The following is a 72,089-nucleotide window of genomic DNA, read 5'->3' as shown; positions in this document are numbered from 1 at the left end:
TTTTTTTTTGCGACCAACTGCACCATCATCGACGGCGCAAAAACCAACATCACCGTTACGACCCGGCTCTAGATATATAGCCATTGGCGACTACCACCTCGCGCTGCTATTTTCAGCGCGAAACTGCAACGGCAGAACTCTGGTTTTGTGACCTTAAGTCTTGGTACGCCACTGACTGTAAAACAAAAAAGGAGTGTCCTTTTAAAATTTGGTTAAAGCAAAAACAGAAATGTGCTGGAGAGCAGATTGAAACCTGTGTACTAATTGCTTAGTTGTGATAGATCCCTTTATTTTAAATGTTCAAACGTCTATCTGGTCTACTTTATGTAGCCGAGAGAGATAAATTGGTTACCGGGGACGTGAGTGACCGCATGCAATCCTTATGCCGATTTAATCGGTAGCGTCTCCTACTGGCTTAGAGAACTATATTAGAGCAAAACTTTTCCGTACGTTCACAAAAAATCACTTGCCGTTCCGGTAAGAGGTAACATTTCACTAAAATGTGAACGCAACGTCGAAATTATTTGAATCGAACCATCTCGGCGCGGAAAGTGCTAAAAGAGAGGAATAATTACTCCGCTTGCAATAATCCCGCTCGCCGCGCCGTAAGCGAATTTGAAAGAACACGGCATCTCTTCGCTTAGAGAGAATACGCTCTGCGTATCGAGAGCGAACTGGCCGAGAGCAAGATACCTCTCGCTCGCATTGAACACGCTCTTGCGTTTACTGCGTTAGGCGGCTTTTTCCTTTGTTTACGTTTGCTCTAAGTTCAAGCACCTTTCAGCGACTTGAACACTCACATGATCGAGAGTGATCACATCTTTTGCCCAGGTCTGCTGGAGGAACATCGGGCCGACCAACCTTTGACAATTTGTATACAATAACACGTATGTTTTACAGCTGCTCAAATGATAGTCGGCCCAACCACGATGGATATTTAAATCAACCATATCAGCCGGCATTGAGTCGGCGTGACGCACACTAGCCGACTCCGATAGCGCGACCCCTACCCGACCATAAAACGCACTACGTGTGCTACTGGGGCTGTTAGATATGAATGAACACAGGTAGATATATTAATGAAAACTGGTAATTATGAATGGTAGATATGAAAGAATCCTGGAAAACTTCAGGAAAACAACCAAATATCACTGGTGTAAGGTGATCAAAATATGAACATCCATAATGAAAATGAAAGCCCTTCACATTTTCTGAAGTTATCTTGATTGAGGTTTGTAAACTAGTTCCTTACTTTCTCAAATCGTGCTGAAATTGTCCTAGTTATGTTATCAACTGCGGGTGGTATTATTTTGTCACAGATAAATGTGGCAAATAATGAGGCATGAGTGACATTAAGATTGCACTGCAAAATTGGACACCTGGAAAGTTTCGGCAACACGTGAGCTTCGATATTTTCACTAATTCTTGGTGATTCTCGTAAAAAAGGAACTGCTGCCTCAATGAAGCTCAACACTACAGAAAGAACCATTACAAAATCCTTAATTGAGTAAATAAGGCTTCCTATGTCAGATGTTTTAATTAAGTCTAAAAGTGGTGAATTTGAGCAGGGTCCGGAAATGCACTCGAGACACTAGCTACAAAATTCAGCTTGCTCCATTTTCTGTACCACAAAACTTGCCAATTTTAAAGTGGTTCGTTGCGTGTCAGGCTCTTTACTCAACGCATTAAACATGCTTGGCTTTGATTGTCAGGAGATACAATTCTAATTACCGGTGTGAAATTATCTGCATCAGTGCGTAGTGTTTTAGTTGATGGATCTGGACCATTTTTATTTCTATAGGGAAGTTTTCTCTTGGGTGGCTGTTTTGGTATCATATAAGTTGGAAACTGTGGGAATACCGTAGGTATTGCCGGTTTTTTTTCAAGTTTTTGTAATTTAAGACCTTTACGGTAATCTGTTTCACTAAAGTGTAAACTACATACATGTACAACGCTCTGATCTATCATTTATTTGAAAATTATCCCGAGAGATATTTTCTAGCCACATGCCTCTCAACGCCCCATCATAAGGAAACTCGTGGAAAAAACTCCAGGGGTTTTGCCTTTTACCGAAGGGCAATATGGAACACAACATGAAGGCATTTTAGGGTAATTTCTACAAAAATTATTGATATGTAACAACTTTAAATAATAATTGAAAAACGAAATAAATATCTTTTAACATTAATCAAATACCATTCAGCATTACGTAATTATCAAGTGTTCGAATTTCCCGCCGCGAAAATTGTTTAAAAAAAAAGACAAATCTAAAATCCAACAAGTGTAAGGTTTTTAAGGAATTCGTCATACAATTGATGGACGGAAATATTCCTAACCCTTGCTCATAGATTTTAATTCACCAAGGCAGGGGGAAGATGGCGACAAAATGCGAGTCGTGGCCTTATTGTGGAGTGAATTAAATCTGAGAGAGGGGGGGTTACATACAGGGGAAATAAAAAAAATAAAAAAGAGGGGGAGATTCGAATTCAGAATGGAAACCCTTTGTCGTTAATCAATCACAAAATCTTTATTTAACACTCAAATTTATAAATAACACTAAAATACAAAAACAAATGAACAAAATTGCGGGGGGAACTGAGGGGATAATCTTACTTTGCTTCTAGTGATGGTTAGGCCATCTCTACTATGGTTCTTTTAGCTTTTTTTCCAATATACGAGGGGAATTTAAACACTAAAAATACACTCTTTGACCTTAAATTTGATAATGAAACTATCTCTTACTATTTTCTATGGGATCAGTTCCGGTATCCCTACTCTCAGGCATCTTGGTTTCAAAGGATGGAGGGGGCAGAAACAAATATACACTTACACTAAATAATAATAAACACTACAATTAAATACTACAATTAAAGATTCTACAATTAAACAATGACAATAATTAACTCAAAATAATAACAACGGCGAGGGCACAACGCGAACGGAAAAAGTAATCTGAACTGTATAAATACAAGAAGCAGAATGAACTCTCAACCTCGAGGGGACCTGTCTTAAATCCTTTTCTCGGACAATAGCGAGGGATTAAGCTTTCTTTTCTAGACTTTTTTCTCTACTTTTCACTGGCTACTTCGTATTTCGACCCTGGGTACTCTACAAGGGGGGGGGGGGGTTTATGATGGAAATTCTACTCATCACTTGGTTTCGGTGTCCTCCGCTACGTTGTCGTCTCTCCGTTTACGGGTTTTCTCTTTCCTCGGTTTACGTAAGATGCCCGACACACGCACTTCACAGAACGGGACGTCTTTGGGGGCTGCTTGTTTACGCGTTTCTTTATTCACACTTCTCTTTAATTCTCTTTATTTACTCGTCTACGGTTTGGCGGCCGGATTGCGGGTTTCTTCCTATATTCTTTTACTTCACAAGCTGACGGGGGCGTAGGTACTTCGGGTTTCGGTCTGAAATGTCCGGCTAGGCTAGGGAATCGGTCTCGGTCATCTGGCTGTCTTCTCTCGGAATGGCTAGATATTGCGTGATCAACAGGTGATTCGAGGGTGTTGAGGGCATTACGCTTCTCAGACTTATTACTGCTTGGCTAATTATGTTCTTCCGATCGGAATGTCCTGGCTGTGGGTCATCTAGGCAATCAGTGAGGGTTGTTCCGATCATGTGGTTTGCATTGAGGGTTAATTGATATTTAAGCGCGACTTCATCGCACATTATTTTATATTTATTTCGACATGGCTCTTCTCTTGCCCGAGAAGCAGAGTTCTGTCCAGTTCTCTCGAGGTCTGCCAAAAGCAGAGTTCTTCACTTCTATCTTTTTGGGGCTCTGTCTCTTGGTTTTGTTCGGATTATTGGGGGGCGGGGTTGAAACAAAAAGCAACTGGTGACCTTCCATTTTACCTAGGTCATTGGTGTATTTAAGACTCGTGTCTAGTCATGCGGTGGTGACGTTGTCCGATTTACGAAAGGTCGCTCGGGGTTGCGGGGGAGGGGGGGATGCCAGAGAGTCTCGATGTTCCCGATTTTCTGTCTCCAAGCGGAAATGTCCAGGCGCCCTCGCGACTCTATGGCGGCAACCTTGGAAAACGTCCGCTTTTCTTGGTATCTTGCTACCTGATAGTTAATAAGAAGCTTGTGAACTTGAAATGACTTCATGGGATCGCTGTGAGCTGAGCGGATTTTACTGGTCTAGTTCGGAAAGTTTTAGGGAAAACCTGGGCTGGGAAAGTTTGCTGAATGTATTGCACCATGGTCTTGTGACCGAGATAAAAACACTTTAATTAGCGAGGGATTAATTTTAGCGTTGCCGAAGGCAGGGATTTAGTTTATAATTTATATTGAGAGAATGGTTTAATTAATTATCTTAATTTTATATTTTATCGTGGGGTTTGATCGAGTTCTATAAGGCTTATAAACAATAATTAATTTGTATGTATGGTTCAAAAGTTATTTAAGTTTTTAGTTTATCATTAAATTAAATTTATATTTAACACGGGGATTAGTTTCATTAAATAGAGCTCGGAATTCTAAGATATTTGACGTATGGGGCTTTACGAATACTTAACAAAAACTGTAAATTTAGAGGGTCAAGAGTGCGGGGAAAACGTAATAACAAAAGTAAATAAAACACAGAAAAAGTAAAAAAAAAATAAGTATACGGGGGAAAATGAACCTGAAGGGTTACATATCCCTCCCCTTCGTTAGTGTCCGTCTCGGACAATGCAAAAGTTCAACTATACAGTAAGTAAGGTGTCGCTAGTATCTTAAAACCTTTTAGGGGTACGACATTAAAAATATGTATATATACACGACACCAATTGTCAGATGAAAGAAGCACGACACTTGAATTGTTAGATGAAAAAAAAACACTTGAGATATAAAAAAAAACACTCGATTGTTGGATGACCGCAAAAAAAACCAAACACTATAACTCAATAATATATATATAAAGAAAATACTGCACAGAAAAAAAATAATCTGATGGTCGTTACCATAGTTTGTGGGTACCCGGCGTAAAATGTTAAATCAAATTAACATTATTTGGGGGTAATTCCACTACTTGTTTAGGGATGGTAGTGGTGGAGTCAAAATATCCATGTAATTGCGGGGGCGAAGGCGGACGATTGGGGCATTCGCGGGTAAAATGTCCCGTCTGAGAACAATGGAAACAACGGTTTTCGTAAGGAGGTTGCGGGGGCGGGGGTGCTAGGGGGGTAGGAATGATTTCCTGTCTATAATTATTGGGCTGATAGGATCTTTGGGTCCGGCAAACGCTCGCGGTATGGCCAGACCTTTTACAAAGGTGGCAATAGCTAGACCAGGGGTGAGCGGGAGCTTGTACCGGAGGACTATTGTTCTTCTGGAAAACACCTATTACCGGCTTTAATTGGGTGACAACATGCAACAATTCGTCGACCGAGGAAAATTTCTTAAGATGGAGCAGGGCGGCAAACTCTGGTAACATGCCGGCTTTCATTTGGCGTAAGACGGTGGTTTCGCTAGGTCTACATAGCAGGCGGGCATAAAACACTTTTAATCGGCGAATATAGGCCTCGGGCTCCTCATTAAGTTCCTGTTTACATGTTTGAATTTGATCCCATATCCGGTCCTCATAATCAACCCCAAGATATGCTAATTTAAATTGGTTAACGAAGCTATCCCAATCTTGAATTGTTCCTGAATTATCGCGAAACCAATCACTAGCTTGGTCTTCGAGGGTCAATGGTATAAGGGGCAACATCTCGTTTAAATCAATTTCGGAGGCGCGGGCATATTCCTTTAATTGGAAAATGAAATTGAGGGGGTTCGCTTTGTCATCGCCTCTAAATCGGGCTTTTATGGGGGGAATCTTAGGTCCACGGCGAAAAGACATATTCTGTGACCGGAAATGACCAAGGTTATGAGGGGTCTCTTGACTTGTCCCCGGATTTTGGGGCGGTACCTTAACGGGATTTTGATAGAGGCGCGAAAGAGAGGGATCGTTCTCGTTTACTGTAACAGAATTTTGGGGTGGCCCTTGAATTCCACTAATGGGGATCGAGGTGTTTTGCGGCGCTAAATTTTTGGTTATCGCGCCTGATATAACTGCATCGACGGTCCCTATCCTTTCCGACAAGGCCCTCATTGCATCGGCTTGGCCTCTAGCGGCGTCTACCTGGTCTCTCATCAATTCACCCTGTACCTGGATAGCTCTTACTATTAAATCAGTCGCCGGATTATCGGCTGGGGGCGGGGGTGATCTATTGAGCATCGTGCGGGCTAGATTTTGTATTGCGGCCACTTGCTCACCAACTAGGTTACTTTGGACTTGGACCGCTTGGAGGAGCAAGGTAGTCGCTGGATTATCTGGTGGAGGGGAAGGTGGGGACCTATCAAGTAGGGCACGGGTCATCTCTTGCATCATCTGACCTTGCGCCTGAATCATCTGCATGATCAAATTGTTCTCCGGGTTAATCTGGGGCGTGGGAGGAGATCTATACATCAATTTTCTACTCAGGATTATTACCCCTCTTCCTGCATATATAAACGGTCTAATTATCCTAGCCTTATTTTGGTATACGAAGGTAAGGAAAAAAAAACAAAAGCGCTCCTAGCATTAAAAGGTCTCTCGCGGGATATCCCATGACAATATCGATAAATCTGAGGGACTCCATATCGCGTTCTTTAAAGAGATTTTATCGAGGGGGGTTTTATACGCTTCTGGCAACACACTACGGATGCTAATACTTATAAATACACTCTTGGGGGAAAAACAGTGAAAAAAAAGGAGATATCGTGATCAACCGACTGACAAATGTCCCTTTATTCTGAATCCTGTCGACTGCGCCATTATGTAAGGTTTTTAAGGAATTCGTCATACAATTGATGGACGGAAATATTCCTAACCCTTGCTCATAGATTTTAATTCACCAAGGCGGGGGGAAGATGGCGACAAAATGCGAGTCGTGGCCTTATTGTGGAGTTAATTAAATCTGAGAGAGGGGGGGTTACATACAGGGGAAATAAAAAAATAAAAAAGAGGGGGAGATTCGAATTCAGAATGGAAACCCTTTGTCGTTAATCAATCACAAAATCTTTATTTAACACTCAAATTTATAAATAACACTAAAATACAAAAACAAATGAACAAAATTGCGGGGGGAACTGAGGGGATAATCTTACTTTGCTTCTAGTGATGGTTAGGCCATCTCTACTATGGTTCTTTTAGCTTTTTTTCCAATATACGAGGGGAATTTAAACACTAAAAATACACTCTTTGACCTTAAATTTGATAATGAAACTATCTCTTACTATTTTCTATGGGATCAGTTCCGGTATCCCTACTCTCAGGCATCTTGGTTTCAAAGGATGGAGGGGGCAGAAACAAATATACACTTACACTAAATAATAATAAACACTACAATTAAATACTACAATTAAAGATTCTACAATTAAACAATGACAATAATTAACTCAAAATAATAACAACGGCGAGGGCACAACGCGAACGGAAAAAGTAATCTGAACTGTATAAATACAAGAAGCAGAATGAACTCTCAACCTCGAGGGGACCTGTCTTAAATCCTTTTCTCGGACAATAGCGAGGGATTAAGCTTTCTTTTCTAGACTTTTTTCTCTACTTTTCACTGGCTACTTCGTATTTCGACCCTGGGTACTCTACAAGGGGGGGGGGGGGTTTATGATGGAAATTCTACTCATCACTTGGTTTCGGTGTCCTCCGCTACGTTGTCGTCTCTCCGTTTACGGGTTTTCTCTTTCCTCGGTTTACGTAAGATGCCCGACACACGCACTTCACAGAACGGGACGTCTTTGGGGGCTGCTTGTTTACGCGTTTCTTTATTCACACTTCTCTTTAATTCTCTTTATTTACTCGTCTACGGTTTGGCGGCCGGATTGCGGGTTTCTTCCTATATTCTTTTACTTCACAAGCTGACGGGGGCGTAGGTACTTCGGGTTTCGGTCTGAAATGTCCGGCTAGGCTAGGGAATCGGTCTCGGTCATCTGGCTGTCTTCTCTCGGAATGGCTAGATATTGCGTGATCAACAGGTGATTCGAGGGTGTTGAGGGCATTACGCTTCTCAGACTTATTACTGCTTGGCTAATTATGTTCTTCCGATCGGAATGTCCTGGCTGTGGGTCATCTAGGCAATCAGTGAGGGTTGTTCCGATCATGTGGTTTGCATTGAGGGTTAATTGATATTTAAGCGCGACTTCATCGCACATTATTTTATATTTATTTCGACATGGCTCTTCTCTTGCCCGAGAAGCAGAGTTCTGTCCAGTTCTCTCGAGGTCTGCCAAAAGCAGAGTTCTTCACTTCTATCTTTTTGGGGCTCTGTCTCTTGGTTTTGTTCGGATTATTGGGGGGCGGGGTTGAAACAAAAAGCAACTGGTGACCTTCCATTTTACCTAGGTCATTGGTGTATTTAAGACTCGTGTCTAGTCATGCGGTGGTGACGTTGTCCGATTTACGAAAGGTCGCTCGGGGTTGCGGGGGAGGGGGGATGCCAGAGAGTCTCGATGTTCCCGATTTTCTGTCTCCAAGCGGAAATGTCCAGGCGCCCTCGCGACTCTATGGCGGCAACCTTGGAAAACGTCCGCTTTTCTTGGTATCTTGCTACCTGATAGTTAATACGAAGCTTGTGAACTTGAAATGACTTCATGGGATCGCTGTGAGCTGAGCGGATTTTACTGGTCTAGTTCGGAAAGTTTTAGGGAAAACCTGGGCTGGGAAAGTTTGCTGAATGTATTGCACCATGGTCTTGTGACCGAGATAAAAACACTTTAATTAGCGAGGGATTAATTTTAGCGTTGCCGAAGGCAGGGATTTAGTTTATAATTTATATTGAGAGAATGGTTTAATTAATTATCTTAATTTTATATTTTATCGTGGGGTTTGATCGAGTTCTATAAGGCTTATAAACAATAATTAATTTGTATGTATGGTTCAAAAGTTATTTAAGTTTTTAGTTTATCATTAAATTAAATTTATATTTAACACGGGGATTAGTTTCATTAAATAGAGCTCGGAATTCTAAGATATTTGACGTATGGGGCTTTACGAATACTTAACAAAAACTGTAAATTTAGAGGGTCAAGAGTGCGGGGAAAACGTAATAACAAAAGTAAATAAAACACAAAAAAAGTTAAAAAAAATAAGTATACGGGGGAAAATGAACCTGAAGGGTTACACAAGGCTTAATATAATTATTCAGACAAACTATTTAAAAATTACCTAACTAATGAAGTATTTGAGGGGTTATATATACAAATTGAACTTTCAAGTTATAACCTTAGTATAAAACAGAGGTGGGCAAAAATTGTGAGTGCTCGTTTTTGAAAATCCCCTCACAACGAGCGAGAATCCCAAATTCGAAGGTCAGCTGATCTGGCTCAGAAACTTTCCAAACTGAGCGAGCTCTAGGCGAGCGTGAAATATACCTCTCAGTCAGTTATGGTTCACGGCGCGGTGAGAAAGATCGGCCGATCTGCCTTCTAGTCTTCTCATTTTTAAGAAATACTCCCTCTAGCGGCGTGGCGGTTGGTTCAGATGAAAACTCTCACAACGCGTTGAGAGAGATCGGCCGATCGTCGAACGAGTCTTCTCATTTTTAAGCGATACCCCCCTAGCGGCGTGGCGGTTGGTTCAGATGAGAGAGAGGACGGCGCGCTGTGCAAGATGGCGCGGAGAGAGATAATATTTTTATCGTATTTGAACTCTAGCTCGACGCGGGTCGTGATCCCACTGAGGGACGCCGTAGTTTGTTTACGCCGGACCGCTTAAAAAGCAGCTAGCATACTTTTGGAAAATTATATAATTTCTCTTTTATTCGTATACGAGTGGCTTTTTTATATAGAAAATACCAAGAAATTAAATGAAGTATACCAACTCGAAATCAACGAATATATAATGTATACAAGTAACATTTAATACATAAATTATATTTCGGGAACGACGAATAAATTTAATTTTATCTTATATTCTGGCCTATTATCTGTAATGAAGCATATGTCGATTTTCCGAAAACAGTCCAATCTCGACACAATGCACTTTTTAAATATAGCTCGCAGATGACCGTACTTAAAAGCCTAGGTTTTCTTCTGCCTGTCACCATTTAAATTTACTTTCCTGCCAATCAAATACCATGGTGGTAGGCCAACGTGTTCCGCGGTTGGCTTACCACCAGGGTATTTTTTAATATATTTTAATTTTAGTTTGAAAATTGTTTAGAGGTAACAAACAAGGGCGTAAATTAAAAAAAAACATTTCCTTGTAAAACGTTGTGAATAATAAAAACATAAACATCTAAAGCAAATTATTGTTTTTAATTGCAAGTGAAAACAATATAAAATAAAATGTTATTTCATTTCTATTGTAATCGTATAATTTGGTATACATTCGCAAGAAAGCGCAACGCTGAAGTGGACTATATAGTTTACTGTCTATTAGTCTACACAGAACCGTCCGCAATACCCCCAACTTTGCTACCACAAAACATAAATGGTACTCGCAGGCAGCCAGCGGACCCCACATGCTGAGATTTTCCGTGATATTTGACGACTTCTTCATTGTCGATTCTTTGTAAAGAGCTACCCTTTCTATTAAAGACAAACCTGACCTGGGCAACCTGCTACATTAAATATATTAAAATAATTCAAATGTTTTCTGTTGGTTTACGTTTAGGTATTTTATTTGTTAGCACTAACTTTTGAATTTTAAACAAATTAGGATGTATAAAAGGCTTCAAAAGTCGCTTGATGACTTAGGCCTAAGGTGGTGCCTTGGGTATTAGCTTAGCTGATTATTATTATTATTATTATAATTTCTTCAGACTTTCTTGTCAGACATCCGGGGTGACTAGATTTTATAATCCGAAGTAATAAAAATAAATATTACAAAGGTAAAAAGTATCGTACGTACGGTGGCTTGCTTCATTGTCTGAGACTATTGCAATACCAATCAATATTTATATTGCATTATATAACTTGGTAAGTTGGTATAACGTTTCAATGAAATTTCCATAGTATTTCCAAGATATAATCACAAGTAGCGTAATACGAATAAGTATGACTTTGGTTAATGAAAGATTAATATAGAGCGGTTGTGAAAACGGAGGATTCGGAAGCGGAAACTCGTCACTCCCTATTCTTTTTTGAAAAAGTTAGAGACACGCTACTGTGAGGGTAAAAAGGGGTGAAGCCGCGATAAGTAGACAATAGTCGATTAAATAATTGAAAGCGCAACCCGCACTGTAAAAAATGGTTCACACGTAAATTTTACATTTTAGTTAACCCAACGGAATTACAGTCAACTCAGAATTTCGATTTCATGGTACTCACGGGCATTGGTGATAACTTTAACAGCCAGCACAGTGGCGTAGCTAGAAATTCGTAAAGGGGGGTCTAAGTATGTGAATGTTAAGAGGCGGGTCGAGAAGGGGTGGAAATTTAGTAAATTCAAAGGTAGGCCCAAGGGGGGGGGTCCGGAACTGGCACCCACCCCCTTGTCTACGCCACTGAGCCAGCAGGTACAATATTGGATTTAATCTCTCTGCATGACGAGGTCTAGTGATCGCACTGACCTTGACCATTGCTATCAATAGACAAAACCAGAGCAGGTCAAATAAAACCTAGAAGAAATGGCTTTATATTTAAATATCAAAAATAGTCTTAAAGTACGGCCATCTGCGAGCTATATTTAAAAAGTGCATTGTATCGAGATTTTGTATGATTGACTGTTTTCGGAAAATTGACATATGCTTCATTACAGAGAATAGGCCTGAATAGGTGATAAAATTAAATTTATTCGTCGTTCCCGAAATATAATTTATGTATTAAATGTCACTTGTATACATTCTATATTCGTTGATTTCGAGTTGGTACCATCAAATGTTAAAATAGCTCCGCGTATACTTCATTTAATTTCTTGGTATTTTTTTATATAAAAAAGCCACTCGTATACGAATAAAAGAGAAATCATATAATTTTCCAAAAGTATGCTCGCTGCTTTTTAAGCGGTCCGGCGTAAACAAACTACGGCGTCCCTCAGTGGGATCACGACCCGCGTCGAGCTAGCGTTCAAATACGATAAAAATATGATATCTCTAGGCGCCATCTTGCACAGCGCGCCGTCATCTCTCTCATCTGAACCAACCGCCACGCCGCTAGAGGGAGTATTTATTAAAAATGAGAAGACTAGAAGGCAGATCGGCCGATCTTTCTCACCGCGCCTTGAACCATAACTGACTGAGAGGTATATTTTGCTCTCGCCTAGAGCTCGCTCAGTTTAAGAGAGTGAAAATCTGATCGCTTACCGTGAGCATTAGCTCAATTGATCAAGCATAGAAAAAAAATGAGCGTTCATTTTGTAAAGCTTCTCAAATTTTTTGCCCACGTCTGGTATAAAATAACCATAATTTTGCGATATTTAAATAACTTTCAGTACTATCAATGATCCTATATGTTAGAAGGATATGAGGCGAGGGACAAAAAAATGGCAGGGCCGTCGGTGGGTCATGCGCGATAGAGAATCCGTCTTTAGATTCCATCAAGGACAAAACATGGAGGAAGCACCGCCAACATTTGTCCTTGAGGGAATAGAAACAAGACGTCCCACGTTTAGAGGATCTCTTAAAATAGACGGCGCTGCCGGCGTTTTGAAAACACGGGCTGGCCAGACGGCTTCCTATCCTTCTAACATATAGGATCCTTGGTACTATGTACTCGTTATGGTCAAGTTTCGCGCCATAGAAAACCATGTTTTTATATAGTAAACGTAGCTGACTTTAAGGTCCGGAGGTGGCGCTCCTGAAGGCCGACGAAGACAATAAAAACCAAGCTTTTGATTCGCGCCAATACATGGATTTGAAATTCTTTGGGTAGGCAGCCTGGTGCGAGCGTAGTGAGCGCGGCGAGTGGGCCATCCCATGGAGCTTATAGAAGCTCCATGGCCATCCACTGGCGATCGCGATCTAGCAGCGAGTGCTCGAAATTGATCCGAAAATTTTGGCCGATAAACAAATTGCGAACATTTTTTATGTGCGAAATGTATAGGAAATATATCGGTGGCGCTCCAACAAAACCAGAGGCAGATATAAGACGTCAGATACCAATATTAACGGGCTATTATTGCAAGTTTTTCTGAAGTAATCTGGCAAACCTGTGAATATTAGTGACGTCTGCTCTCCATTAATTTACGTTCTGTTACTGTTAGGCTTATTGATTGAAGTATTTTGAAGTATTTCGAAATGGATCTTATTTATGGTTTTTGGAAAGGTGATAAATCTACTTCAGAAAATAAGGACGATAAAAACAAAACTGATGATGCAAGTAGTCAAGTAGAAAATGAAGCGGCTGATGATAAAATAGATAATACGAATGCAAGTAGCCCAGGCTTAGCTTCCGATTCAGCGAAAACTAACAATCAGGTAACTAGTGAAAGCGAAATTATTTCCGAAGTTGATGAAGCATCAGCTGGAGGAAAAGCTGCGCAGTTACAAGATGCTTCCCAGAAAGCTTACGAATCTGCCAAAACATTTGGGAGTAAGTATTTCATCTGTGTCTTATTTTATGACTTGTGTAAAAATGCATAACTCTTTTTAAATATGACCAATGTGTTTGAAAATACATGGTTGAGCATTGTAGGAAATAAGCTTACGTATAGGAGTACCCCACCAAAATTGGAGAAGTCCAGTGTCATTGTTTCCTAAACGGGCGGCCACCGCAGTGGCTCAGCCCCACCCTTGAAGCTCAAATAAGTGTTACATTTTCTCTGTAGTAATATATAATTAAAGTACTCCACTAGCCTTTTATGGTGCTGGTTTCATTTAGAAGTTAAATCTGCTCAAAGTACAGTAGAGCTATGGATTACTTTCACAGCTTCGATTATTTTTGTGATAATTTAAAGTGAATTTCATTAAGTAAAGTACTGGTAAATTAGGTTTTCTGTCTCTCTCCCACCATTCTATGGCATAATAGGGTGACAGAAGCGGAGGAGGAGTAGTAGTAAAATTTACTCTGTATGATTTTTAATAATAATCAATCTGCTTAGGCCGTTTTGGCCAATGTGAAGAATAGCCCCCCCTATTATATTTCGATTTTTATTCGATTTATTGGTAGCATTTTTTACGCTGAATTTAATGGTGTATTAATTATTATCCGCAAACATATAAATTAAAAGTTATCAGGAATGGGATTTTTCAATTTTCACTGGTATTATCAGGAGATTTCACTGGCTGTTCTACCCCGAGATAGAGTAGGACACATGAAAACAAACTTTCATTTTGGTCTATACTATTTAAATATCAATAAATGTTTTGGGCCAATGTGAAGAATTGAACATCAATTAACTATTTTACTTTTCCGCGTATTTGGACAATACTTGATGCGTTGAACATCAATTAACTATTTGGGCCAATGTGAAGCATTGAACACCAATTAACTATTTTAGTTTTCCGCGTATTTGGACCATACTTGATGCGTTATGGCTAGGTAATGTCCTCTAGGTCGCGTTATAGGCGGCCCATGTATTTCCCGTTGTAAAAATTGCTGGCAAGTAACAATTTTACATTGATCATATCTTTTTAAACAATAAATTGCGATTAAAACTTTTTGCATTGTTAAAAAATCCCGGTCTTTTAGGTACATATCATTAACATATTCAGTTCCCTCCCAAATCCCTTATTTGTAAGAGTTAAGTATAGACTACACTACCACTACAAATATCATTTTCAGTATTACTCCTTAGTACACACCAAACATAAAGTTTGATTTCACGTGTCCTGCTCTGTCTCGGGAGAAAAAGTATAGAACTCACATTAAACCTTGGAGGAATAAAACAAGTATACAGGAGTTGCGGAGAGCTGCGAAATCGGTTTCGTCAGTGACCGTGAACTCGTGCGAGACGGAGGGGTTCAAACGCGACTAGCGCCAACTGCATATGGAATTTTGCAACTATTATCGTTTTATATCATTGTTTTCGCGTCGTCTGGTTTGTTTTATTCCTCCAAACAAATACGAGTCATTTTGGAAAAAAGCGCAAAGAATTTAGAAATGTTTCAAAACAAACCAGACGACGTGAAAACAATGCTGTAAAATGATAATAGTTGCAAAATTCCGTATGCAGTTGGCGCTAGTCGCGTTTGAACCCCTCCGTCTCGCGCGAGTTCACGGTCACTGACGTAACCGATTTCGCAGCTCTCCGCAACTCCTGTATACTTGTTTAATTCCTCCAAGATTAAACTATTGTCGAAAATGCATTAAAATTGACGGTTTTCAAAACGCGTTAACTTAACTAATTATCATTTGCGGTTACTAAAAAAAATACCTTCGTACTCCTTACACACTGGGCTTTCATCTAAGAAAATAAAAAACCAATAAAAGGAGGGGGGCTGTTCTTCACTTTTGCCAGATCATCTTAACATGTTACAAAATCATTATCCTCGATTTCTTCTTCTTCTGACAGATTTCCAGAAAATTCCAATGAATCTGGTTGGTTCGGTAGTAATGGTTCAAGAAGTAGGTTAATAGCATCTTTAGGAAAATTTAAGAGTGACGTTTCTGTAGTATCCTCTGATAACCGAACAACAACATTTATGGATCCGACGAATCAAGAGCTAGACCAAATACATCGCTTAAATTATCTTTTCTTCTAGTTTTTCGAGCATGTCGTTCTCTATCATTTCAATATACTTTTTTCCTAGATTCGCCAGCTTGCTAGCTCAACATTGCCATTAAAGCAGATGTCTTTATAATTTCTTCACCGTTAATAAGTATCTTGTGCAGAGTGACTGGCATGTAAAACCACGGATATTCCTCAATATATCTTGTGGCAAGTTGGCCTCAGTATATTCAAAATTTTGAAGGGTCAATTGGGAAAAATGATGAAATGACGCAAAGAATGACGTGTACAGTGGCGTAGCTGAGAACACAGAGGCCCCCCTGCAAAAATTTCTATGGGGGCGGACAATCAGCTACGCCACTGGACGTGTATCATTTCAACTAGTCATCAATCGATGTTCAGTATATCGGAAAACATTTCTTGGTTCTCAGGCGAAAATGCTCTTTTTGCTGTATTTCCGTCATTGCTTGTTCCAACACCGCCGGGATTTGGATAGTCTACTTCAAGGGACAGCTTTTCCCGCAGTAAAGATTGTATTGTACGTTTCCTCTGAATTAAAATTGGATTGTTTGCGCCACCTTTTATTCGCCAGGTTTTTAAACCTTCAATGTTACGGTATCCCAAATTAAGGCAAAACTCAAAAAAACGAATCCATGCATGAAGCAGACTAATTCTAAAATTGAACTGTTGTCCATCTGTTTGATATTTCGACGGAGGATTTAATAAATTAAATTTTGTTTTAGTTGCACTGCGTAACGAACAGGATTGCTGAGATTTCACTTAGAACTTTTCCATCAATTATTGTCAAGTACAGAATATACGAGACGGTCACACTAAGACTTTTCGTTATTGATGATATCATTTGTTGAAGCTCTTCAATTTGTTGTTCCACCCAAGCTTTTTGAGACAAAATTGAATCTTTAGACTCTTTTAAAAATTGTATTCTTAGTGGACAGCAAAATATAATCGACTGTGGAGATGGATTATTCCTAATAATATATCCTGAAGTTGTGCTAGTTCATATGGGAATCATAGTAGTTACATATAGGATAGGGCTTCATCTGAAAAACCTGAACTGTTGAACTTTTGCTTGTATTGTGATTGTCCTGTGCTTCCGTCAAATCCCCACGATGCAATAAACATAAGATAAATATTTTCCACTTTTGTAGCTTGAGCATAACATGTTAAAACTTCGGCTTGTAGTTTTAAAATTTGAAGAGTTGTGTGATCTAAAAGAGCTTGTAAGGATACAGATGCTGCGATGTCCGTAACTTCGATCATCTTCGGGCTACACTCCGACTTCACTTCAAGGACCTTGGAATATGGTGGGTAGTAAAAAAGGGGAATGTTTTGTAATGGCAAGACTGCCATCCTCACTACTTCGGTACTTCAATAATAACTTAGGTCATTTCTACCATTTTTCACGTCTCTTATGATTCATTCAATTATTAATATGCTTCTAAGTTCAAAGTTATCGTTCTAAATATTAAGTTAAACGAGCATTTTGACAGTCTTTCTTTTTGAAATATTACGGTCAGTGAAACTTAGATGGTGCCACGTGCTCCAAAAGGGATCATGATTTACGAATATCATAGATATTCGTTTCCCAGCAACATGCCAAAAACTGTCACTCTACATAATCAACTATCAACCAATCCAGTGTTCCCTCCCTATTATACAGTTTTGAAGGAGCAGCGCCCTATAAAAATAAAACTGTCAAGGTATAAAAATGAGTTTCTTGAACTTTTGTTTAATAGTCACCTGATTTAACGGCACTAAAAATCGCCAGATGACTTGGGCCTAGCGTGGTGCCTTGCTTATTAGTTTATCGGTTTATTATACTTTTTATCTGAGGTTCCTCTCAATTCCAGCGTGTGCACTTCAACGGATCTATGGTTAACAGTTCAAGTTCTTCTTGAATCTAGCATTATGGCACACACACACATATTAGAGTTTGAGACCGACCTATTTTCGTTAGATTAAAAGTTTTTACTAGCTGAATACCTTTATGACCTGCTAGGATCATTAAAGAATCTAATTGTAAATTAAAAAAATTATGGTTAACTTGACTTAAGTTGGCTTGAGAAATTTCCGTATATGAGATTCAAAAAATTTTTAATTATAAAAATTGAAACTTGAGCTAATTGGTGAAATTTCTAAAATTTTCATAACGTTCAATTTCCAAATAACAATAGCGATATAGGATATATATATCGTAGGGACTTTTTTGAAATGAACTTAATACCTTTAGAAACCACACAAAATTTTGTGGCTTCCAAATCTCTTAAAATGGTCAGTGAAAACGGAATTTGAATCAAATTTTTTGACAACCATGCTTTTACTCCAAATTCCTGATTAGAACAGAAGCAACGAGCTGCTACCAGTTTTTCCTGGACTGCTCACGAGCACTGTTAGAAAACCTTCATTTAAGACTATGACGAAATATTTCTTTAATTTTCATTTTCAAGGATTTTACTTTGATAGTAGGTTTAAAAGGGATTTGAAAATTTCTGGGTAGTGACTAGAGCTCAAATCCATATAATACCCTCCACAAAATTTGTGCTCCTGTACCCTACGATAGGAGTTTTCCTTAAGTTTACTCGAGTTATTTCATCAAATCTTCTTTGGAAGAATTATCCTCCACTTAGTTAGGAGTAATATTTACGGGATAGTTGAATTTTGCATAAGACAATAGCAATAGTCTCCTGTGGACTGTTCATAATAAAAGGCTAGTAATAGCGCTGCTGGTGGCGAAAACTTAAATTCATTGATCTACCATCGAACATCATATTTTATATACTTTTCTTTTCTAGGTTTTCTCTACAATGTGGCAGGAAAAGCAGGTCGCTCGGTTTCTGAAACAGCTAAACATCTTAAACATACCGTTGAAGAAAATGTAAGTTTATTAACTCTAATTGTATGGAAAATGTATCTAATTTTTTTATTAAATTGTTTCAGACAATTCTTGGTGATTTTAACAAGGAACAAGAAGCCTTTTTAAAATCTAAAGGTTCTAAAGACAGCGGAAATCCCCCTTGGGTTGGCTGTGTTGATGAGGAGTCTTTGAAACAGCAGATACTTTCACTTTCACAGGTAACCATTGCATGTATTGTGACAAAGACAATATCTGGCAACCCTGTGCTGTTGCTTTTTGGTTATTTGTTGGTTCTGTCAGCACTGTAACGGAACTGGTGGTTTTTTCATCTTGCGCTGACTTGCTGGTCAGATTCTTGTTTTCCTTTCTTGGCTTTAAACAGACCTCTGTAACGGTTGTCAAAATTCTCATTACCAACTTTTGAGTTTTTTTTATGGACTATTAGAAGAAAGTATATATTTTTTTGACCTACTTAGGCTCTTTATTCGTTTATTTATTAAACAGCAAACCCTAGGCTTAAGGAATTCTATAGGATTTGTGGGGTAATAGAAATTTAAAACTGGGTATGTTACTTTTTGTAGTAAAATGCAAGTTCATTAGGTTATTAGTTCGCATTAGTTCAGGTAATGTAATAAGGGATGTTTATAACACTAAATCTTCTGATTTAATTCCCATTTAATATAATCCCTATTTTATTAATTGTTTATGTAATTCTACTCCCCTTTTTGTCTGAATATCAACACACCAGCGCATGTCTGATTTTTTTATATTTTTTTGGATACTCTATACGATACTGAACATTTCTGTGAAAAAATTGTTTTGCGGAAATAAAAATTTATCTGAGATATTAATTTTTGAAAATTAGCTTTTTCTATATTAACTAATGACACATTTACTAATGTTTTAGGCTTTGAGGTGTGCCCTTGTGTGAGTTGCACTTGAGATGATTGCATGTGTAGGATGAGCTGCCCCAAGTATCTAATATGTATAACATAGGCCTAAGTGGTCCCTACTAATTCAACATGTAAATAATGTGTGATATTTTAAACTTTTACTCTTACGGAATAAATAATAATATACCTGTTACTAGAAATCATGTTTGATTTATCCGCCTACTTTCAAACATAAAATTTGTTTGAAGGTAGCAGCTACCTTGCACTCGCCTGCTCCTTGACCATGTAACTATAACATTTAACTTCCGTAAATAAATATTGGATATGTATTTATTTTAAGCCCATCGCGTGTCCTAATTCACCTACAACTATGAAGCGGGCCGAATAATCCAAAAAAGCGGACATGCTGTGGTATTTTGCCCCGTCGTGTATCCTACTTCGCCTACAACAATTCAGCGGCCCGCATATTAGCGGAAAATAACGCTATAAAACGTCAATTTTACATAACTAATATCTTTGCGAATTTCCATTTCCGCAAAATAATTCTGTCACAGAAATGTTCAGTATCGTCTAGAGTATCAAAAAAAACTGACATGCGTGTGTTCCTTTTCCGTACCATACTTTCGTTTTAAAGATAAGGATAAAGAATTGCCAAAAATGCCAGTAATGGCTATTTTATTCAATTTCTGAGAAGGAATACTTTTGGTTACTTCTTTTCTTAATTGAATTTTTATCTTAGGAGTTTCGTTATCTTTACCCCTGGGTTTTGATATTTTATGACTGTTATTGAAGTTGTGTGCAAAAGTGCTTGGTATTTAACCTTTGACTGAAAGTGGGTTCACCAATAACTGGTGCCCCAGCGTCTTAATCATTCAGTCCAAACCAATTGTTTTTTTTTATTTAACCAGAAGGCTTAATTGACCAAGGAAAATCTATATAGACCAAAATATTATGTTCCTATTATAATTATTAAAAAAGGTAAACTTTACATATTTAATATAATAAAAGATATTTGATGTGGCGTCTAACCGGTTTCGAAAAGCTTAGCATTATCCCAAAAAGACATACGCCTTATGTTACATAGTTTAGTTGCATTATAATATTTCTGTAACATTAATTTTCTCAGTTTTGTAAACGTAGGCCACCATCACTACCATCTGAGTTGTAGTCTGTGTAGGCTTGGGTCGTTACTATGCCATATTCATTATGTTTATTTCTTCAAATTTAGGATAAAAGAAATTTTGTAAGGAGTCCTCCAGTTGGTGTTCAGTTTAATTTTATTTTCGATGAAATGTATCCGGTAGCAATGGCAGTGTTAGAGGAAGATAAAAATTTACAAACTATGCGCTTTGAGCTTGTTCCAAAAATGTAAGTATATTATTTAGGTTTCTTAATATATAACACAAAAAATTTGCCGCTAATTAGTGGATATGAGTAAACTGAAAATGCTAATTTGCATCAATTCTTTTAATTTTCACCATGCTTCCCAAATGTATTTTTGATTTATTGGTTCAAAAATATAGATATAGCTAGTGGGGTGGTAGAGTGGTTATCACTCCTCACAGCAAGAGGAGCCGGGTTCGATTCCAGCTTTTGGCACTGGGTGAAAACTTGGAACCACTCCTTCTGCACTCTTACGAAAAAATAATTTGTCTAGGAACTACTTAAACTTGGTTTTAAGTTTGTGTTTGGGTCAGATACAAACTAAATATTAATTAAAGCCAAACTTACAACCAACATGTTATTTTCTGTTTACTAAAAACCAATTAATACAAACTTTAAAAAGAAAAAGTATTTTCCTGCCAACTTTATAACAACTTATTACCCCTTTAACTAGTTGTTCATTAGGGCAAGTTATCTCCGCACTGGTTAAAGGGGTTTTTCCCCGAGTTGTTTGGTTTCCCCTTTCTATAAAAACTTGTAGAGGTTAACAGCAATAGTTAGTGTAAGGAGCTATTGGCTCCAGTGGCATGAAGGGTGTTGTTAAACATTTGTGTTCGAGTTACTTTGGCATTTTAAACTGCATTACTCATGTTTCACTCAGCTACTTATGAGCCTTATTTGTTTGTTGACATACGTAGTACCCGTTTTGGCCACGTGATTGCGTCTCCATTTAGGTGGTGGGTATATAACAGCCAGCAGAGGCAGATAAACGATCATAATCTCATAGCTGCTTGTCCACTTAACCTGCTCTCATGTCTTCTGCTTAAGTATAATAGTTCTACTTTAACTTTTGCAAGATGTCTTTATTAATTATTGTATTTTATATCTTTAACCAAGGTCGTTTATAATTAAATATAACTTAATTTTAATTATTAAATTATTGCCGTCATATAACAAACAACCTGTTTAAGCCATCCCTTACCAAAAAATAAGTGGTCTAAGAACTATTTAAGTTGGTTTTAAGTTTGTATTTGAGACAAATACCAACTAAAAACCTACTTAAAAACAACTTAATACCAACTTAAAACCAACTAAAAACTTACTTAAAATGTTACTTAATAAAGACCACTTAAAGCCAACTTATAAATATGTAATTTTCTGACCATTAAAAACCAACTTAAAGAAAAGAAAAAACCAATTTATTTTTTGGTAAGGGATTAAAAGTTGTTTGATGACTTGGGCTTACGGCGGTGCCTTGGGTATTAGCCTTGCTGATTATTATAAGCACAGCCATGCTTTCAGCTTGGTTTTTTTTATTTCAGTTTAGAAATATTAAATATTGTAATATTTCTGTCAGCCTTAAAACGTGCTAGGTGTTTTAATTTTGGTTTAGCTTGGCTGGTGCAAGAGAAAGTACGAAACGTGACACAACAAATGTGGGCTGCGCAGTTGCATGGAAAACAAAGAGAAACAAAGCATGAAATGCCCAATGTCACGCGCCACAAGAAAGTGATGCAACACGGGTCTCTGGGCAGTGGGCAAAATTATAGCGACAGTTGTTTTTTGGGCGTGTGGGCCAAAACTATAACAGGTAGAACCTCAATACCTTATTATAACGTGGTGTAGCTACGGCACCATGGAATCACAAACCAAATTTTGTTGAGTTCACACAGTAACTGTAGAAACATATAAAGAGTATCCAAACAAGCATCCTCTTTCATTAATATAGATTTTATTAGTTTTAATTTAAACTATGAATGACTTAATAAGTATGTGGTAAAGAAGTTTGACAATGACTATTATAATGCGATGAATTTATTTTAATTTCTATTTGTTTTTTTTTTAATTCAGGGTATCCGAAGAAAATTTTTGGAGAAATTATTTCTACAGGGTTTCTCTAGTCAAGCAGTCAAACCAATTGTCTACCATGAATCAAGACAGAGGTAAATACTGGTTCCTGTACTATATCACATAAATGCCATTGCAAATGAATTGAAAATTGGGAAATCTGCTATGATAACATCCTGGGAGGTAATTTTATATGGGTGGTGTTAGTTATGGTTGGGATCCTCTTGTCTTAATTTGATGACCCACCATAGTCTTTAGTTGATGATTTTAAGTACAATCAATAAATTAGGACAGTGCAATTGTTGGCCAAAATTATTCTTAGCCAGCTAAAACAACAGTGTGGCTAGTGATGTAAAATACCCGGGTATTTATAACGCAGGGTAAAAACCTTAGGTACTTACCTGGGTAAATACCCAAAATACATAAATACCCAGGTGTTTATAAACACCATTTATTTCTTTGTTATTTTTTTTAATAATTTATTCAATTAAGAGTACGGTAATTGAAAAACCCACAAACACATCAATTTATGCTTGTATTAATTTTTAATTATTGTTTCTTTTAGTAACAATAACATATGAGATAAATATTAAATATTATTTATTCATTTTCTGGACAATCACTTGAAAGTTCAGTTTCTGCTGCCCCTGGCTCTCCTCAGACTCCTCATCACGACTATTTTATTAGCAGGCTTAACACTAACAATAACATGAGCAATTAAGGATTTTATTCATTTCATCGGGGCCATTAAAACATTTCCTTGATATGCTTTGTCATTTTGTTGACATTAGAATGTTTGTACTCCTTACACAGCAATATTTGAATACAACACCTTTATTTTATCTTTGTATAACTCCCAGGCTAGAAATAAAATAGACTAAAATAAGACTGCATTTAAAAAATGTATTTTGCCTAATTGCCTTACCTAATAAGTCCAAACAAAGCAAAAGATGTAGACAAGGAGGATAACAGATAGTACCACTCGACCCGTTACTAACTGACGCCCCAATCATTAAAACCTTAGTTTTGGGTATTAACCCGGGCATGGCGTAAATACCTATTTAAAAATAGCCTACCCACTGGGTATTTACCCGACTTACATCACTAAGTGGCCAGATTGTGAAAAAGCAGAAGACCTATTATGAATATAACATTGCATTTAGTTCCAAACAGTTTCAGAAGGGTTTTTGTAAGTCATCCTCATGAATCCAATTAACAAATTAAATATATCCTTAAATGGTAACTATTTTATTCTGGAGCAATTAAAATAAATTCAGTAACCATCAGTGTTCAAAATAGATAAAATAATTTTCTTATTGCCTATGTACATTGAATGTCTATTACAACAAGACTCCCTATTTTTAACATTTCAAGTCTTTTATCTTCTAAGTACATGTTAAATATTTGACCTTCAATTTTTACGTGTATTGTAATTTTTAATTTTATTTCAAATTTTTTTATCAAATTGCCCGAATTTATATTGCTGGGAAATGCTTTAATACAGATATAACATATTTTAGATCTCAAGCAAAATATTTGGTATAGCCACTTACCACATAAAAACACATTTCTCTTAAAATTGGCAGAATAAAAGTGTTTTGTGTACATGGTCTATGTTAATATTTCTATTAAACTATAATTTACTATTAACTCGATTTTCCAAATTGGCTGTTACCTGGTTTTGCCATGAGACAGGCAATTTATATGGGGAATATATTATTGGAGCAAAATATCCCTAAGTAAAACTTTTAGGGTAAAACTATGTAGGGTCTAAAACAAATATGAAAGGCAATATTTCTGATCCTGTCATTACATTGAATCTTTACAGGTAGTAGTCCTGATACTTCAAGTCGGTCTTCCATAGATGATGATTCTGATGAGAGCGTCAAAGGTTAGTTTTACTTTTCTTTTCAAACCCAAAGCTTATGGGGCAAAGTCTAATTAGATGTGTAACAGTGTGTGAGTAATTACTCACTTATTATCTTAACGAGAAACCCTGTAAATTTTTGGTAATGTTTTCTGCCACCAAATGGGTAGGGACTCCCTCAGTATCCCAGTGTATTGTTTAGAGTAATGCTCAAATAAATTGCCTTGAAGAGTAAGAGTATGCATGTTTCGAAACAATGTCATTTTATATTTCAACAATAAAATAAGAATTTTGAAGTGTTGAAACCGTACTAAATATCAAATAATTTACAAGTATCTATACATATCTAGAATGAAATAACTTAAAACGCTAATTTTTAATAATTTTTATATAATTAAGGGTCTATTTAACAAAATTTTAATTATTACCTACTTACCACAAAATGAAATAAGCAACATCTATTTATAACTTATGCCATTTGCTTAGAAATAGATTTTAATATTATCGAAATGCAGGCCAGTATATAGGGGGGGGGGGGGGTGCCAGGGGATGATCAGCACCCCCAAATGATTACTTGAGCATCCCCATTGCAACCCGACCAACCCAAGAAAAAATTGCTCAACTAATATATGATCTAAAACATTTGTATGTTAATCATAAAGGAGAGCTACATCACAATTTAATTTTACCAAATATTAAAAAATATGTTACTAAAGTTTTGAAAAATTTTGTTTTCTCGCATTTCACTGCACCTAAAGTTTAAATATTTCAATTTAAAAAATAAAATATGCACATTTTAGTATATTTACTAATTTCAAGAGTGGGAGTTACAAATTACGATTTTTAATAATAATAATAATACTAATACATAGTTTGCACCGAAGGGAGGGGCCTATGGTCTCCAAGGAAACTGGGAGGGCGATCAAAAATTCAAACCATTTCGCGCGTAGCTACTAAATAGGTAGCCATTTTGTTGGTAATCTCGTCAAAGCTACAAAACGTATTAGATTTATGCTTTAAAATTTTTAATGGGCCCTAAACAAAGCCAGATAAGATTCTAAGGCCGGGTTATGTAAATAAAATATCAAATTACGACAGAAATATCTACGAAAAGAAGTTAACAAAGCTTATCAAAGTTAGGCCTTTGCGGTCATCCTTTTTACAATTACCTTCGCTATCGAATAAAATAAACAATTTTCGCTCTTCCTTGGTAATTGAACTACTCGAACAATTTTTAACCAGGCAGATAACCATTTTTAACGTGAAAATAATTTCTTAATCATTTGAAAATAATTAAAATCTGCAAACAGACGATTGAAACTGTTCACCCTCCCGTTTTACTAAGAAATCTACACCAGAAAAATGGCGGCAAAGAACCGTTCATTCTTGCTCAAATTAAATATTTATTCTTGGTTCTTATATCTATACTTGGAACTGCGTCATTGATGACGTAGGGATGCAAACTATGTATAATCAGCTAGGCTATAATACCCAAGGCATCACCTTAGGCCTAAGTCATCAAGGTGGCTGGGTTACAATGCCTAGGAGGGTGCTGGCTAGCCCTTCATTCCACAAGAGCCAACAGCTCCCTACACTAACTATTACCATTAACATACACAAGTTTTTATTGATGGGGAAACTGAAGAGCTCAGCGGAAAACCCCTTCAAACAGTAGGGAGATAACTTTAAAACTAAGTGCAGGAGATGTTTTGACTTTTCCCCCAGTGCCACAAGCTGGGATCAAACCCAGCTCCTCTGGCAGCGAGGTGAAAGGGCTAACCACTCCGCCACCCCACTTTAGTATCAAGGCATTGGCGCCCCCCAAAAAACTTTGAGCTCGCGATTCCCCGAGTTTTGGCCGTTGGTTACGTGTCAGTCTAAATGTATGATCTTGAATTGGTGTGTCGAGTTGAAATTTTTTAGGAATTTAAAGGTTATTAAAACCTTAATCTGAACCACCCTTACCAAAAAATAAGTGGTCTAAGAACTATTTAAGTTGGTTTTAAGTTTGTATTTGAGACAAATACCAACTAAAAACCTACTTAAAAACAACTTAACACCAACTAAAAACTTACTTAAAATGCTACTTAATTAAGACCACTTAAAGCCAACTTAAAACTTACTTAAAATTTTACTTAATGAAGACCACTTAAAGCCAACTTATAAATATGTAATTTTCTGACCACTAAAAACCAACTTAAAGAAAAAGGCATTTTCCCACCAACTTAAAACCAACTTAACTAGTTTACTGAAATATGCTGACCACTTAAAACCAACTTAATATCAACTTAAATGTAAATACCAACTAAAAACCAATTTATTTTTTGGTAAGGGGCAAATTCAGAATAAGTCTCGCAGTTTAATTTAAAAAAATTATTTTATTCAAAACCAAATGGCAGGGAAACTGATATAAATAGTAACACTCGCAGGCTTTCCCTTTAAGGAAATATTATTCTCTTAAGGGTAAAACAGGGTTGGCAAGTTAATGTTCCGATATTCATGGTTAAAATAAGGACATTGTAGATCATATTTTTTTTCAAATAATTACTGGTGGAAATCTACTTATTGCCATTTTAGGCACACTAACTTGTTTTGGCAATACTCGGGTCTGCAAACTTAAGCTCATCCCTCTAACGAGGACCAGGAGTGCACTCCTCTGACTAAATAAAATTGTTAAGAAATAATTGATGAATCACTTACAAGTGCCCATCTCACTATCTGCATATCTGATCACCAGTATATGCTATTCTCAACCCTTGTGCCAGTTAAGGGTATTTGGCATACAAAGCAGTATAGATGCCACTATTCATATTGCTACAATGGGATATGAAGTAATTAATTGAGGATTGTATTCAATTCATGTCTCATTGGTAAATCTGTTAACTATTTGGTACTAAATCAACATTGGACAATGAAATAAATACAATATTTCCTATTTGATCACGAGGGGCAGTTCACTCCCTTATGAAAAAAACAATATAAACCAATTCGTTTCAAATTGTGACCAATTGGTCTCTCATTTGACTCAATTGGAATATGAGGGCTCTAATTGGGCATCAATTGGAAATACAAAACCCAACTTGAAAAAATCATATACCAATTGGAACTCACTGGTAATTATTGATTTTCCAATTGGAATATATGCACCCCAATTGGAACCAATGCATCCTCCATTGAGTCCAATTAATCCCCGGTTGGGATGGTGGAATACCAATTGGTACCAATATATCCTTCAGAAAAAACAATATACACCAATTGGTTTCAAATTGTAGCCAATGGGTCTCTCATTTGGCTCAATTGGAATATGATGGCTCTAATTGGAGATTAATCGGAAATACAATACCCAACTTGGAAAAATCATTCCAATTGGAACTAATGCATCCTCAGTTAAAGTTTGTTTTGTAAACCAAATGGGTTCTAATGGTTTCAATTGGAACTCAATGGGCTCCGAGTGCGACTGGGTTTTCTTTAGAGTACCATTTGGAAACCTAATGGGCTCTAATCATCAATGTAATTTTAAATGTCAATTTAGTGAAAATTCTAGCTACAGCCCTGGGTTAGTGATGGCCCACTGCCATACTTTTTCAGACATAATTACTGTCAGTAAAATTAATTTATCAAACAAATACCCAACTTGTTTTTTTTCTATTAAAGTCTCCTCAGATTTGCTTTATCATCCAACTAAACTGACTGTAATAAAATTAGATAAAATTTATCTTTAATATTTCCTTGAAAATTCACCCGTCTTAAAGGTAAATGCAAAAAATAATCAATCGAATGCTCTCCCTAATTACATTTCTTGTATTGTCACAGTCATATTCATTAACTTAAATTGTAAAAATATAATCTTATTGGCAAAGTGTTACTCAGTTCATTAACTATGATAATATCATAACCGTTGTGTTTAATTCAATACACTATGCGATGGTTAATTCCTATGTGAGTACGAAAACCACGTAACATGAAAAACATGTTGTGATCTTATACTGGGGTTTCTCGACAAGTGTACAAATAGCATAAATGTGTTGATATAATACCAATTTGAACCACTGTAAAAATGCAATTGAAACTAATATCCACCTCCATTTGGAACCACTATCGACCTCCAATTGGGACCACTATTAACCTCAAATTGGAACCACTATAAACCTCCAATTGGAACCACTAGAAACCACTACACTATAATTGGAAAATCTAAATATCCCATTTAAAAAAACAAAACCAATTGGAAAATAAATTCTACAATTAGAAAAATGAAATATCCCATTTAGAACCAATAAGCAAAACCAATAAACTCTACAATTGGAAATCAAAATATCCCATCCAAATTCAATAAACAAAACCAATTGGAAAAAAATACATACTACAATTGGTAAAACAAAATATCCCATTTAGAACCAATAACAAGCCAATTTAATCCATCAACAATACCAATGTGGAAACAAATGGGAATGGTCCAAAAATACAAGTGGAACCAACTAATCGTTACCAATGTGTAAAAAACAATTGGCTTCTATTGATTTTTTTGTAAGGGCTCCCATGATTAAATCTGCACTCTTGGTTGATTAAATCTGATTAAATTTAAAGTCTGTAGCTTTGGCTGTATTAAATTTAATCCGATTAAATTTAATATCTGTAACCTTGGCTGTATAAAATTTAATCCCCTTACCAAAAAATAAGTGGTCTAAGAACTTTTTAAGTTGGTTTTAAGTTTGTATTTGAGACAAATACCAACTAAATACCAACTAAAAACCTACTTAAAAACAACTTAACACCAACTTAACACCAACTTAAAACCAACTAAAAACTTACTTAAAATGTTACTTAATAAAGACCACTTAAAACCAACTTATTACCAACTCTGAAATATGCTGACCACTTAAAACCAACTTAATATCAACTTAAATGTGAATACCAACTAAAACCGACTTATTTTTTGGTAAAGAACTAAACATAATTATAGACTTTTGATAAAACTTCCATGATTTATAAGACTTTTGCTTTTGTATACATTATACCATGCCTATGAAGGGCCCATAAGTTTGAATTGGGCATAAAGGCCCATTTATTCAGCACAAGGCAGGGGCGGGATAAATCAAAATTATATCTACACAACCTGGTTTAGTAAAAGAGCAAATCCTAACAACCCCCCTTACCCCTATACAATGAGTCTTGCCATCTACGAAACAGTTTCTTTTAGCTCTTTTGAGCATACTCATAATCGGCACAATAAATCTGGTAATACATTATTTGTTCATTTTCAATTGGTTTGACATTTGAAATCCCGAAATAGCTGAGAGGCAAAATTTTCCATTCGTGAAAAAAAAGTTTAAATTTATATTTCAAAAGCAAAATATATACAAATGTATTAAAAAAGAACCGAGGGGTTGATCACTACGTGTAATCGGTGTACAAACCTGTAGCTTTAACTGTACTAATAAGAGTATGCATACCCTATTCTACCAAAGCTAATGAAAATTATGGCCAACGACAAGACTAAACATCTTGATACTATTAAGTTGAAAGATGGCAGTCATTCTTGGTCGGGTAAGGAGACTAACTCATATGTTAGATGTACACTTTCCTGACTCCAGAATTACGAACAGTACTGATTCTGACCCCCTTCCTATTAGGATTGCACGTACCAAAAGGGAGGACTGGGCAGTGGCGAATAAAATTGTCACGCACTCGAGGCTTATTTGGGCAATAAAGTCTTTTAAGCCCTATAAGTCTCCGGGGCCGGATGGGATAATTCCCTTTCTGTTCCAGGAGGGCATGGATATTATCTGACCAATGCTGAGAAGAATCTATAGGGCTAATTGTATTGCCCTTGGATATATTCCTAGCACCTGGAAACTTTCTAGGGTGATCTTTATTCCGAATCCAGGGAAATCTAACTATCTCGAGGCTTAGGCCAATCAGTTTGACTTAATTTTTTTTTAAAGATTTTGGAGAAATTGGTAGACAAGTATATTAGGGGAGAGGTTATTTCTCATATACCTCTCTCGACGGCTCAGTATGCCTACCAAAAAGGCATATCTACTGAGACTGCACCCTTACCAAAAAATAAGTGGTCTAAGAACTATTTAAGTTGGTTTTAAGTTTGTATTTGAGACAAATACCAACTAAAAACCTACTTAAAAACAACATAAGACCAACTTAAAACCAACTAAAAACTTACTTAAAATGTTACTTAATAAAGACCACTTAAAGCCAACTTAAAACTTAAAAAATAATATGTAATTTTCTGACCACTAAAAACCAACTTAAAGAAAAAGGCATTTTCCCACAAACTTAAAACCAACTTATTACCAACTTAACTAGTTAACTGAAATATGCTGACCACTTAAAACCAACTTAATATCAACTTAAATGTGAATACCAACTAAAAACCAACTTATGTTTTGGTAAGGGTCGTCATTATTTTTTAACCTTGATTATTTCTGCACTCTGAGTGAGTGATCAGTTACTTTACCATTTACAAAAATAAAATAAAAAAGGTGTATTTTCACAGGTATATGAACTTAAAACGTTTAATTTCTAGCAAAAAAGGCAGGAATTGACGACTCCCCCATTGAAACACCCAGCCATTCTGAGTTTGTGAGTGACACCTATGGCAAAAGCAAAGTGTCTGTAGAGGATATCAAGCAAGGAATGAAGCAGCTGGGGGTTACTAGCAGAGGAGGTGGTATGTTTAAGTTTTTGATTTGTTAAGATACTCTTCCATTGTTAGTTCCACATAAAATTATTTCTTCCCCATGCATTCGTTTTAATTTGCATCATTTAAAGGCATTAACTAATGTAAGTCTACTTTTTACTTAAATGTCATTGTTTGTATTTATTGTTGGTAGTCATGGTCATTAACTTTTAATGACCCAAAATCATTAGTGCTCAAGGATATTCATATAGTGACCCGGACTACTTTTTATGAAATAAAACCCAGACTTTCGCCTCACAGCAAGAGGAGACGGGTTCGATCTCAGCTTGTGGCACTGGGTGAAGACTTGACTCCTTCTGCATTGAGTTAACAAGTTCTCTCCCCACTGGTTAAAGGGGTTTCCCCTTCCATTAAAACTTGTTGGGGTTAACGGTAATAGTTACCCTTACCAAAAAATAAGTTGGCTAAAAACCACTTACGACAACTTGTATTTCAATTAGTTTTTCAGTTTGTATTTGGAACAAATGCCTACTTAAAAATAACTTAAATCATCTTTATTAATCAACTTATTTCCAACTAAACCAGAATCAACATTTACATTTAACTACTTAAAAGCAACTTAAAAATAATATGTAACTTCCTGACTACTGAAAACCAACTAATAACAAACTTAGTAAAAGAAGTATTTTCCTACCAACTGAATAACAACTTATTACCCCTTCAACTTGTAAGTTGAAATATGCTGACAACTTGAGCCTTCTTAATACCAAGTTAATATCAACTAATAATGTGTATACAAACTAAATACAAACTGAAATCCAACTTATTTTTTGGTAAGGGTAGTGTAGGGAGCTGTTGGCTCGCGTAGCATGAAGGGCTTACTACCACCCTCCTACGCATTGTAACTCTGCCACCTGAATTAATGGCTTTAAAAGTCGCTTGATGACTCAGGCCTAAGGTGGTGCCTTGGGTATAAGCCTAGCTGATTATTATTATTTGAGTGATTTGGAATAAAATGTGGATCTTATCAATTTCTACTTATGTCAAGGGCGTATAAACTTAATAATCAGGTGTATAAGTCATAACTAGAAATTCACTAAAGAAAATCAGCGTAAATCAATGAATAAATTTATTGTGAGAATTGGCAAATGTTTTCTAAAATCAGTTGAGTTGAATTTTTTCTGTTGACTACCACTTGGATTATGTCAGCCCAAGTTAAAGCTATAAAACTTGAGCCCAAGGAGTGTTATAGGATGCTATTTTTCGACATTCACGGAGATATTACTTTTTGAAAACTTTTCCATATATAGCTTTATGATAGATTATTTATAAATGCTATCTAAGAAAAAAACTATTTTTACATGCATCAATGTAAAAATAAATGGTAATGTAAATCTCGGTTGTTATATTTCCGTTTATTAAAATACGTAAAAAATTATCAACTTAATTAATTAAGTTGAAATATTTTAGAATCCTTCTAAACTTATTTTTTAGTAAAAATATGTAATGTTCGAAAAGTAAGTTAACTTACTTTTCTAATATTACATAATTATAACTAAAATGTATAAATAATTAACGGTTCGTCTTAACTCCGTACAAATATACTAATCTAGTGATAAAAATAATTAGGTTTTTGTGTCAAAACCTCCTCGTAGACCCAATCCTTTTACCCCATTTGACCATTTAAGGTTGCGTAGTCTGACTTAAAAATAATTAACGGTTCGTCTTAACTCCGTACAAATATACTAATCTAGTTAAGTCAGACTACGCAACCTTAAATGGTCAAATGGGGTAAAAGGATTGGGTCTACGAGGAGGTTTTGACACAAAAACCAAATTATTTTTATCACTAGATCGAAAATTTTAAAAATTTCAAAAATTTGAAATTTGAATCTTGGTAGTCACTTATTCGCTGATCCCCAAAATAGCTATATTTAGAAAAATTATTTTTTGACCTATATCGCCGATTTTGGTCATAATACATTCTCTGTTAAAAAATCTTTTTGGGGGATTGACTTTTAACGGAGTTACAACCAAATTACGTTACCCCCACTCCAAGCAATTTTGGGTTTTAAAATTTTTCAAACATTAAGTTGTTTTTCCTTTGAGACAACCGAATGATCTAGGTTGTGAATTTACTTTTAATTTATCCAGAGGTGTACTTCATGATATGTAAAAATTAGGATTTCATTAATTTTGAAATTTTTATTGCTGACCTGAACCAGCGATGCACTATTTGCTATTTTTATTCAGCCCATCGCTGGTTCGTGTTAGCTTAACTTCTTGTTCATTGTTATTCAAACCTAATCAAGTCGCGGAGAAAGCCCGTCCAGGGCACTGCTCTATCTGAATCCATGTCCATCCCGGCTGCCGAACAATTAATCAGCATATACGTCAACCGTCTTAGCCTGGATTTGTCTCCACGAGCTCTAGAAGATCACCTTCAGAGGTATGGAATCACCCCTTTTGGGCTATGCCTTCGTACCCTCTACAGGCAAGACTTCCAGACCTGCTTCTTTGATGTTAGCAAGGATCACTTGGACAAGGTTCTGGATCAGTCAACGTGGCCCGAAGGGGTGGCTTTCTCTAAAAGCGAAAAGGACTGCGGGAAACGTTCCCCAGCTCAATGGGGCACAAACACTTCCACTGATGGCCACCAGCTGGCAGCTAGAACCACCAGGTCTCTGCTCGTATCGAAGGTGCATTCCTCTGTTACGGAGGCCCAGATTGAATCTCACCTCCTTGCTTTAGGAATTCATCCCGTCGAGGTCCAGCTTGAGCCTAGAGCTGATCGAAGAAATTTCGTTTCTTTCATCGTAAAAATTCCCGCGCATGAAGCTTTCCTTGCATTAGCGCCAGAACGGTTGACCGAGGGTATCACCGTGGACTCATATCATCCTCCGGCCCCTCAAGCCAAATCGTCCGGGCTCTCCGTGACCCAGGACCCTCAACCGTCGTCGCAATGACTTGGTCGCGCCCAGCTCTCTCTCCTGTATACCAATGTTAACTCACTAAAGACCAAACACTATGCGCTGCGTGCTTATATCGATGCTCACAGTCCGACTTTCATCGTGATTTCCGAAACAAAACTAGATTCTACCATCTCGTCCTTCGAGCTATTTGGTCCGGATTTCGTGGTCTACCGGAAAGACAGAAACATTCACGGTGGGGGTGTATGTCTCGCTGTCAGTAAGGATCTCAAATCCTATCCCTTAGAACTAAAAACTGATATCGAAGCGGTAGCTGTGCGGGTGTCTATCGGTTCATCGTGTCTCCGTCTTTGCTGCATCTACAGGTCGCCTACAGCCACCCCAGCGTACACCAAGAAGCTCAACTCCCTCCTTGGTTGTCTGGCTGAGGGTAAATCGGATCTAGTCATCACCGGAGACTTTAACTTTCCCAGTATTACCTGGGAGACACAGACGAGTTCATCGTCGGTGGCTACGAGCTTCCTTCATTCACTTCTCGCCTCTCATCTCAGTCAGCGCGTCACTGAGCCCACCAGTGAAAATAACATCCTTGACTTGGTATTGATATCTGATGATAACATACTCGAGTCCATCTCTCACTTTCCGGGCGTCAGTGATCACGACTTTCTATTACTCAAACTTCGTGGGGTCCGTCCCCCGTCGCGGAATGCGCCCAGGTCGGTTCATAACTTCAAGGCGGATTTCGCTGCCATGGCTAACTCGCTCTCAAAACTAACCCTTCCGGGCACCACCTCTGTTGAGGAGATGTGGATCGCATTTACTGCCGCCGTTGGGTCAGCGGTTGTAGCCCATGTACCAATCAAGCATCTCTCCACTCGACACAATCTCCCATGGGTTGGCTCATCCCTTCGCCGTCTGATGCGCATCACAAAACGGCGGTATAACAGATCCCAAAAGTATCCATCTGCTGCCAATACTCAGGCTTTTAATAAGCATCGAGCTATTGTCAAATATGCTCTTCGTGCCGCACGCACCCACCATGTTGACATGGTAGCCTCGGACCTTACAACGAACAGAAAAAAATTTTACCAGCTTGTCTCCACCAAGGCAAAGTCTGTTGGAATCCCTGATCTTTCCTGCAACGGCACGAAGTACACTACGGCAGTTGATAAAGCCAATCTCTTGGCTTCTACCTTCCGTAGTACTTTCCCGGTGTACGATCTGGGTGAAGTTCCTCTTCTGGAACCCCGAGCACCGATAATGCCTGACATGCAAGTAATTGGTATATTCCCTTGGTAGAATATATTCTACCAAGGGAATATACCAATTACTTGCTAAAGCCAAACCACACAAAGCACCTGGTCCGGATGGTATCCAATCTGTTGTCCTCCGCAAATGTGCTAATGCATTAGCAGCTCCACTCACAGCCATCTTCCAGTCGTCTTATGACGAGGGTGCTATCCCGCGTGACTGGAGCCGAGCAAACATCACACCAATACCTAAAGGCGGAGACCGATCTGACCCTGCCGAGCACCGCCCTATCGCCCTCCTGTCGCAAGTTCTTAAGACTACTGAGCGCGTCGGCCATCTCGTCGCACTTCACCTTACACAACTTGATCAGCCCCTATCAGCACGGTTTCCGGAGTGGTTTCAGCACCGAAACTCAGCTTATCTGCTGCATCGAGGATTGGACCTCTGGACTAGAGCAGACCGGACGAGTGGACATTATTTTTCTAGACTTTCGCAAAGCTTTTGACTCGGTTTCACATGAACTTCTCAAAGCGAAACTCCACGCTTACGGAGTAAGAGGCCGCACTCTCAACTGGCTGTCGGCATACCTTGAAAATCGGGAATTCCGGGTTGTCCTTCCAGGAGCCACATCAGACTGGTTTCCAGCTTCTTCTGGGCGCAGGGTTCTGTCCTGGGGCCGCTACTTTTCATCATATACATCAATGATGTTGGGGAAAACGTTGTCTCCACTTTGTATATTTTTGCGGATGACGTGGCGCTCTCCCGGATTATCTTCTCGCAGCAGGACTGCGCCATCCTACAATCTGACCTCGACTCTATCGGCAAGTGGAGCAAGCGTTGGCTTCTACCGCTAAATTCAGCCAAATGCTCTGTCGTTTCCCTTCGGAGGGTGGGCCAGCCAGAGCAAGTCGCTAAATATGTCCTCCATGGAGTTGATCTCAGACAGGTCCCCTCCCTAAAGTATCTGGGAGTGACGCTCACAGATACACTAGAGTGGACCACACACATCACCCGGGTTACCGCGCAGGCTGCGAGAGCGCTAGGTTTCATTCGCCGCCACCTCTCTCACTGTTCCTTCACCACGAAGTCTCTTGGAGTTAAAACATATGTTTTTCCGATCCTAGAGTACTGTTCTGCCGTCTGGGCTCCCTCGACTGTTGCGGGTGTCCATGCGGTTGACCGCATTCAGCGGCGTGCCCTCCGCTTCGCTGCCAGTGTTGGCTTTTCGTGGAGTACCTCTATGACCAGAGTTCTCAAAAACTTCAAATGGGATAACATGGCTTCGCGTCGTCGCCTTAAGAGATTGGTTATCGTAAATAGTGTTGTACATCGCACTTGTGGGGGCCTCGCTCTGCTTTCGAAGGCCATCTCTGGCTGGAATCGCCCCCCTAGAGGAAATCGTGCGGCCTCTATGGTTCTCCCCGGTTTTCGCCTCGCCGTTCGAAAACATTCTTTCCTCCCCTCCTCCATCCGCGAGTGGAATTCTCTTCCGGAGCATCTGAAAGACATTCCGAGCCGTGTTCCTTTCCGGAAGGCACTCTCTTCGTACCTGGACATGTACGAGTAACATTTTTTTAACATTTTTATTGTCTTGACATGATGGGTTTCGACCCTTTGTTAAGCTATTACTGAACTTAAGAACCCTATTCCCTCAATTCGCTTTAACGTTGCTAGGCGACGTTTTTTGAATTTTTTAAATGTTAGGCTTAGTGTCTTTTTTACGGTTTAAAAGTCGCTCCCCAGATTCACTGTACTGATGAGCCTCAAATAAGGCGAAACCGGTCTTTTGTTGGTAATTTCTAATTTTTGGTTTTATTTTAGTTTAATTTTTATTTTATTTTAATTATTCTTTTGATTTCGACTCGAAGACCTACCTGGCCCGATTTTCGAGTCTCGAAGACCTATCTGGCCCGATTTTTGAGTCTCGAAGACCCTTCGGCCCGAGTTTCTCGTTAGTTTTTAAAATGTTTAATTTATTTTAGGATTTATCTTTTTTTCCCGTTTTGTGATGGACTTTACTAATTTTTCGCGATTTAAGCTGTTTCACTACCTGCTCCAAATTTGGCTATTTTGTTTTCTAGCGCCGTCTGTTTCTTGTTGTCTTTTAAATTTTCAGCCAGAACGCTTTTCACTAATCGTAATGGCTGTTGCACAGTGTTATTTTGGTGTTCTAAATGACGAAATATGTTCTATTGAAGATGAAGGCGAAGAGCGGTGTAAAAAGAGTAATCGAAAATACTATGAAAGGTCAGAATTCGCCACTAAGGAAGCTTTGCTTATTACCATCAGAAGTGGACATAAAAAATGGGCAAATATTTGTCAATATCACGCAAATTCTTATTTGTATCATTATGAAAAAAGACACGTTGTATGCTGTGATCCTCTGAGAAATCACAAGACAAATATTAAAAAAAACTTGAGGCCAGTGACAATGGATTTGCATTATAAATCAAAGCGACTTGACCTTGAATACACGCCACTACCCGGAATGAAGCTTTGTACAGACTGCCGGAAGTTCATCACTAAAATGGCCCAATGACTGGGTTTGAAGACGTTGATAGTAGTCCAACCCAATCAAGCTTAACTACTGATTCTCAAGGGACAGATTCCACTTTGGAAGATGTTATAATGGAAGAACCACTTATCAGTTCGCCAACGTCATTTCTTTCCAAAGTAAATGAATCGTTAGAAATAATTGGTGAGTCTCCTGTGAAGAAACAAAATTTAATGAAGATGAAGAGTTATCCTTCCAAAAAATTAAAATCTTTTGAATCCACTTACGAGAAAGCTTTCGACCGGGTTAGAGGCGGATCTGATTCCCATGAAAGTCCAATGGCAGAACAAAATGAATTGGATCAAATGATTAATCAGCTAAAACACAAGTTTTATATATCTGAACGTAGAAGCGACAAAATCCAAGTTTTAACTGTTTTACCTAAAGGGTGGAGTGCATCGAAGATTCAACAAGAATTTGGTGCAACAAATTATATGATAAGACGTGCAAAGAAATTGGTGGAAGAAAAGGGCATTTTAAGTACACCCATCCCCAAACCTGGAAAAAGTCTCGATGAGACGGTAGTGGACATCGTGAAAAATTTCTACGATAGTGAAGAGTGTAGCGGTCGAACGCTACCAGGCATTAAAGATTTTAAAAGCGTTCGCGAACTTGGCCAAAGAGTGCACAAACAAAAAAGACTCATTTTGAAGGAATTATATCAACTGTTTAAGACCTTGCATAATGAAATACAAATATCCTTCTCCAAGTTTGCTGAATTAAGACCAAAACACTGCGTACTAGCAGGATCCTCTGGTACTCACTCTACTTGTGTTTGCAAGTATCACCAAAATGTCAAGCTCAAAATTGAAGGTATCAGGTTAGGTGAGCTCACGAAGGATCGAAGTTGGCATATAAAAGGTTACAAGGATTGTCTGAAGAGCGTAGTCTGTGTCAACCCAACAGAGGAGTGTTTCATGAAAGAGTGTGACGAATGCCCAGGGTTTTACGATCTCAGAAACTATCTCGAAAACATCATCGAAGAGGAAAATATCGACACCGTCACTTTCAGACAATGGGTAAACGTGGATAGAAGTACTCTTGAAATTATACAAAAAACGCTGTAGACTTTGTTGATAAACTGTCTGAAAATCTAGAGGACCTTCTAACACATGATCGCATCGCGAAAGAGCAATCGATGTATTTGCAACAAAGAAAAGCATCCCTGGTGCCTGGCAAAGTTCTGATTATTGGAGACTTTTCCGAAAATTATATGTTTTTGGCGCAAGACGCAATTCAGTCTTTCCACTGGGTGTCAGATCAAGCAACTATCCATCCATTTGTTTGCTATTACAGAGAATACCCTGAAGGACCATTGACGCATGTTAATTATGTGGTTATATCTGACAGCGTGAAACACGGTGCCACATCTGTCCACCTATTTTTAATGAAACTTATTGAGTTTTTGAAGAGAGTTTTATTAGATTTGCGTAGCGTTGTTTACTTCTCAGACGGTGCCCCTTCGCAGTATAAAAATTTCAAAAACGTTACCAATTTATGCTACCATGAAGAGGACACAAATGGAATACACGCTGAATGGCATTTTTTTGCCACGTCCCACGGCAAAGGCCCCTGCGATGGTCTTGGAGGGTGTGTAAAAAGACTCGCAGCGATGGCAAGTCTAAACAACACCATAATTTTAAATCCGGAACAACTTTTCTCGTGGGCTAAAGCAAAATGGGAATCAGTTGTAGAAGGTCTTCCAAAAATAACTTTTGAATTTGTAAGCCAAAACGAAATAGACGAAGTGGAAAGTAGTTTAAAAGATCGTTATGAAAATGCTTTACGGGTTAAAGGAATTAGATCTATTCATTCAATTGTGCCTATGACTAAAACTGAAGCGCAAACCAAACGACTTTCATCCTCAACTAAATATGTCACAGTCAAAGTTGGGAAAGTATCAGAGGATCAAACGCTACCTTGGTCAGACATTCGTGGTTTCATTATCGTTAAAAGAGACGATAAATGGTGGTTGGCATGTGTACTATCAAAAATCGATGTTCAGCAAGAGGTAGAATTATGTTTTCTTCACCCACACGGACCAGCTCCTTCTTACCGTTACCCAAACAAAGAAGACACTGGACGGTTTTCTCGAAGAGATATACTCTTAATTGCTAACTCTACAACAACAAAAGGCAGATTGTGGAAGTAACCAACGGAAGAAACAGAAAATGCTGAAAAAGCACTATTCAAATGATCACTTTATACTGAATCTCAATAAATTATTTATAAAATTGAATTATTTTTTTCTTGTTGAACAAATTGCGGTGTATATATATATTTATATATCATGAAGTACACCTCTGGATAAATTAAAAGTAAATTCACAACCTAGATCGTTCGGTTGTCTCAAAGGAAAAACAACTTAATGTTTGAAAAATTTTAAAACCCAAAATTGCTTGGAGTGGGGGTAACGTAATTTGGTTGTAACTCCGTTAAAAGTCAATCCCCCAAAAAGATTTTTTAACAGAGAATGCTTTATGACCAAAATCGGCGATATAGGTCAAAAATAATTTTTCTAAATATAGCTATTTTGGGGATCAGCGAATAAGTGACTACCAAGATTCAAATTTCAAATTTTTGAAATTTTTAAAATTTTCGAAAAATAATAATATGGCGTGCTAAGGATTTCATTACCTTTAAAATAAGTCATTGGTGACATTTTTATCTCTTTTAGAACCGAAGTTATAACTATTTTATTGTTTGGGAGCAACTGATTTCGGAAAATCGCAAAAAACTATTTTACCCTATAACTTCCTTAAAAAAAATTCTTCTTTTACGCAATTTATTATTTTAAAAGATAGGATACATGTAAATTTGTTACTTGCCAGAAATTTTTACAACTGAAAATACGACATATTTCGAGATTTGTGTACGTGTTGGATGAGGTAGGACTGATGACGTGGGCGATTCTTTAAATTAGTAGATTTTAATACTTTTTGGATAACGTAGGACTGAACACGAAAAAGAAAAAAGCTGAAATGCTAAATAGTACTAACTTTTAAGGGTTGGGAATTTTTCCTGTATTTCAACTTATTTTAGGCTTTTTTTAACCATACTATATCATATTATGTCTTCTGTGTGATGTTGACTTATTTAACGTCGAATGTATTCTTAAGTATAGGCGCCTGACGGCGTCGCGCACTCACTTCGCTCGAGCGCTGGGGGTGCGCGGCGCCTCCCCAACCTCATACTAAAAAAGGCTATGGGCCATCTATAACGCAACCTAGAGGACAGCACCAAGCCTGACGCATCAAGTATCGTCAACCCGATCCTAACCAAATTAACCTAATAATATAAATAACCTAACCTAACCTAGTTTCCCCGCCAAAACCCCTAAAATGCGTTGAAATACGGTGAAAATACCTAAAATAATAAAGCAAGTTAGTAATGTTTTGCATTTCCACATTTTTCTTTTTCGTCACCAGCCCCACGTTATCCATAACGTATTAAAATCTAGGAATTTAAAGAATCGTCCTAGGGAAAATTCACTGCAAAAGGCCAATGTTTAAAAATTCATATATTTGTAAATATTCATTTCCGGAAAAAAAATTATTTAATATTAAAATAATCCCCATCTTGCCCTCTATCCAAAAAAATATATAAAAAATATCGGGTGGGGGGCAGCTATTCTTCACTTTACCCAAAATTGCTGGCAAGTAACAATTTTATATTTATCATATTTTTCTTAATAATAAATTACGGTTAAAACTTTTTGCATTATTCTAATCCTTGACAAATAATAAACCAAAAACAATAAACAAAACCAAAAAAATCAAAATTACCTAATGTTAAAAATAGCCGAAACTTTTGTACCTTTCCTGAATATTTGATCGGAGCGAGCGTAGCTCTCTTAGCAGCGAGCTCTATGGGAAAGTTTTGTCCGTCGGTCCGTTAATAATGAATGAATGGATGGTTTTATTTGGTTTTCGTATATAAATAGAACCCTTTTACAACAGGGCGGCTCCGCTAGGGGGAGCTCAACCAGCATTTTGAAAATCAAATATATATTGAAATTACAGAGATTAAGATATTAAAATATTAAATAGCTACATTCAAATTTAGAAAATTATTTCTCTTTTAATATTCGTTGTTTCTGCCAGTACCACTTAGTCAACATGTTCTTCAGAAAAGGTGGGTGCCATGTAAAATCGGTAAAGCCAAGAAGATCTTCCAAATGTAGGTAGAAACCGGATTCTCTCCAGGTCGGAACCCCTTTGATATCATTCAAGGCTGAACACCCCAAAAGAACGTGTAGCAAGGTTTCCCTCTCCTCTCCGCACTGTAAGCATCTAGGTGAGCAACCAAATAGCTGCGCACATCATTCACCAGTTAGCAATGCACCTGTCCTTGCCCGAAGGAGAAGCCCACTCGCGAGGGGCCGGGGGGAGAAAGAGAAATGGTATGAGCCAGGGGTTGCTAGAGAGAGAGAGAGGGTAGGGGGGCGCTAGACGGTGATAGGAGCTAGTTGTATGGAAACGTTTTGTGGAGAAGTAGAGGGGGTGACAGAGGCCAACGTAAGTCGTATAGCGTTAGCAGAAGAGAGACAGAGCGAGAGCTGGTGGAAATTTTGTCCCTTTGCGCTCCGAGGGGATGCTAGAGAAAAGGGGTAGATAGACAAAGACTACATAAAACCATTTCGAATTTTTAGATTATTATTCTACGATTGGATTACACTCTTATTTCAACTTATTTAAAATAAATCTCATGACATCTAAAACTTAAATGCGTATACCACCACTGCCAGTTTCCTCCACCTCAACTACTCTTCTCCCTAATTTGTGAGGTTGTATCCAAATTTGTTCAATTTCTCTAATCGTTCCTACTAATATCTCAACTTTTTGGTAGTATAACTGATTTAAAAAATGGTTTACGCCACTTATTTTTCATTTACATGCTAATCAGTTACAAATGAGGTACAATCCACACAAACTGCCCCTCTACGCACTTCAAGTGTGGAAGGCAGTTCATTTGGATTTTTTGTTAGCTCTCCTTCACCTCATCTAGTATATCCAATGTTCAGAGGTGTTAAGATTAAAGGCAGTGTTTGTATAGAAGGTTTCCCTGTATTTATAGGGTTTAAGAATTGAATTTTAATTCAGCATTGTGGCAATATGGAAGCTTACTTGTAATCAAAATGGTTTATAGTTTGTTTTCGTGCATAATTTAGCAACTAAAATGAGCCTAGGGCACTGCAATGGCAAAGCTTTCCTGCTAAGGTGCTACTTCTTTACTCGATCTATATCTAGCTTCTGTTGTAGCCCTTAGTCCGTAATGCTTCACCATTTAAGTCTGCTTATACTAGTAACTGTTAATATTTTAACTAAAAATTATATTTCAAATTGCTCTTATGAAGTTTATTTTTTGCAACTCTGCAGGTGAAGAAGATGAGTGGGAAAAAGAACTCCAGCATGAATTGCAAGAGTACGAAGTGGTCGGAGAAGCCGGTATTTGTTCCAATGATAATGTAGAGGATGCAGATTGGGAAAAGGAAGTTAAAGAAATGCTGGATTCTGATAACCCAAATAGCTTAAGTGCACCAAAAACTTAAATGCAAATCGTTTCATTTTTTATAAATATATTTTTATTTACATAATCTCCTCACAGTGCATTGTAAATGTTTGTAATATATCTTTAAATAACCTTTTTTTACACTCAGTTCATCTTTTAAAGATGTCTAATTGTTTGACACTGAGAGCATCTGACGTTGACCGTTTATTGAACTTGTTGACCATTTAACTTGTGATAAATCCATGTTTTAGTTTTAGTAATTGTAAATTGTATATCTATATCAACCTACTTCCAGAGCCATTTCCCTAATTGAATATTTATTAATTCTGTTTATTCCAATATTAATTAGGGTCAGTCATATTATAAGTGTAATAATTACGTATTAAACGTTAAGAGAAGTATGTTTTGTGATTATTAATGCTAACAGTGAAATAATTAATTTTTAGAGGATATCATAAATTTTTATTGCAAGAAGTTTTTTTTTAAAATCTAACTCTGTTGTTTACCATATGTTAATATCATTAAAGGGACTAGAAAATCAGTCTTATTAAAACCCCTCCCTTTCAACTCCAGTCTATGAAATTCAAACAGTCGTACTTTCTGCTTGAGAACTCTCAAGGTCATACGAGCCACTTTTTCATTGGAGGTTCCTGTATCAACCCACTTTCAAATTCGCGATTCAATTTCTCGTCCCATTAGCGGTATACACTTAGTGATTTAATTAACGGTTTATACTATTTGATATCTATAGTTATAACACATGTAACCACAGACTCTGTCACAGAAGCTTAATAGCATTACATTTCCGAATCAGGGGTCCAACACTAATCTTGCTCAAATTTTAAAATCAAAGCAAATATAAATCAATCAACTTTCCTACAGAAACCGCTTAATTTCTAGTTATTTAAATGAAAATGTAATGCTTTGTATGATTAAAAGATATAACATTTAAGAAGGTTAATTTGGTTTGAAATTCAGTTTCAAATATACCTTCATTGATTTAAGCAATTATATTTCATATAAAGATTTTATCCAATATTGTCTGTGGAAAATAATCTTGAACCGCATTTAGCTAGCTCACATCTTTAGTGACACACAACATCTGGCCCAAAATTAGACAATATTAAAATTATAATTATGAATTAAAGCTTCGATATTTATGCAACAAGCATGGCCCAGACGTCCATATCAAGTACATGTATGATTGAATATCAGTATAGGTTGTCGAAAAAACCCTTTTGGGTCATTGTTTACTTGTCTGCCCCCAGATTTTTTAGCAATTCCCAAAAAATATCGTACATGGTTTCTATAAATCACCGAAGAAATTCCAAAAAAATAATGAGAGAGATATAATTGTAGATTTTGATTTAGGAGTAATGATTAATTTTATCTATGATCTCAATTTATAATCATTTCATTCTTGTAAGCTATTTAAAGGTCCCAATATGTGTTAACTTTATTTTTCAGTTACTGTCGAAGGCCAGATATTGAACCTGACCAATGATTTTCTATTAGTATTCTACTTCTAAGCAGAGGCATGAGCTCCACAGCTTTGAGAACCTTTGAAGTATTTTTGTTTAACAATTCCATGGAATTGTTATATTAGATAACATTGTCGTAAACAGGGGTGGTTTCTGTGTCAAACACTTCTTGCAGTGTAGCTAAGACTACACTTCGTAAACTGATTCATTAATTGCTGACCTGACTACACTTTAATTTGTATATTGTTCTTTCTCTACATGCAGTAATTATGGTAAATACTTAAACAGTTAGCGCGTAACGTTTGGCTGCACTAGGGCTACACTTTCCATTTGCATTGTCTGGAAAAACCATTGGCGTAAAATTTAACACAAGTGCGACGCTCACCATAAATAAAAAAGACATTTCTTTGACTCAAATGGCAGCCTTAAACAATATTTTGCTGCTTTAAAGTGTTTTGAATCTTTAACCTATTTAATCTATAAATTTTGGCGTTGACTGAACCACTAAAGGTAAATAAAGAAATTTAGCTCTCTTTCAAGACCAACTTTTGTTACTTTAATTACTGTATTTTTAAGACATTTTAAACCAAAATTAAATTTAAACAGCACTGAAATAAGACTGTACTAGAGGAACGCTTAAGAAATGTGCACTACTGCTACGTCCACATGTATTTAACATTCAAACCCTAAGACTCCATGCAATAACTGTAGAGGGCACCTCCTAACTAATTAGACTAGCTAACGGCCCAAAAACACCGGCTGCCTCTTTCTTGTTCCTGGCTTGATACTGAGCACAAAACTCCCTTAGAATTATCTATGTAATTATTATGTTTCCAAATTAAATATGATCTTCGGTACAAAGTGTCATCATTTACAAACATAACAACTTCACTTTCCAAGACACTGAATAGCGCAAGTGTAGCCAATAGTTTATCCTATATAGAATTTTTTTTAGAATGGCTTTGTATTTTAATCATCCATTAAATAACCATGTAACATTGTGAATTTACAATAATTTACTCTCAGTGACTTCTTTTATAGGTATCCAGCCAATTGATCAGTTTTTGGATCTGGTACCAATATAAGCTGTATTGTGTATAGTCAAAAATTGATACTTGATGTATTTATATTTATCAAGTTCTTTGATGCTTTTTCAATCTTCTGTGCTGTTGCAGTGCAGTGTGTAGGAATTTACGTGTATTTTAAATTTAAAAGTGAGCCCAAAAATTTAAGAATTTTTAATTATAAATTTTGATGTTGTAAAAGAAATATCAATGTTTGGGAAAATCACCTTAGCTTCCTCCATGGTTAATGTTTACTGTGGATTTTGTCTATTTGTATAAAACTGTACGATGTTATAAATTTCTTATAACTGGATAAATTTTATGCAAATAGACATTTGCTATAAATTAAATTTGGTGTTGTACACAATAGTGAATGAAAATGTATGATACAATTTAAAAAGAACTATTTAGGAACCGTTAATAGTACGAATAAGTATATATACTTATTATATATCACAAACATCCATGAAAATGTATCAGATGTTATGCCACAGTGAAAATCTTTAATGTACATTTTGGGAAACTGAAACCAAAAATATTCTGGAAACATGTTAGTTGACTAAAACAAATAGTTTCGATATGAAAACTTAACAGCTGCGGCCAATGCTAGGCCAAATAATTTTGATCAAGGTGTCAGTATTCGAAGTTGATAATACTATGGTCAGGACATATTGAGGTCAGACAAAACCTTTCCGTGTATAAGAAGCCTTGCTTTAGCTTATATAAAAGTTTTGCAACCTTAAGACTACAATGTAAAATATTGAGTTATCATGCCTAATTTTATTTTCTTGGATGAAAGTAAAGCATAAGCAGTTTCTAAAATCATTATGCAAGCCCAAAATGGACTGAAATTTTCTACTTAAACCATATGATAAATTTTGTAATGTCAAAAACCATTATGGGTCTGTAGTTCAATGTCTTAAAGATATTTAATTGGTTTTTAGCATTTATATCCAATATGTACTATTTTACTTAGTTTTTTCTAACCTTTTAATGGACATATAAATATGGTCAATACAGTGGTAAACTTTAAAATTACCTTGTGCACTATGCAATTATAACATTTAATGGTAGGTCAATGAGATCTTTAAATGATAAGAATAGTTGCACTAATTAATTTTTCGATTAATTCTTAGTAGTTTTAAGTTACATATTTCCACAATTTTCAGTTGTACACGGAAATATTTAAGATTTGTTCACTTCTTAGGTAGTGCATTAAAAATAGTATATGCTTATTCCTTTCAAATGAACAGAATAAGCCCACCTCTTGATCCACTTTAATGGAATATCTTGGTGATACATACTACTATAGTTAAGATCCTACGTAATTTATTGGTGGTAATACACTAATATTATTTATTATCTTTGTAATTGCTAATATTATCAGTTCTTCGTTTCAGTGAGTACTGAAATTCGAACTAGTTGGATATTAACAGCTAGTGTCAGAGTCTCTTTAAGTTATTATTAATAGCCTTATGAATGCCCAACTTTTTGTAATTTAACTAAAAATCAACATTACCCATTTTATTACTATCCAAAGCTAAAGCAAGGTTTTTTTAAGCTGACAAAATTATAAATCATATTTTAAGGAGTTCCTTTGTGTAAAAAAAATTATCAAAACAATGTAATGACACTGGTAATTTCATTTGTTTTATATTAAAAAATTTATTATGGTATTTAAAATGTACCATTTAATAGTATAGAGAAATAAAATGTTTTCTCGTGTTCCATTTCTCCGTGTATTATTGCGTACCATAGTGAGTATCTTTGAAGTTAAAAACTCAGAAGCAAACAATGGAGATCTTAATAGTATCTACATTTTAAAGAAATATTTCAACACTTCTCAGAAATTGAAATTCTTGTTTAATGCAATCCTTCATGGTCTTATTCACTTAAAAGCCTGCGGTAAAAGATTGGGCAAAATTGCACTACAGCGGCCTCATGTAATTTCGTGTTTTTTTTTGGTGGAGAATGTAGCACTTGACGCGTAGATTACGAAACTAATTTTTTTTGGGCCGCAAATGATAATTAAATTAATTAACTTAATGTTAAAAATGTACTAATTTTAGGGAATTACCGTGTTTTTGTATTTGTGGGTGGCGGAGAATGTAGCACTTGACGCGTAGATTACGAAACTAATTTTTTTTGGGCCGCAAATGATAATTAAATTAATTAACTTAATGTTAATAATGTACTAATTTTAGGAAATTACCGTGTTTTTGTATTTTTGGGTGGCGGAGAATGTAGCACTTGACGCGTAGATTACGAAACTAATTTTTTTGGGCCGCAAATGATAATTAAATTAATTAACTTAATGTTAAAAATGTACTAATTTTAAGGAATTACCGTGGTTTTGTATTTTTGGGTGGCGGAGAATGTAGCACTTGACGCGTTGATTACGAAACTTTTGTTTTTGGGTCGAAAATGATAATTAAATTAATTAACTTAATGTTAAAAAGTTAGTAGAGTGGAAACCTAAACAAACAGTAACAAGCCGTGGTGTAGGCGACAACCCGATGAAGATAATTACTTCCAAAACACGTAAAAGACGTTACTAAACTCCCCGTATTGGCGCCTGACGGCGCCGCGCACTCGCTTCGCTCAAGCGCTGGGGGCGCGCAGCGCCTCCCCAACCCCATACTAAAAAAAGCGATGGGCCATCTATAACGCTACCTAGAGGACAGTACCAAGCCTTACGCATCAAGTATATACTTTTAATCTCAACCAGAAACAAAGTGGCCCAATAATAGAAAACACCGAGAAAATGAACAAAAACTGTAATTGATTTTATACAAAAAGGGAATATCACGTGGAATTCATTAGGACACCGAAACTGTGTTGCCGGCGAACACACGACGGAAATAAGTACAACAAAACACGTGCAAATACCCAAAAATTAGAAATTTAAAATTACATTAAAAAATTAAATAATCATTTGCGGCCAAAATAAAAATTACTCTCGGCGTCTACGTGACAAGGTCTATCAGGCGCAACCAAAATTAATATAAAATTCAATGAAAATGAGAAATTTTTAAAATTAAAAAAATTAAGTTAAACAATTAAATAATCATTTGCGGCCAAAATAAAAATTACCCTCGGCATCTACGTGACAAGGTCTATCAGGCGCAACCAAAATTAATATAAAATTCAATGAAAATGTGAATTTTTAAAATTAAAAAAATTAAGTTAAACAATTAAATAATCATTTGCGGCCAAAATAAAAAATTTCCCTCGACATCTACGTGACAATGTCTATCAGGCGCAACCAAAATTAATATAAAATTCAATGAAAATGATAAATTTTTAAAATTAAAAAAATTAAGTTAAACAATTAAATAATCATTTGCGGCCAAAATAAAAAATACCCTCGACATCTACGTGACAAGGTCTATCAGGCGCAACTAAAATTAATATCAAATTCGATGAGGCCGCTGTACTACACTTCACCCAAAGATTGAAAGTCTCCAAAGATAATATTTAATTTGTAATGAACCAGAAATTCATACACAAAAAGAGGAATAAATTACTTGCAACTTAATTGGTTTCGTCCAAAGAAAAAAATTCCAAACCTGGAAGTGGTTTATTGCTACGGCTGACCCTAGCAGGGGGAAAAGACAACTAACTCTCTATACCTGGATACAAGTAAAACTTGGAAATAACAGTGGTCTAAAAGTCCAAAACCAGTTTATTAATTGCTTGGACCAGTTAATTTATTAAAAAATTGGGGTCACTGGTCCCGTTACTTTTTTTTAATTCGAAAGTATTCCAAAAATTGAGGTAGGACAAGTTTAATATTTAAGGTTTTCAAACAATTTTGGGTCCTTTAACATTAGGAATAGACTTATGGGTCATTCCATGTGAAATCAGGCAATTTCAAAAATTTGCCCCACGGCACCATAACCGATTTTGATGAAAGTTTACACAGTTAAACTCTAGACATTTCTAGTGGTAGGTTCAAAATTTTAAGTCTTAATTCGATATATTTTCTGAGATATTAAATTTTTAAAAAGGCCTTACAGACGGTAAGGAGATTTTACGTTCCAAATCCAATGATTTTGACACCCGATATCTAGAGAATGACTTCAAAGAAAATATTTAAACTTTTTTTACTGTTTAAGTGGGTGGTATAGAATATAGCTATCTCAAAACAATTCCTCGAAACGGTTCTGTTTTTTCGTCGTAAATTTCGAAAAACGCAAAAATTTTCATCTAAACGAATAAATAGGCACATAAAAAGAACCGATAATTTTCGAATTACTATCGGATCAGAAATTCTAATAAACGTTTCTGATAGTGTTTGCCCTGTAGAATTCGAAAATGATAGTCTTTTTGCACTGCGACCAAAAGTGCATTAGATAAAGAACACCAAAAATGATAAAATATTAAAAATAACAAAAACACGATAGCTTTCAAAGCCGCGCCAAGGTACCTACGCAATTGAAAGTCCTACAAAAGTATACATTGCCTGAAAGCTTTTGTTTCATTGGATATAATATCCAAAATTCAAAGGTGATATAAGATTCCTTCATAAGTAAACATGATAACAAACTAGAATGAAAATTAAAAGAAATTGCGACTTCGGTGGGCGTCACAATATTACGTAAAACGCTTTAAAAGCGAATACATTGAACATACATTTATTTTTTTTGTGGATCAGGTCGTGTACAAAATGTTTACTATATTATTGAGGGAATGACGAAAAAAATCGATGATCTTTAATATCTTTGATTTCTTGAAAATTTTACGTAATGACTGTCCAGACACTGAAGTTTAGTGTACTTTTTTGTGTTCGTCACGAGTCCCACGTTCGTGTATTGTGGTTTTTTAACTCAATTCGGCATTTTCGATGGTTTTGGCGTGCAGGTGAGCCTTAAATTTTCGTTCACGCGCTTCTGCATTGGTTATAAAGTACATTGTAGTTAGATTGACTAATAAACTAATAAATGATATAGAGTGATATCGGCGTGACGTATATTAACGTCACCCATGTGTTTTCCTATAGATAAAAAAACTGCCCTCAAAATGGCGGCCTTAGTCCAAAGCTACAGAGCGATACTGCTCTATTGTGAGATATGGTCCTATGGAGAACACAGCCAGTCGACCAGTTTTTAATGAAAGCCAATTTTGCTCTTTTGGAAAACATTTCAAAGAGAGCTGGCCAGTTCTAAGATACAGAAGATACTTGTCATCTTGAGAAATTGAATTAATGTCCAAAAATTGGCTTTCTTTAAAAACTGGTCGACTGGCTGTGTTCTCCATATCCCACAATATCATTTATTAGTTTATTAGTCAATCCAGGAGCGGATCCATAGGGGGGCGATGGGGGCGATCGCCCCCCCCTTAGAATACTTGAAAACGAAAATGAGAGCTCCACGTTACATTTTCACGCTCCATATAGGCTTCGAGCTTAGAAACGATAGCGCCATCTACTTTAATACCTGCCAACTAAATTTGTGAAGAAATAGCAAACGACTTTTGAATGCCCATGATCGCCCCTCCTTACTTGATGGCCTGGATCCGCTCCTGAGTCAATCTAACTACAATGTACTTTATAACCAATGCAGAAGCGCGTGTACGAAAATTTAAGGCTCACCTGATCGCCCAAACCAGTGAATTGGGAATAATACTGCTAGAATTACAACTACAATTACGATTTCGGTTGCCATGGTCACGCGGGACCTGTTCTGATATTACTGTACAAAATTAATCTTTATAATTAGGCGGTACCGCCATCTATATTTTGTAAAGTTACATGGCTAAAAATAAATAATTATTAGCTAACTCATCGTAACTTGAGTTAAAAAGGATCGTGTTGACAAAATAAAATTATTTTTAAACAACTTCAAAAGTTTGTTTAATACGAGAAATCATACATTTCAATTTCGCATCAGATTCATTAAAATATTCAATTGCAATATAGTTGCCACCACTAGAGACAGATGCCGCCACGGTAGAACTATTAAGTTGATAAAGTCTCCTTGTGGAACGAATTTGGTCCCGCGCCAGCCAGATTTAGTTGTACCTCTAGTTATTCCCAAATCAATAGCCAAAACCAAGGAGGATAGGAAGGGAGGCGAAGTAGAAAGGATGAACGCGCCAGCATCCTTGTAAGAAGTTTAGCGGGAAAATTTCGGAAAAATGGCGGCAACACCTAGCGTAGCGGCCGCAATCTGGCCGCCATTTTTCCGAAATTTTCCCGCTAAACTTCTTACAAGGATGCTGGCGCGTTCATCCCTTCTACTTCGCCTCCCTTCCTATCCTCCTTGCCAAAACCATCGAAAATGCTGATTTGAGTTTCAAAACCACAATACAGCTAACGTGGGACTCGTGACGAACACAAAAAAGTACACTAAACTTCAGTGTCTGGACAGTCATTACGTAAAATTTTCAAGAAATCAAAGATATTAAAGATCATCGATTTTTTTCGTCATTCCCTCAATAATATAGTAAACATGTTGTACACGACCTGATCCACAAAAAAATAAATGTATGTTCAATGTATTCGCTTTTAAAGCGTTTTACGTAATATTGTGACGCCCACCGAAGTCGCAATTTCTTTTAATTTTCATTCTAGTTTGTTATCATGTTTACTTATGAAGGAATCTTATATCACCTTTGAATTTTGGATATTATATCTAATGAAACAAAAGCTTTTAGGCAATGTATACTTTTGTAGGACTTTCAATTGCGTAGGTACCTTGGCGCGGCTTTGAAAGCTATCGTGTTTTTGTTATTTTTAATATTTTATCATTTTTGGTGTTCTTTATCTAATGCACTTTTGGTCGCAGTGCAAAATGACTATCATTTTCGAATTCTACAGGGCAAACACTATCAGAAACGTTTTTAGAATTTCTGATCCGATAGTAATTCGAAAATTATCGGTTCTTTTTATGTGCCTATTTATTCGTTTAGATGAAAATTTTTGCGTTTTTCGAAATTTACGACGAAAAAACAGAACCGTTTCGAGGAATTGTTTTGAAATAGCTATATTCTATACCACCCACTTGAACAGTAAAAAAAGTTTAAATATTTTCTTTGAAGTCATTCTCTAGATATCGGGTGTCAAAATCATTGGATTTGGAACGTAAAATCTCCTTACCGTCTGTAAGGCCTTTTAAAAATTTAATATCTCAGAAAATATATCGAATTAAGACTTAAAATTTTGAACCTACCACTAGAAATGTCTAAAGTTTAACTGTGTAAACTTTCATCAAAATCGGTTATGGTGCCGTGGGGACCCCTGCCTGATTTGACGTGGAATGACCCTTCTAGCTTTATATGCTATTATATAGTCACTTTAAGTGAAAACGCTACTTTAAACTCTCAACTTTCAAGATTAGATGAATGAGGAAACCTAAAGCTAGGAGGATTCAAGCTAGAGATGAGTCTTGGGCCCGCTAAAGGCGGGCTTACCCGACCCGACCCGAGCCGAGCCGGCCTTGGCGCGGGCCGGGTTTTCGATATGGAAGTTTTTGGCGGGTCGGGTCGGGTCGGGTCGGGTCGGGTCGGGTTTCACTTTACATTTTTTTTTTCGGGCCGGGTCGGGTCGGTCTTTTTTTACGGGTCTGGTCGGGCCAGGCTTTTTACATGAAACTGAGTAGGTCGGGTCGGGCTTTTATATATTAATGATCGGGCTTTCCGAGTTTCTATTCTATTCGCAACCGCTAATCTCTACATGCAGAAAGCGAATTATTTCATTATTGCTTGTTAACAAAAGCGACATGATAAGACTCAAAAACGTTGCCATCACAATTTTTTTTACTGAGAGCTAGTTTCACAACAGAGTACAGACTACATAGCCTACTAATTGGAAAAAATACTTAATATTTGGTCTATATACCCTGGCGCCTTTTCACTTTTAGATTTACTCGCCAGTAGCGAGACATACGTTCTAAAACGCCTCACTTGGCGGCGCTCAAGTGGACCAAAATTTTAATTTGGTTTACCTATGATTCCCCCCTCTCCCGAGTCTCCCACGTGGCTCTATCTTTTCACTTCGTGACAAGCGTGTTGTGGGAAACTGAGAGGTTCACAGTTCATGCGGTATCAGTGCTTCCACATGCGGGGATTTTTCTACCTTCCAAAATGCTAAAAGGGAATAATGCAATTTAAGCGGGAATACGGGAAAAGTGAGGGAAAACGGCATTTCGCTAAAACTTAAATAAATGAGTTTTGAAAGCCTTTAGGTAGTTAACTAGGCATAGCAATTGAAATTTTGAATTCGGGAGCTTGCTCTAGCATATAGTACAAGCTTATACTATAACCATAAAAAGTGCAAGTTTATCGGGTCGGGTCGGGTTTCAATTTTATCGGGTCTTGGCGGGTCGGGTTTAAAATTTTACAAATTTTATCGGGCCGGGCCGGGTCGGGTTTCAATTTTATCGGGCCTTGGCGGGTCGGGTTTATAATTTTACAAATTTTATCGGGCCGGGCTGGGTCGGGTTTCAGTTTTAAAGAATTTTGGCGGGCCGGGTCGGGTCGGGTCGGGTTTTAAAAATAGCCGGCCCGACTCATCTCTAATTCAAGCTAACCTGGAGTGGTCGTCTCCCGTTTTAGGCACGGCAGTAAAAAATTCACGGACATAACAAGTATCGCCACCTATCGTAGAACTTTTAAACTTTTAATTGGCTTTTCGTCTGCTAGTTTTTCTGTTCGCGTATTTCAAGTCTCGTGTTTTTAGTCGGAATTATATTATAGACAATGAACATTTAGTTTATTTAGTTAACAAAATAGGTGCAATATGCAAATTAAAAGCAAGAAAGGAAAATTCTGCAACCTTCAAATTTGGGGATAGTGATAAATTCATTATTACAAGAACATAATTACAGTGCATTGTCTAAGCCCATTAGCAATGCAACAGATAATGGTAAATATATCATTATTTCTCTATATTAAACAGTTGTAACAGTTATTGGATGTTTAGGTCGAACGTATATGTCCAAGGAAAATAAACAAAAAGGTAATGATGTAAGCCATTCGTTTTTTTTAAAATGTACAGTGAGATCTTAATCAAAAGTGCCATCAAAGATTTAGAGACAATGTTGACAAAGAATCTTAGCCCCGCAATATGTGTAAGGAATGCGTCATTAAACTGTGGATTAAGCATAAACTACTTAATTACTAATACTTTAATTTCTTAATCGAGGCTTGCCTGAAAGAAGTTCAAAATCATCCGGAAAAAATTATATTATCGACTAATGTATAGTGTTCTGGAAATATTTGATTCAAAGAAAGACCGATTTGATTTTACGGCAGGTATCCACAAGCTAATGACAAATGATCATTTTGTGGATGAAATTGGAAAGTGTTTTAAAATAGATGTAAGGAACTTAAATAATTTATTAAAAATTCATTTTTAATTATAATTTGAACATTTGTTCAGGAATTTGAGTTGCTACACGAGACAGAGAAATATTTACTATCTCAATGTTTAACAAGAAGACTACTGAATAACGGGTTGATAAAAAGAGTGGAAATACAATCTTCAGCTGTCAAAAAAACAGAAGTCAACACTACTGACACTAATCATCATCAATTTCCACTTTTGTTGGAGAAACAAGCTACCCAAAAAGAGCGATTTGTTATTCACCACATTGGTGGATATATGGTCCGCCAGTTAATATTGACGTATGGTTCTTTGTCAAAAGAATTCATAAAAAATGCTACTAAATTGAAGAGCGAAAAATCAAATGATTTCACTAAGTGGAGTGAGGACTTAAATAAAGGAGGACTAATAATACTAAAACCAAAAGCATTTACTTTTGTAGTGAAGATACACAGTGAAGCAAAGAAATTCTTTCAGAAAGGGAGTATTTCAGAAAGCACTAAAAAATAAAAACTTAGTCAAATATTGGTGTGAACTGTGGGGTCCAGATTGTCAAGCTGCAGAAAATTCATTACGTAAAGCATGCAAAATTACTATGAGCTGTATGGGTAAAGGGTTGACTGGAAAAATGAAAACTGAAATTCAGAAACTAAAAAGAGAATCTCTCAAGGCCGCTGCAATGCGAAAAATGAAAAACAAAAAAAGTTGTAAGAAATGCCAAGAAACACCTAAAGAAGTGAAAGTCAAAGTTCCTAAGATGAAGAAACTCGCACAAGGATTCCTAAAAATGTGATTTTAATTCAACTATTAAAAGTATTTTGTGATATTTTTAAACAACCTAAAAGTACAAACATAAAACATTTTTTGGCCGTGATAGTTTTATTTTTAATCTCTTCAAAGTTACTAACATTGTAAGTTACTCAAGACTATTAAGAAACTATTTTTTAATTGTGGCAGTAATATTTTTAATGTGAAATTAAAAGTGAAATAATAGTATTTGCTTCATTCCTGTTCATTTTCCAACATCAACCTCCTCAATTTCTTAATTTTCTTCGACTTGACTGTGATGTTTCCATTCTTAGGGCTCAAAATAATTTTTCGTAAATTTTTTATTCTTGGTATGCTTTGTTGATAATTTAAAACATTTGGGTTATCGTTACATCCAGTGTAGTGATCGTATGGGGACCCCGACCCGGTAAGTTTAACTACAAACAAAACGGGGAAGGAGGGGGCAAGCCAGCCTATTCTCTCAGCTACTTCTCGTTCGAAGGTACAAAGGTCGCGTCCCACTCGCCTCTCGTTAGCCGTTGTTTTGATTTTGTTTTGGTTTTACTTTTACTTTTAAATAGTCGGCCATTGAAGCGACTACTCTCGTCCCGGCATCCGCGGCTCCGCGCGTTTGTGGTTAGGCTGTTTAAATTTCGCTGCGAAAGTCAGACTTTTCTTTTCATTATGCCTAAAGTATCGGTTATTTGGGAGCATTTTGAAAACCAAACTCTACCTAACGACAAAAAAACGGCAAAATGTATATATTGTAGAAAGACCCTTTTAGTGTCCCATTCCTCTACCAAAGGTCTTTGGGATCACTTAAGACGGGTTCATCCTTTTCACGAGAAGTCTGCGAGGGCTGCTTCCGAAAAACTAAAAGCGGACAAAGAAAGGACAAAACAGAAAACCAACGCAATTTACAGTTTATTTTCCGGTGGTGCTAGTGCCTCAACTTCCTCAAGTAAAGAATGTGGTGTGACTAATGTCGCTGATAGCGTCGAATCCGAGTCATTTTTCCTAGAATCCGTAGGTGGACAAATAGGGAAGGAATTATCGGTAGATGTTCAAGGCCATGGTCATCAAGATAATGAATCAGTATCAGATAATACTCCGTCAGACCCGTCTCCTAGTCAAGCATCATTTCCGTCACCTGGTTCTTCTACTTCTGTGCATAAATCTACACCATACACCAGCTCTGGAACCATTCCCATTGCTCGATATTATAGTTTAATTTAAGAGTCAAAAATTTATCTGCGTGTCTATTCCATAATTATCTGAAAAACAGTGGTTTAAAGAAGAAAGCTTTCATTCCGAGGCACTGGAACGTTTAAAATCCTTAGCATACAAAAAGTGTGAAAAGCGGTTACAACAAGAGGACATTAAAAACAAATTTCGACGTTCTAGGTACCTATTCTTAGTGGCTGTCATTATAAAATATTTCATTGGGTATATTTATTTTATCGGCAGTGCGCCTACTACTGGAACTTCTTGCTCTTACTGGCGGAAATCAATTGTGGCTATTGAACTTTAAACATGTTCTGTCGCTCAAGTTAGAGCTAACACCATAGAAAGCCAGCCAATGAGAGTAACAGACGACACAATAAGAATAGAGACAGCACGACAACTTGATGGTTATCTGCATGATTTGGAGTTAGATCCTGATAACGATCCTTTACAATATTGGAAAAATAAAACTAATATATACCCTGATTTGTCAAAGGTATAACTGGAAGTTAAAATTTTACAAAAACATACCATACGTGATACTTTGCAACATATTTTAAAATTTTCACAATTTTTTTTTACAGCTGGCACATCAGTATTTAACAGCTCCCCTAAGCAGTGTCGCCATTGAACGGGAATTTAAAATTGGAAAAAGGACAATTACGGATACTCGAAACCGCCTTCTCCCAGAAAATGCAGAAAAATTAATATTCATCTACTATAACCAACGAGCTGTAGATTTCAAAATTGAAAAAGTAGTAGAAGAATATGAAAAAGCTCAGAGGCACAGTGAGAAGGAGAAAACCCCCATTAATCCAGACTCTCCAGAGTCACAATCTGAGACTGATACAGATCTGGCAGATTGTTGCGATTATTTAGAAAAATGAAAATGTAAACAAAAAAAAATGTGCTGCTTTTGAATGAGTTTTGTCACTTTTGTAGTTAGAAAACGCTTAAAAATAAAAATCCCAAAAAACCCCGACCCGACCCGGTTTTCCGGGGTTTTTTCTCACCCCGACCCCGACCCCGACCCCGACCCCGACCCCGACTCAAATGTCACCCCGTACGATCACTAATCCAGTGGCAGCTCGGTGTTTCCCAAAATACATTTCGAGAGGATCTTGATTAAAATGCTCAGTGAGCACAAATTTTGCCCCTGATCTCAAGAATATTTGAGTGGCCTCAGTGATGGAATTAACTATAATTGAGGAAAAAAAAATTGTATAACACTGTGAGGAAAGTGCAAAATATGGATAAACTTCATTCCAGTAATTCTTAAGCCTTCTCTTGTTTCACGGCTTAGCAAAATTTTAGATTTGGCAAAACGCTTTTCAACTTCCATGTTTTGCACTTCCGCCTCCCACTCATCAAGGTAGCCCAGAAAAGTTTCTTTGAGCCACTAATAAAATAAGATTTAGATAATGGTTATTTATTTCACAATTATAATATGGAACCTACGTTAAAGCGCCAATCATTCAAGCTTCTATATCGGTCGAGAAAAGAGTTTCTGTTGTGTTTCCCATCTGTTAAATTTCTTACGTTGCTGCAATCAAAGAAGTTGTTCATCATTTTGAGGAAATTAACAGTTTCTGACGCATCTGATCCCACAAGATGGTTAACTGCGTTTGCCATTGTATTGCTGAGTATTTGGGCGGCGTAATTAACCTTCATGCGTGAAAATGCATTTAAATTAACATGATCCCAAGTAATTTTGTGACATAAATTTAGACCAAACTCATGTTCACTGTCCTTGTCAAACGTTTCCGTGATGTGTTGCCACAATATATGTTTACTGTTTTTCTTCAAGATCCTAGTGTTTTTTCCATTCCCACTGGCTTCTAGTGCATTGCGAATAGTTTTTACCAAATGTGGCACATCTGATACAAAGTAAATAAAGTCTCCCTTGGAAAATAGGTTTTGAGATTTATAACCAACACTGCCTTGATTATCTTCAACTTCGCAGCACATTTTGATGAGTTTCTGATTTAAACCAGCCTTGTCGCAAACAACTGTAAGAACTTTAAATCCTCCCAACTGGAGATTCTCTATAGCCTCCCATAAAAGGCTATATAGCTCTTCTGCTTTCATTTTACAGCAGGGGAAAAACGCATATGGAAATTTTAAATTCCCGGTTAAACCACGAACCATGAACTGCAAAATGTGAGATGCCAACTGTGGAACGTTTTGTATTCCTTCCGCATTTTCAACTAATCTCTTTATTTTGTTTTGACTATCATTCGCGTTAATAATTCTAATAATTTCCCCAGTACTATGGCGATAAATAAGGTCCTGCTTTATAGACATCTCATCTAGCATTATAGAAATATATTTTTGGTGGTCTTCTAGCTTGTCAAAATTAATCGTGTTCTTCAGTTCCTGAATAGATGCTGAATTAAACCCACTTTGAGTTCTCAGATCCTTGGAATGGTTGTATAGAGTTCTAGCCGCTGGAAGAGCCATAGCTTGTCTTATCGCTTCGTAGGCAGAAGATGATTTACTTTTTAAGTGAAGACACCAATGTATAATTGCAGGATGCCATTTCTTTGGACGATAGGTTTTTGAATTAGCGATTTGAAGCTGTTGATGTAAGAGAAATCGTTGAAATTTGGAAGAAGATTCAAAAGGATTATCCTTCAAAATTTTCAACGCATCTTCATTTTCTTCACTGCTCAGTTGAACGCCATCAGTTTCTATTAGATTTTCAATTTTCTTTCTAAGAGCTTTATTTTGTCTGTTTAATGCCAGGTTTTTGATTTTCATTGCTGACATTCGAATTCTTATTTGTTGTAAATCCAAATTTTTGAGTGTAGTTTGTTTTGGAAAAAGCACCCTTTTTTCCCTCCGTATCAGTTTTTTCAATAAATTGTTGCGGAGTAATGTACAATTTCTACACCATCCAGACAAATTGACAGTTAATCGACGTAACACTTTTTGTTTCTGGGCAATATTTTCCAGATTTCTGCGAGGGATCAAATACAGCTTCTGTTTAATTTGAAGGCCTTTGGAATATAGATTGTGTGTTTTCTCAATGTTATTTTCTAAGATAAACACTTCTATGTCCAATGACTTCTGAACTTCAAGTCTAACTGATAAAAGACTCCCTTTACGTTTAGAAATAGACAAAAGGTCAGGATCAGATACAATAGTCCACAAGAATAGGTTCTTATTTTCTAATTGATGTAGTCTGATTTCTTTCTGTAAATTATCCAGCGAAAACCCTTCAATAACTGGTTCATTTGCTGTTGATGGTTCTAAACGCAAACTGTTAGTGCCGTTTATTTCCTCCTAAATTAAAAGTAGTAAATTATTTATTAAACAATATGAATAAATGAAAAAAGCCAGCTAGCAAGAAGACTTACTATCACAGGTGTTTCCACTATTGATTGGCCAACTACTAACTCTTTGTGTAATGGTTCCGAACCCAAACTGTTAGTAACCGTCGATTGACTTACAATGCCTTTTATTTCCTCCTAAATTCAAAGTAATAAATTAGATATCAACCAATTTGAACAAATGAAAAAAGCAAGGTGCTGGAAGTCTTACTATCAAAGGTGTTTCTATCGTTTCTTCAAGATCTACTTTATTTTCCGTTGACTCTTTATGTGTTATTGGCAACACTACTAGGTGATCTGAGATTTTAAATTCATTGCTGTTATTAATGAGAGTCCCCAGTTTTGAAGGTGTCAGATTTTCTTCAATTGCAATTTCCATTTTAGAATAGTTTTTATTCCCAGTTTTGTTTACATTTATCAAAAGTAACGAGTTTCGAACTATTTCATTGGACAGTCGCTTAGGGAAAGGGTTTTCCTTGGTGGGTCCCTTACCATCCACAAAATGTAGATTACAAACGAGGTGATGTTGTTTTAACGTTTCAACAGTAATGCTTTGACGGTTAATCGCCTCGATCCATTTTTGGGTTATTTGTATCTTTTTCCCATTCTTACTAGGTTTAGGTATGGGATAAAAAAACTATATCCTTATGACACCTTGAGTCACTACGACAATTGTCATAGCAACAGTATCTTCCCATTACTAAAATTATTGAACTAGTAAAAACAACATTAAATTCTATTAATACACACACTCCTATTCAAACAGTGAACTTTAGCTTGAATCCTCCTAGGTGAGCCAATAAATAAAACAACGGAATTCTCATGTTCGAAAATTAGCAGACGAATGTTTTAAAAACATATAGAAAAGGTGGCGCTAAACTCGTATGTCCGCGATTCTGGCTCGCGCTGCGTTGCCGTAGAGAGAGAGAGGAGCTCGTAGTGGGGGAATACACTTTTCTATTCCAGGGTACCGTGTTTTCATATTCCTAGCCTAAAGTTCCAGCTGTCAAACAGAGCAAGGGGAATTAATTGTTGTCAATTTCTCAAGTTAGGGTTTTTAGATTATGATTTTATTAAACATGGTTAAAAAATTAGTAATACATTTTAAAATAAGTTGAAATGTCAGAGTAGAAGATATTCATACTTCTGATGACTAATGTAGTGAAGAATTAATTGCAGCTAGTCATTCTGAAGGTTTTGAAGCTGCAGCTAATCAGTGTGAAGGCTCTACACAATCTTAAAACGCAAGCTAATTCAGGGGAAATAAATATAAATTTTCACCATCATGGAAAACAGTGCATCCCTTTTTGGAGTACAGCAAATATGATAACCTCATGAACCGTAAAATATGCAGAAGAATAGATAAATTGTCTATTTGGGAAGCTAGCCGACTTTAGCGGCTAATTATTATAAGAAATAATAGCCGGAACATATGTAATTACACAAATTGTAATAAGTACTATATTTTATAATATTTTTTGATTTCTTGTTAAGATTGCACCGGTATTTGTATTCTCAATAAAATTAGAATGCTAATTGAAATTAAGCCTTGGCCATTAATTTGTTTTCTTTCCACAGCGGCATGCGGCACAGCCAGCGTCGTTTTTGTCTGTGATCTTAATGCGGTATTACACATCCAGAAATACATGAACCGAAATTATCAGCGAGCAAATTTTACTCGGACGGCAATTTCTCCGTGCGACAGGGGAGGGTCGAATAGCGAGGCCTTGTTAATTTCCTGCCTCCCGCGACTACAGCAGCCTTGGAAATTAATTGCTCAGACCAATTTATTAATTGCTCAGACCAGTTTATTTATTTAAAATTTGGGGGGTCACTGGTCACCGTGTCCAGTTTATTAATTCGAAATAATAACAAAAAATAGAAGGTGACCAGTTTAAAAATTCGAAATAATATAAAATATTAAAAATAATAGGAGATGACCAGTTTATTAATTCAAGGTTTCTATCAATTTTGATTTCCCTATACACCGGATTTCTATGTACCGCGACTACGCGTACTACCGCCGCGACCGCACGTCGAGGCTTTATGCAGAGTCGAACCCCCTGTGCTCTCAAAGACTCAATCCTCTAGTTCCCTTTCCCCCGAGTACGGTAGGCTACGCGGTAACGGACCGGGGACTCTGGAGCTACGGGGCCTAGAGTAGAGAGAGAGAATACGGTAAATTACGAGGGTCTTCTAGGCTATGGCAGTAGTTTTAGGTGAGATAGTACTATATTGTGCTATTCTTGTGATACTCGCAAAATAAAGTTAACTATTTTGAATACGTGTAAAATTAATGATACCAACGTAATCTAACATGTAGTATAGGTTTTTTAGGCTTATAAAATGACATTAGAACATTTTATATGAGACCAGATTAATAATTCATAAGCTAGGGGTCACTGGCCACAAGGACCAGTTTAATAATTCATAATCTAAGGGGTCACTGGTCATAAGGACCAATTAAAAAAATTGCTTATTTCCAAGGCTGGACTACAGGGAAAATTTCGAATGCACCACGGGTAACTAGACCGCCATCTAGTGAGGCTAAGAGAAATTATTTCATCGAAGAAAATCGTGAGAAACGTGGTCTGCAAACCTAGGCTTAGCCGTGTTTTGTTATTGATAGAGGTCAGTGGAAGCGAGGAGCAACAAACACAAGGAGAACGCAGCTAGCCTTTAAACACGAAGGGTTGTGTACGAATTTCATTGGACGAGCGTCACGAGCCTTTACGCTGAACGTTTTACGGGCGGGGGGGGGGAGACAATTTCCGAATTTTCCCCTTCCGACGGCAGAAGGCGCTAAAGCGTCTAGCCCAAAGACTATATAAGCTATAGCTTATATAGTCTTTGGTCTAGCCAATGAAAAACGTACACAAGAAAATCCACGACTTTTGACGGGTTGCGTTCTCCTTGTGTGTTTGTTGCTCCTAGGTGGAAGGCGGTAGCTGCAGCAGCTGTCCAAAATGGAAAAAGTAGATGAATTAAACACCTTTTTAACTCATCTTACTAGACTATTTATGTATGAAAGAACAGAAAAATACGTTAGTTTCATTAGAATCAGAAAATATTCAGAATTATTTAATGGAGCTACTTAAGATATATGAAACCCAGATAAAAATATTTAGGCTTACAGTAGCAAAGAAACAGAAGGCCACGGAAGAAGAAGAAACTAAATAAACTACGAGAAAATAACTAGTAGAAATAAGAAAAAATATTTCGTTTACGAATAAGGCTACCTTTACGTTGCTATTCAGTTTTATATTTAAAATAAAACAAGTGCAATTATTTTAACAAAATAATACAAATATTTATTGTGTATAATTCTTAACGTAGTCAGTTAGACTAGTTTTTGCCTGTCTTCCACTGACACATGATGCACTTCTAAATTTTCCCCAACCAGCATATTTTTTTTATCGAGAAAGTTTCGCTCGGCAGTCGCCAGGTAGCGTATTCAAACCTTCGCCGCGGAGATGGGGAGGTTCTCTTTTCGAGGAGGGGAAGATGGTACGCGGCCACTAAGGTGGGGGAAAACGGGGAACTTGCCTCCCGTGTTAGAGGAATAGGACGCTGATAATTTCGGTTCATGTATTTCTGATACATCTAAAGTACAAATCCCGGCAAAAGTAGAGTACATAAGTATATGTATTTGTACCCCGCTGCTCCGCCTTAAGCACTACAGCGGCCACCCAAAACAACCAGCCCCGGACAAAAGTGCGCTTTGCGAAACAACGTTCGGCCAGTGAGACAGCCATTTTGACCGCCTCACATATAGCAAACAAACGCCCTCATCACGGCCCAACAAAAGGCGACACCATGGGCTGCCCGAGACCCACCCTCGCACAGCTGAGGACTAGAGTGGCTTCCTCTTCCACTGCAAACTACCCTCCTTAGTAGGTCACAGAATGACGAGTGTGGAACACCCATGAGGTTCCAGTGACCCAGCGCCCCGATCACATGACCTTGAGAGCCGGGTATGGAGCCCCCCACAGGCTCCAGTGACCCCATCACACCACTCGATAGGGACAGTGGGGAAAAATAGAGTACAGCACCCCCATCTTGTTTTTTAATTTAGGCGGATACGATAGAGTTTGTCACGTAGATAGCGTGGGTATTTTTTTTATCTTGGCCGCAAATGATTATTTATTTTTTTAATTTAATTTAAAAATTTAATTTGTTTTGGGTATTTTCACGTTTTTTATCTTGTTTTTAAATTATTTTAGGCGGATACGATAGAGTTTTTTGGCCGCAAATGATTATTTAATTTTTTAATTTAATTTAAAAAATTGAACCTCTTTGGGTTTTTCAGCCCTTGGTATTCCGGTAGTTTGTTAAAACAAATTATTTCCAAGTGGTATGAAGGTTGTTTGAAGAAAAAAAATTCCATGTGGTATTCCGGTTGTTGTTCAATAAATTACAAGTTTTCTTAATTTTGGGAATTTTGGGCTATTTCTAGCTGTGCTGCCTTTTTATGGCCGCAACTGCTTGGGCCTTTTCACGTTTTTTTTGTATTATTTTCGTCGTGTGTTCGCCGACACTTGCAGTTTTGGTAGCCTACACCACGTGTTGTTCACTTTTAATAATTGCCATGTGATATTGCGTTACTTTCTTGCTGTTCTTTGCGTTGTTGATTCGCATGATTTTGGGTTGAAATTCTTTTCGTCATGTGTTCGCCGACACCAGACTGTATAAGTATTGGCGCCTGACGGCGCCGCACCTAAGCTACGCTCTCGTGCTGGGGGCGCGCGGCGCCACCCCAGCCCCATACAAAAAAAAACGATGGGCCTTCTATAACGCAACCTAGAGGACAGTACCTAAGCATACCCTACCAAGTATTGTCGGGCGTGAAAAAATTGGAGCGTATATCGCAAGACCAAGGGCAAAGTGGGGTTGCGGCCATAAAAAGGCAGCACAGCTAGAAATAGCTCAAAATTCCCAAAATTAAGAAAACTACTTGGAAATAATTTGTTTTAACAAACTACCGGAATACCAAGGGCTGAAAAACACGTGGTGTCGTCGAACACAAGACGAAAATAATAAACACAAAAAAAACTGTAAAATACCCAAAGAGGTACAATTTTTAAAATTAAATAAAAAAATTAAATAATCATTGGCGGCCAAAATAAAAAATACCCAAGCTATCTACGTAACAAACTCTATCGTACCCGCCTAAAATAATTAAAAAACAAGATAAAAACGTGAAAATACCCAAAAAAATTAAAATTTTTAAATTAAATTAAAAAATTAAATAATCATTTGCGGCCAAATTTAAAATACCCACGCTATCTACGTCACAAACTCTATCGTATCCGCCTAAAATAATTAAAAAACAAGATGAGGTTGCTGTACGCTACTTCAGGCCCTCAAGGGGTCGGAGTGTGCAATAACTGGTGGCTTTACCGGGGAGTCGGGGTCCGGCTCTTGTAACCCGTACGGGCGGTGGCGCACTGGGAGATGTTAGCTCCGTCCTAAGGGTCCTATCTCCAACCTCCGACTTCGGTCAGGTGTGGGCTGGATACTGGGCTTCGGCCCAGGCTAATGGAGAGGGGCCGGGCAAACTGGCCGCCTCGGCGGATTGGGTTGCCTGCTGTGGGGCTGCGGGCCTCCGTATGAGGGCGCAGCGGACCCATCTCCCGGCCTTTTGGGTCACGCCGGGATCTCCGGTGCCAACTGGGCCGGGTTATGCGGGCTGCTGCGTGCCTGCCGTTCCCCTTTAGGCGCTCTCTCCAAAGGGCTTGGCTCCCTGCCTTTGTAGGTGGGGTGTCGGCCGGAGTTGCTAGAGCATCCGTTCTCTATCCCACTGCTGTGTGCGAAGTGGCGGGCTGGTCGTCCCATTGTTGCACCTTCTGCTGGGTTGAGCGGCTTGCGTCGAGGGTGCGACCATCAGTAGTGGGGTGCTGCTACCCATGCTGGTTTTGTCACCTGTTCGGGCTTGTGGACGCTGGCGTAGGGCATTCTGATGATAGGCCTCCGCTGGTGTGGTTTCTTGATTTTACCGGTACAGCGGGCTATAAATTCTGACAACATGTACGCTACTTCACCCCAAATCCCTAATTCAGCAACATGGTAACAAATTGGACTATCAAGGATTGCCCATCAAAAAAGCAAAAAAGAAAAAGAGTAGAAAATGAGCCCAAAGATGAAGAAATAAGTTATCATAGAGTAAGTAAAAATGAATCTCTAAGGTAGAAGTGGGAAGAAGCCATTTCAGGTTCATTATCAAAGATGCAAGGCTTTGCAGTTTACATTTCAGTGAACATGACTACAGTATTAGCACTGGTAAAAGGAAAATACTTTTCCCAACTGCTGTTTGTAAGAAATCTATAAATGAAAATGTACTTCAAACCAAACTCATAAAAATGTAAATACTAGCTAACCAAACTCCTAAAAATGTAAATACTAGCTAACCAAACTCCTAAAAATGTAAATACTAGCTAACCAAACTCCTAAAAATGTAAATACTAGCTAACCAAACTCCTAAAAATGTAAATACTAGCTAACCAAACTCCTAAAAATGTAAATACTAGCTAACCAAACTCCTAAAAATGTTAATGTACTAGCCAACCAAACTCCTAAAAACCAAAATGTACTAGCAAACCAAACTCCTAAAATTTGTCCCAAAAGGACCACTATTAGACCTTGGTTTATTCTGTTATATTTGGTGCGCTTATATCATTTCGACGTTTAAGGTTAAAAATATAAATGGCTTTATTGATATAAAAGAATATTACATGACAAAGTTACAAAAATATATCGAGACTGCTTACTGCGTAGTCTCTCAAACAACGTTTTTATTTGTATTTTATATATCGGTAAACAGATGTCGCTACCATCGCTAGTTAAAATGTCTACGAATTCACTCCTAACACTCCTCCTGGATCTATGATCCCTATTCTTCTATGATGTTTGTGCATTCGTGGACTCGGCAGTACTTTAGTTAACTGGTCGGCAATGTTCAGTTCTGAACTAACGTATTTCAATCTGGGTTTCAATCAATTCTCGTATATAGAAACACCTTAAGTCTATGTGTTTAGACCTGTCCGACGTAGTTAGATTTTCGGCTAGTTACATTGCACCTTGGTTATCGATGTTAACTTCCAAGTTACTTCCTAAGAATTCGTCCTGACCAATTTCTTGTAAAAGATTTCGTATCCATGTACATTCTTTTCCACATTCACTCAAAGCAACGAACTCCGCTTCGACAGTGCTCAGTGCTGTACATCTCTGCTTCTTGCTTGACCAACTAACAGCTGCTACTCCTACTTTAATGATGTATCCGCTAAATGATCGTCTGTCGATAATATCCGATCCCCAATCTGAGTCTGTGTATACTTCTATTTTCTTTTGACTCTTCTGGTAATGCAATGCTAATGATTTGGCACCATTGAGGTATCGCAAAACGTGTTGCATCCCGGTCCAGTGTTCTGTGGAAGGGTTTTGATTGAATTGGCTTAAGTAGCCAGTGGCGAACGACAAATCTGGACGTGTATGAGTGGCCAAATACCACAGACTTCCAATCGCGTGTCTTTTTCTTCACTCAGTTCTTGGCCATTTTCGCAGCTTTTTATTTTACTCCTAGACACAGCGGTGTAGCTACGCTTTTAGAGCTTAGCATATTCATATTCTTTAGTAGCTCAGTTGCGTATAGGGTTTGGTCCTAAATAATAGAGTCTTCAATCCTTCTCACCCTGATTGATGGAATGTGTCTCGCATCCCCTAGGTTTTTTGACTTCAAACTGACCGTTAAAAGCTTTCTTTAGGTTTTCAATTTCTTCTAGTTTTCCGTATAGTACTAAATCGTCCATATAGGTGGTGACTATAAGTTCTCTATTTGTGCAATAATATAAGCATGGATCCGCTCGAGATCTTTGTAGCCCTTGATGTAGTCCGTATATGCTCTTCTTCAATTTTAGAACGTAATCTTCTTCGTATAGGTTCGGTTTTGTAGGAATATTAGGGAATGTGTTTCTCAGTTCATCGCACAGTTCGCGAAAATTCTCGGGTATTTCGACGTAAGCCTCTTCGTCAATATCCGCGTTTAGATACGCTGCTTTTATGTCTAAATGGTGTATGGCCCAATTTTTCTCTGCAGCTATCCTAACATGTGTACTTCTGAATTAAGGGCTTCAAAAGTCGCATGATGACTTAGGCCTAAGGCGGTGCCTTGGGTATTAGCCTAGCTGATTATTATTATTATTATATCTCGTGTAATCATTTATAAATGTGACGAAATATTTACTACCACCTTTAGAAATCGGCGTTATAGGTCCCACCACGTCGGAGTGTATTAGTCTCAGAGCTTCCGTCTCTCTCGTTAGACTTTGTTTTGGAAACGGTTTTGTTTTAATTTTACCCAGCATACAGACTTCGCAGTTGCCTTCCTACGACTCTTCATCAATTTCTACAGATATTGTGTTTTTGGTGCCAAGCTCTCGAACCGCAGCCATATGTAGATGACCCAACCGTTTGTGCCATAGGTCTTCTGATTTTGGCTTAGCGTTAGTCAACAATGTTTTGTGTGGCTTTGTATTGTTCTCTTCTCTGAAATAATACAGGCTGTCTTCTTTCTTTCCTGTGGCGATGACGTCACCATGTTTAGCGATTGTAGCCTCTTGGTTGCTAAGTGAAACATTGAGCCCTTTTTCCGTGATTTGTGACGCGGATAATAGGTTTCCTCCCAAATCTGGTACATATAGCGTGTCACGTAAGGTTAACATCCAACCTCCACATTCTTGGTCTAGTACAATGCGAACGCTTCCTTTTCCTGTACTTTTTAAAGTTCCTCCACCCGCTACTTCAATGTCAGTTTCGAGGTCATTAAAAGAAAAAAAATTAGCACGGTATGACGTCATATGGTCCGTTGCCCCACTGTCCATTATCCATATGTCATCAGAATTAGTTTCCCTATTTTTCTATCTTGTAGCTTTCAATGCCATGTGATGTATCGCAGCTCTGGTAGCTGGAGTATTAACTTTCGCTTTTGCGGCAGAGTGTGTTTTTCCTGTGACCTTTTCGTCTGCATTTTTCTTCATATCAGATGATCTCTTCAGATCAGTTTCATCGTATAGGCAATCTTTAGCAAATATGGCCGAACTCTAAGCATGTGTAACAGCGACGTTTTGAGAAATCAATCGTGTAACTCTTCTCTTTTACATTATCTCTGGAGGTGTCTTTCTCGTCTGTATTTCTTCTTGAAGAGCCTCCTCTATATCGTCCTCGATTAAAGCCTCTACTCCTTCCTCTAGAAAATGACCGAGTCGTCAATGCTTTATTTTCCCTTTCATATTCGCTTTCTTTGGAAAAATGTAACCGCCTCTCTTCTTCCAAAAGTTTGGCTTTCAGCGACGCCATGTTCAAATCATTTCTGTCTATTCGAAGGCTTCTTGATAGAAATACGTACTCTTGGGGAAGTCCCAAAATAGCAAACCCTGCTAAAACCTTGTCTTCAAACTCAAAGCCTGCACCCTTCACTTTATGGTATAGACTATTCCGTCTCGTTAGATAATCACCTACTGATTCAGATTGCTTCTTTTCCATCATCACGAAATCCTTCAATATCAACAACCCGTGCCAAGTGTCATACTTGGCGTGAATATCTTTTAATTTATCCCATATTTCCTTCGATGTTTTGCAATCGACGATGTCATCCAAACTCTCATTGTTCACTATCATGTAGAAGATCGACTTGGCCTTATGATCTGTCGCTCTTTTTGCAGCAGACGGTGTTCTACCGTAACCAGGATTTATCGCAGCCCAGCAGTTTTTGACATCTAATAGACCTTGTGCCCTCATGCACCAATGCCGATAGTTTTCCGAGTTTAGTTTTTCTAATTTATATTCATCACTCATTTTGAATAAACCTCGATAAAAAAGATTTTTGAAAATCTTACGCTTGCTTTACGGATTCTCTTTATCAATTAGTTTCTCCACTTCCTATCGCTTAGGGCACGTGTCTATGTTTTGATTTTTGTCTTCTATCTTCACTTTCGGTCTTACCTACATGTAGTAAGCCTTGTCACGTCAAAATATTTACGCTTATTCTTCGTAGCGCAGTGGAAGCGTGTAATTTCGTCTTATTTACACACTGAAACTGGCGTATTGGGCTCATAACCTGTTATATTTGGTGCGCTTATATCATATCGACGTTTAAGGTTAAAAATACAAATGGGTTTATTGATATAAAAGAATATTATATGACAAAGTTACAAAAATATATCGAGACTGCTTACTGCGTAGTCTCTCAAACAACGTTTTTATTTGTATTTTATATATCGGAAAACAGATGTCGCTACCATCGCTAGTGGCGCACATTTCAAAGTTAAAATGTCTTCAAATTAACTCCTAACATATTCCTATTGATTTAAACAGCAGTTTACTAGTCAGAGATAACAATGTAGAAAAGATTACTGAAGTAAATGTACAAACTGAAGATTTACAATGTAGTTCTACTGTAAGGGACTAATTTAACTAAGGCAAATAAGTTAAACAAAATTATTACAAATCAAAACCCTTTTAATATCTCTCACCAAAATTAATGGTCTAGGTGTTGTCACTAGAGGCGGCCTTCCTGTAATTGACACTTTAATGGTCTGACCCCAAACAACCTTTTGTCTACCTCCAATCTCTCTCTCCAACCTCTCTTCAATCAGGCCGACTGTCTGCTATTTATAGCTAATGGGTAGCGCCACCAGTGGCTGGTAGTCGGGAATTAGGCCTTACACTACTAGTGGCCAGATTCTAGTTATAGTACTAACAAAACCACAACACCACCTAGTCAAATTTCAAACACAAATTCTATCTTCTCGGGCGTAAAGAAAAAATCACGAAAGAGACTATTCCTTGAAGGAAATATAAACAACCAAGATATCAATCTTAAGTCCAGCAACCCAAAAGAAAATAAAAGTAAAAGAAGATTTTTGTTCTCCCAGAGTTTTACAAGATCAGAAAATGATTGTAAAAGACATTCGTGATGTTTACTTAGATAAAAGTTGTGGAGATATTAATATATTGGGCGATACCATTTCTCTGGATGTAATACCTGATGTACGCTTTGATAACACTATAGGTTCAGTTTCAGAAAAATTACATACTATAGGATCAGTTCAAGAAAAATCTGAAAGTACGAGCAATAAGAGGTTATCATACAAGAAACCTACATTATCAACTAGAAAAAAAGGAAGAATAATATCCAAACTAAGGAACAAATTAAGCAAGGCAGGTAGAAATATTTAAACTCAGAAATCTGAGATGAATGAACTTAAAAAAGCAGCTAAAACGGCGTTGTTTCTCAAACCGTTAAAATCAGTGAAGCTGCTGATAGTGGGAATTTAAAAGCAAAGTTTTTATTGGAACAAATTTACGCCTTCTCTTATCTAGAGTCAACTTTAAGAATGTTCTGTGTGGAATCAAAAATCTCCAAGAGCGTACCGTAATTTGAGAGATTTAACAGTTTTGCATCTTCCTCATCCAAAAACACTAAAAAAATGTTAGGACAAGTCACTGGTGAAAGTGGGGTTTCATCTTTGGTGAAAGCCAGGCTAAGAGCT

The 72,089-nt window shown here is 37.2% G+C and overlaps 1 protein-coding gene across 4 annotated transcripts; it reads left to right on the top strand.

Moving 5' to 3' along the window:
• The first annotated feature begins 13,120 nt into the window (after positions 1-13,120).
• LOC149949106 (synapse-associated protein 1-like) lies at positions 13,121-47,558 on the top strand. Of its 4 annotated transcripts, XM_090167666.1 has the most exons (9): positions 13,121-13,503; positions 18,394-18,476; positions 18,539-18,673; positions 20,577-20,716; positions 22,583-22,674; positions 24,408-24,470; positions 30,991-31,134; positions 31,236-31,247; positions 43,217-43,302. In XM_090167666.1, exons 1-8 carry the CDS (start codon positions 13,209-13,211, stop codon positions 31,244-31,246), a joined length of 963 nt encoding a protein of 320 aa, XP_090023792.1. In that variant the 5' UTR covers positions 13,121-13,208; the 3' UTR covers position 31,247; positions 43,217-43,302. The 4 variants fall into 4 exon arrangements, with proteins under 4 accessions (XP_090023792.1, XP_090023791.1, XP_090023789.1 ...); XM_090167665.1 differs by lacking the exon at positions 31,236-31,247 and having other exon boundaries at positions 43,223-47,558; XM_090167663.1 differs by lacking the exon at positions 31,236-31,247 and having other exon boundaries at positions 43,217-47,557.
• The last annotated feature ends 24,531 nt before the right edge of the window (positions 47,559-72,089 follow it).

The sequence above is a fragment of the Leiobunum rupestre genome, chromosome 3, assembly GCF_980474605.1.
Source record: "Leiobunum rupestre chromosome 3, qqLeiRupe1.1.hap1, whole genome shotgun sequence".
Classification (NCBI taxonomy): Eukaryota; Metazoa; Arthropoda; class Arachnida; order Opiliones; family Sclerosomatidae; genus Leiobunum; species Leiobunum rupestre.
This window is presented reverse-complemented; position numbering and strand designations above follow the sequence as displayed.

Coding starts and splice junctions, on each gene's coding strand:
- LOC149949106 (XM_090167663.1), top strand. CDS start 13,209: ATGGATCTTATTTATGGTTTTTGGAAAGGTGATAAATCTACTTCAGAA. Junction 18,674..20,576: donor AGATACTTTCACTTTCACAG/GTAACCATTGCA, acceptor CTTCAAATTTAG/GATAAAAGAAATTTTGTAAG. Junction 20,717..22,582: donor TTTGAGCTTGTTCCAAAAAT/GTAAGTATATTA, acceptor TTTTTAATTCAG/GGTATCCGAAGAAAATTTTT.